General features: G+C 44.8%; 1 protein-coding gene and 2 non-coding genes across 3 annotated transcripts; 2 read left to right on the forward strand and 1 right to left on the reverse strand.

Moving 5' to 3' along the window:
- Positions 1-21,768: 21,768 nt before the first annotated feature.
- LOC144134862 (uncharacterized) lies at positions 21,769-43,255 on the reverse strand. Its single transcript, XM_077667672.1, has 5 exons — positions 43,022-43,255; positions 35,438-35,598; positions 24,805-24,914; positions 23,344-23,427; positions 21,769-21,963 (listed from the first exon to the last, which is right to left on the reverse strand). Exons 1-5 carry the CDS (start codon positions 43,169-43,171, stop codon positions 21,797-21,799), a joined length of 672 nt encoding a protein of 223 aa, XP_077523798.1. The 5' UTR covers positions 43,172-43,255; the 3' UTR covers positions 21,769-21,796.
- Positions 25,534-25,607, forward strand: TRNAS-CGA (transfer RNA serine (anticodon CGA)). Its single transcript has one exon. It is a non-coding gene; the product is annotated as a tRNA-Ser (tRNA).
- TRNAP-CGG (transfer RNA proline (anticodon CGG)) lies at positions 27,524-27,597 on the forward strand. The gene has a single exon. It is a non-coding gene; the product is annotated as a tRNA-Pro (tRNA).
- Positions 43,256-72,089: the final 28,834 nt, after the last annotated feature.

Below are 72,089 nucleotides of genomic sequence, written 5' to 3' on the forward strand. Positions count from 1 at the left end.
GGTCCATCTGGGGTTGTGTTTAAGTATCGATCTCGTAGTTCCATTAAGAACTCATCTGTGGTGCCTTGATACTGATGCACTAATCTCATAAGTTCGTTTAGTTGATTTAGCCTCTGTGGGGTCAAGAAGGTGCCTTAGCAGATGCCAAGTTTTCCGGCACTCGAGCTTGCCATTCATGCGGTCGCAAATTTGCTCCCATTGTTTGTGTTGAAGCTCTACAGTATATTTTTCAATTAGTCTCTGCCACTGTGCAATTTTCTTTTTAAGATTTTTGTTGTGTTTGTTCCTCTTCCAGCGATCTTGCAAGCTGAAATGAGCTTCCCACATATACAATAACCTAGAGTCAGTGACTTGTTCTTCTTCCATGCCGATTTCGGCTGTGGTAGCCTTAATGTCTATTTTTATTGATTCCACCCAGTCACCGAGATGTTCAATTACTGGGTCTGTGCTTGCATCTTTTTGTCTTTGTTCTCTTATTACCCTGAACTTGTCCCAGTCCGTAATTTTTACTTTGTTGAAGACTGATTTATGCTTTGCTGTCTCAAAGGTGGTAGATATAATGTAATGGTCACTGCCTAGCGTGTGTCCTGTGTTAGTCCATGTTCGGTTTTGTATGTTCTTTGCCAGGGTTAGGTCTGGCGACGTGTCTTTACATATACTGTTGCCTAGTCTCGTGATTTCTTGGGGGTTGTTCAGGACAGTTAGGCCTAGATTTTGGACCACTTGCCATACCCTGTTGCCTTTGGGACCGGCTCTAGTGTATCCCCATTCCGGGTGTGGTGCGTTAAAGTCCCCTACAATTAATAGCTGGGCTTTAGTCGCTAGTTTCAGAGTCTTGATAAGTTAATTCCGCTATACCGGTACCCTTATCTTTGGGTGGGCTATATACATTAAGCAGAAACAAATTTGTATCTCCTCGTTTCTTGGGTAATATCTCAAGGAGGACGTAGTCTTCCTTTGAACTTTCTATGGAGTGCTGTAGAGCAGTAATATTGCGTTGCAATAATACGGCGGTGGACACGCCCGTAATTGAGCCGGCATGATATCCTGGCGGAAGAAACGCCTTATAGCCCGGTAATTTGACCGCGCCACTAGCTTCTTGTAGAGCAATAATGTCTGGTGGACGTTGTTGTGCTTGAATGTGAAATTGCAGATTCCCCCGTTTGCGCCGGAAGCCTCTGCAATTCCACTGCCATACCTCAATTTGTTGCGACGGGGCCATATTGGTGATCCACTCTTTGCTGTAATGATGTTAAGCTGTTCTCCAATGCGGTCAGCTTCTCGATCACTTGTTGGAACATAGACATTACTTGAGTTTGGAACGGTCTGAATTCCACTGCTAAGGCATCTACCTTAGCCTCTAAGTTTCCTACTCTAACCTCTAGGCTGTCTACCTTGTTCTGAATGCTATCCACTCTTGTAGTGATTGCATTAGGGTCAGCTCTTAATGGAGCGGGCGTAGCCGGCTGCGGTACATCGCCTGGAGAGGCTTCGGCAGCTCGTTTGTTTTGGATATTTTCCGCGGGGGGAGGGTGTCTTTTAACTGCGGTGCGTTTGTCTGTTTCCATAGCCTCGCATGCGGGAATGGGTGTTTAAGAGGGGCTTGCACAGGTGTTTGCTGTGACTGTGCTCTTTGCTCTCTCGAGGCCATGACAAGTCGACGAAGCTCCGCCTTTTCTTTCTTTAGTCTGGCGTTTTCCTCGGCACGCGCCTTAAGCTCTTTGTGGGATTGTTCTATTAGTTCCTTCTCCCGAGCGCTCATCTGTTGGGAGGCCGGATTTGGCCAGCTCACCTTTTTGTTGGTTCGGCTGCTGCTTCTGCCTCGGTCTGAACTTGTGCTCTTCTCTCCATCAGCCGCCCCACTCAGCGGCGGGAAGGAACTGGATCTATCTCTGCCCTGGTTCCATGTTTGGTTCCTCGCCCGGCTCGAAGATCGGTGCCTGGATCTCGGGTGATGCTCCACGTGATGTTGGGCCGCACCTTCCACGTGATGCTGGGCCGCACCCTCGTTAAGCCTATGTGGTTGTTGTCTCCGGACCACGAGGCGGTGCTTGCAATTCCGGCTCCCGGTGTGGTGTGCCCCATGGCACACGATGCAGTCGGGTTTACATGTGAGTGGTTCCCCATCAGGAGGTGCAGGATGGTTCTCGCCACATCGGTGGCACAGGTTGGCTTTGGGTCTGTAGCAGACGTCGGCTGTATGTCCGACTCTCCTGCAGTTGTAGCAGGTTTCGACTTGCTCTCGGTAAGGGTGCACATGAAATACGGATCCCCAATAGTAGATCTGGCTCGGAACCTTGTTCCCTTGGAATGTTATCTGGATCGTTTTTGAACGACCCAGCTGACGAGCGTCGAGGATCACGACACCCGGGTTGCGATTAATGAAGCCTTGTCGGACTTCCTCCGGCGAGCTTCCGTCGTAGGCTTGATAAATGAAACCTCTGACTGAGTCGTCTGGCGCTGCTACATACGTCGCCACTTCATAGGTGTGATCTCCAAGCTGGAACGCTTTGACTTCGGAGTACATTGCAGCTCACTGGCGTGCCGGGGTGCTTAGAGTGAGCGTGTTGTTATTAGAATTAACACGCATGGTGTCTTCAGTTAGTGCGGCCTGAAGAGGAACCTTGGCTGCCGCGCACATGGCGAGTTCGAGTTGGCGTGGCGCAAAGTCGTTTAAGCTCCAGCCTCGCGGACGGCAGACTATTTTGTAGTCGCTCTTTGGGAGTTGCGGTAGCGGCACTCGCCTTTTGATAGCGGGCGGCTTCCGTTTCTTCTTGGCAGGAACGCCGGAGTCATCGTTGGCGGCGTCTTGCTGCAGGCGCCGGGCGCGGTCTTGTAGGCGAAGAACGGTTTACCATTCTCCGGACGCCAGCTCCGCGTGCGAAATGTCATCCCCCACGACGGTGTAGTTCATAGTTGAGGTCGTGTGAGCGGCCGGCTGGCTCGAACAAGCGAGCGCAGGGCCCAGGGCTCTGAGGGCACGGCAGCCTGTAGAGAAGTCCGTGAGGCACACAGAAAAGGGCGTTGACTTGCCAGAACTGCTGTTCGCGGATACGGGGCAATGCTCCGAAGAATTCCCAAAAACGGCAGCTCAGAGAATGCAGTATTTCCGCCAAAAGTTGGCTGTGAAGCGAGAGCCCATGTAGAATACGTCCACACAGCTCGGTGTCTTCGTCTTCTTCCTGGCTGTAGACAGTCCGCGATGCAACTAAACGTGGGCCAAAAAAATTTCTGGAACGTTATAAGCTGGCTGGGCAAAGCGGATCACAAAATCCAGGAACACATTCACGAGGCCGTGGGAAAATGTTTAGAGGGAGCTGACGCTGTGAACTACATTGTATCAGTTATGGCTGAGTCATTTAGGGAAGACGACAGTGCAATCGCCCCAAACGAGGGAGTGACACAGGACAACAGAATAGAAAACAGCTTAGATGTGACCAACCTTAACTGGAAAAGGCAGGAAAATATTCCAAAACGTACGTCCGCAGGGATAGACAAAATTCCAATCAAGCTATATAAAGAAATTGGCACAAGAAGCAAGGAAACACTAAAAAACGCATTTGAAGCAGTCATAACAAATAAACAAAGTCCGCACAGCTGAAGACAGAGTAAAATAAATTTGATTTATATAGGGAAAGGCGATAAGATGAAAATGAAATACTTCCGACTGATTACGACTAAATTAGTAAAATACTGGCTGGCGATGCAGGCGGTGAAATTAAAAACGCAGTCATGGGTAGAAAGATATAGAATACTAGTAGAACAGCAGAACGGGTTCAGAAGTGGTAAACGCTGAGATGGTAGCCTGTTGGTGCTTTACCAGAGCATAGAAAAAGGTAAGGCGGTGAACAGACCTCTGTATTCCTGGACATTAGCGGTGCATACGAGAACGTGGACAGGGAACTCCTGTGGAACATATTAAGAGATGAAAGTATCAGTCATTATATAATTGATTTTCTACAGGAAATATATCAAGAAAATAAAGCTGAAATAACATGGGAAGCAATTAAGAGCCCGACCACTGTCGAGGTACACAAAGGTTTAGGACAAGGTTGTCTTCTGTCACCGCTGCTGTTCATGCTTTATATAATAAGTATAAAAAACAACAAGGAAGCAATCTAGGTTATAATCTGTCGTACAGATTAGGCGGAAGGGTTGTTGAGCAACGACTACTGGGTTTAATGTATGCGGACGATATTGTACTATTAGCAGATTTGTAAACTTTGTTAAATTGCTGTGGAGATGAAGGAGACAGCCTAGGTTTCAATTTTAGCGCAACTAAATCAGGTTTGGCGATTTTCAAAGATACAACTGATCAGAAGCTTACAATAGAAGGCCATGAAATACCCCGAGTGGCCGAATACAAATATCACGGGGTATGGGAAAACGAAGGACACTAACGGTCTCTCATAGCAAATGAGCTAAAAGATACCGGGATAATGAAACACAGGGCATTATGAGGGCACAGCAGATATAAATAAAGTAGTCAGAGATATTATAAAGGAATAATGTTGGCGGGGCTCACTCTCGGAAATGCGGTTCTTTGCTTAAGGGCGAAGTTTAGTCGAGGTTAGAAGTAAATCATAGAGCTGTTGGAAGAATAGCACTAGGCGCCCACGGGAAAACAACAAACAATGCAACCCACGGGGATATGGGATGGACATCGTTTGAACCAAGGAAAGCTCATAGTAAAATAATATACGAATAACGCCCGAGAAAATAGGACGATGACAGGCTGGCAGCTAAGGTATTTAAATACATATACAGAAAGAGCGTTGACTCACAATGGCCGAAAAAAACTAGGAAGCTAACCAGTAAGTGTGCCAGACACGAGGACGGAGAAAGAAAGAGCATTAAACAACACTGTAAAAACGCGGAAGGTAAACATTGGATAGCTTCAATGAAGAATAAGCATTGCGTAGAACTATATCGATATTGGGAAAGGCAGATCAGGAAGGAAGCGTTTTAAGATAACTCAAGATGCGGTGCCCTACTCTTTGAATCTAGGTCAGGATGTCTTAGAACGCGCAGATACAAAAAATTTAAAGCAGGTGACACATGTGCTGTGTGTGGTAAAAGTGTAGAAACAAGAGAACGCCTCATACTAAATTGTTATGGTATCCATCCCGATGTCGATGCAGGCACAGTCACTTTTCCTCAGGCCATAGGGTTTAGAGGTAACAATGGTCATGTAAATAAATCTATTTTGGAAATTAGCAAAAAGCGATCGGAGGATTGGTGGCTGAAAAGCAGAGAGGTTACAAAGTTAAAAGTGTAGGAAGACGTATTTAAAGAAAATGGCAAATTTAATACCTTACAACACAGTAAAACAAAACAAATAAAAAAGCTGAGCATGTTGGCAACTGCCATCACCCGTTTAAAAAGGGATGTTCCGTCCGTCCGTCCGTCCGTCCATCCATCCATCCATCCATCCATCCATTTTCTCCGGTTCCCGCTGTGTGCAGTATACCACTTTAGTCCCCGATAGCACACCATGCCCGCAGTGCTCAGCCACTGCTGCAAGGTGCCTGCCCGACATCGGTTGTGGGCGGAACTTGGGTAGAGCGGCGCACCGATGCTTGCCGCTCTGTGTGTTGCTGCCCGCAGTGGGGGTGGCAGTTCGCAAGCGGCGATCGGTGCGGCGCGCCGGCCAAGTTTTCGCACATGTGTTTCCTGCTTAACGCACAAGGTGGCGCTAGCTCAGCGCAAACGAGATAAAGGTAGAACGTACCAGGAAAGGCGAGTGACGCTACGCCATGGTCGTGCAGCTTACGTGCCATAGTTTGCTGGCGACCTCTGAGAATTGCGGCTGGATTGCTCTTTGCACCGTACTCGCGTTAATAGATTGATTCAGGCAATAAAGCGGCGAACGCCGCATTCAACGCGGAAAATTGCTGCCGCTGAGTTACATGTTATACAGGTGTAATAAACAACAGTCGGTTCGCTTCGCTAGATGACAGTCGGAACGAACAGTTCATAAATGTTCAGCTTTAGTAATGGTACTAGCTCGATCGTCAGTAGCGCTTGCGGTTTGGCCGCGTATTTCACGCAATGTTTCCCTCAGTTTCCGAGAACTCCTGCTAAAAGCAGCTCGTCATTCGATCGCTCGAATGATGGCGCTGCTTTCAGCGTCACCATCTTTCGCTACAAGTAATTTTCCTTGGCTTGAATTTTAAATTCTAGCGACACCAAGCACAGAAAGAATATGAAGCCACGTTCATGCTATAGGGCGGATGTCTTTTTTGCTGGCTTTGACTTCAGCGATTTGTGACTGTCCCGAGCTGCTCCGTGGAAAATGTACCTGTTGCTCATTATTGTTCCGAAAATTACAATATTTTTGGCGCTTGTCTCAAACTCAAACTGCAGCATTATCTCCACGATCCGCGGCGGCGAATAAGAAGGGACGATAACAATTATTTCTTATCTCATGCGTGCTCAGAAGGTTGTTAATTTTCTGATCTTTCTGTCCTGAAAGTTTTTCTAACTGGAGTCATATGTAAAATTTCATTGTACTTTATTTTCACTGGTAAGAAAAAGAGAACAGATAAATCATCCTGAAGAAAAAAGATCACTTAATATCTTGCGAAAGCATACCAAGCTATGCTTATAGTTGTTCCTCTGGGAACGAAGACAAAAAAATTGACAAAATGATATTCAAATGCCTCTTTGTTGCTAGGCTGTCTTCAGTGCTTCCTTGGACACGTACCAGGCTAAGCACTTTTTAATCAGAACTTTCCTTATTCAGGCACCTTGGAGAGCATAGTAGCTTGTTCACTGAAATATATACGGTAGCCATACTTACCATAGGTTGAGGTCGAAAGAGTTGAGTTAAGTTGAGTTGAGGTGTTGAATGTTACAGGTCGGATTAGTCTTGCTTATTCTGCCGGCAAGTGCTACACCTTAGCGTCACTTCTATAATAATAATATAATAAAACTTGTCGGAACTTCCCCACTATGCGCAGTCACACTTACAATAACACATATCTCCTCCCGCAGTCACCATCTATGCATAAATTCACGCAACACAGTCCACATCACAGTCCGCTCCAGAAGTGACCATCTATGCACATCTTCAGACAGAATAGAAACACAGCCCATTGCAGTGCGGCAATCCATACAGACATTCACTCACAGCATAACATAGTCCACTCCAGAAGACACCGTCTGCGCACACATTCAATAACAGTAGACCACAGTCCTTTCCTGCTGTTACCACTTAGAATAAAGATCAGTGTCCTGCAGAAATGTAAAGGAAACCGTGCAGCCTCCCTTCTGCATGTCTGGTTTCCACTCGGGTATACAATGTCCTGAACAGAACTGTGAAGTGTTCCTCTCTTCATGAAGGAAGCGAATATCACGTACCTTTCCGCGTCGTACTCTTGGCAGTACATAATATAATGTTAAATATTTTCGCACACACTACATAAATAACATAATGGAGATGATGCCATGCCCGTCTTATGCATCCAAGCAGGAGTGAGAGCTCAGGCCGGTCGAATTCGATGTAATAGAGTCGCCTGGGCTCTTCTCTGTCCCTTGGTAACACAGGGCTTGCGGGGTGCACTCTACATGGTACTGAAAAGATCGAGAACCGTTTTCCTGTAGAGCTTTTCCATCTTGAGGTACTTTTTTTTAGATGGATTCTTTTACAGAGCATTATGGACGAGACTGCCTGCCACCTCACTGCCTCTGACTTCTATGTGAGAGAGTACCCATTGGTAATATAGAGTAAAGCTTCTGCTGCGCAGGTTCTGCACCAAGCGTAGAGAGCTTACAGACAAGGCAGCAGTAGGGAATCCGCGGTCTAACCTCTGGAGGGCAGATTTTGAATCCATTAGGATGACAACAGGTGGAGCCGGACAAGGACCTAACTTCCATAAAGCTGCCTCAATAGCAGCACTTTCGGCCGTTGTGGAGGATACGACAGCTGTAAAGCGTACAGACTGCTTACAGTCCAAAGAAGGAATGTAAATAGCTGCTGCGCTAGCTTGTTTGACCTTGTTCCAGAGAACCATCCGTGAAAATTTTAACATGGCGGGCATACTCTGTTTTCGAATGTTCAAGTACGGGCGAATGTGTTGCTGCCAAAGGAGAGCTGCGCTTTGCGATCACATGGGGAATAGTGACCTTAGAGTCGAAGGTCGGAAAAGACCAGGGGGGTTTCAACCGTTTACATTGCCTTCGCACATTAAGGACTAAAGAACTAAGAGTATTAAGTGCCAAGAAGGCCTTTGACTCATATCTCTTGCAGAGCCGCTGGAGTAGTTATCGCCCAGCTACTGTCTCTCCTAAGCGGCCAAGATGCATTAGTAGTTTCTCTGAAGCGACAAGGCTAAGAGGCTTCGATAGAGACTCATGAGGTACTGTCTTGTTCGCAGCCGCCTTAGGAACTGCAATGGCTTTTCTTACGCTCTCTCTGTGGACACATTACGTCGAGACATTCAAGCTGTGATGCCGAGGGGCAAATTAAAGGTAATTGATAAATTATGCGGCTGACCACCAGCGCCCCATGAAGTATGACCATTGAAGAAGGATGGTTTCCCCATTGCTCACTTGCAATTCTACAGATCACATTAAGACGTGAAGATATAGATCAAATATTCGCGTCGACAGCTTTTCTCCACCGTAGATGGGAGTCAATTATGACGTCCAGGAAACGCGTGTGGTTCAACTGGCGCATACAAGAGTGACTGGGGTCTAACGTCAACCGTGCTTGACGCCTTGCTACACCTGGAAATAAAACAAAGCTGGATTTTTCCACTGATAGAGACAATCCCACAGCTTGAAGGTAAGCTTGTACTAAAAGTAGAGCCTGTCTAGCTAACAGGGCTAATTGCTTGGGCTGGTAGCCTGTAATCCAAATACTGATGTCATCAGCATATACTAACCTACGCACTTGCCTGCATTTTTTTTGGTTTGTAATGAATCGGGAAGGCCAGCCAGTACGACTTTAAAAAGCGTGGGGGAAGAAACACTTCCTTGAGGCACACCTCTTGATAGAAACCTCTTTGTTCTTAAGGTACTCCCTAACCATACACGAACCCCACGATCACTTATAAACTTGAAAGTGAATCTAAACAAATGACCCTGTGTGCCCATGCTTTGCAAACTGTTTAGAATTGCGCTCTGAAGCATGTTATTGTAAGCTTTTTCAACGTCAAGAAAAAATGGCTAAGGTGGAAAGGCCCGAAAGGTCTCTGGTGTTCAATGTGACTCACCAAGTCTAAGACGTATCTTGGACACTAAGACCTCGGCGGAATCCTGTCATACATGTTGGCAGTGCCTTGCTGTCCTCAAGCCACCACAATAAACGTTCATTAACGAGCTTCTCCATCAACTTAACTACACAGGAGGTCACTGACAAAGGGCGATACAAGGCAAGGTCCGTCATGTCTTTGCCAGGTTTCAGTACTGGAACTACATGTGCCACCTTCCATGACGGAGGAACATCGCTAGTCTCGCAAACTCGGTTAATGAAGTTTAGAAGCTCCTCCTTGACTTCTAGGGGCAGATTATGCAGCATTTGTTTTGTGATGCCTTCGGGACCTGGTGCACACCGGCGCCGCATGCCACTGAGCGCAGTTTGAAGCTCACGAAGCGTGAACGGGACATCCTGATAGACCTGGAGGAAGCAGGTGGAGTATACATATCCATTACAAAATTAACACGTACGAGTGCGTCTACAAATTTCTCTGCCAAGCACGCAATAGGTTTTTTTCCTTGCGTATTGCAAGAGTTTCAAAAGGCTTTGAAGGGCGAGATTCTCCAGCAAGGCTGCCAATAACTCGCCATATTATCGTCATCGGTGCGAACACAAACTAGCGCAGAATGAGGCCCATTGCGACCTGTACACCTTGTTCGTGTGCCGTCGAATGGCTGAATTCAGCCTATTGAAGGTCGCCTTGAAGTACCTGCCGTCCTTCCTCCGCATGAGTTGATGCTCCGCTCTTCTCGCTGCGCGAGGGTTCCTGAGTTTTAAATCCGAGGTCGGAAAATGATCACGTAACTTGACCGCCGTAGTGGCTGCCGGCTTACTAGAAATCATTTTTTCAACAACATCACCAGAAACAAGTTCTAGGCATCCTCTGTGCTTGTCCCAGTGGACCACATTGCTGATTTTAGGACCACGGTTACGAAAGTCGGCACCAAACATAAAAATCAGGTAGCGACCACTTCCCATGCGGTCAGGCGCTGCTGACCACCTCACGCGGACGTCATGTGAATGCAGAGTCAGGTCAATAGCTGTCGCTGAGGATGGAGGCCGAAATAATGTGGGGCTTCCGTTGTTGGCAACACACCGGTCCAAACTGTGAATAGCGTCTACGAGTTTGCGTCCACGGGAATCCATGTTCCTGTCACCCCAGACGGCATACGGGGCGTTGAAGTCACCGCTGATGATTCAATGAGCTGGGCAGTGGTCGCAGAGCTGCTGTAAAATTAAATCCAATGCTACCTTCTTCCGCGGGGACACGTGCACAGCTACATTAGAAAAGGTTCGAAAGCCGAGCTGTATTCTTACAGCCCATAACTTAAAGTCATCCGTGCAAAGATCGGTAACGCTTGTAAAAACATGTGGAATTTCCCTTCTTGAGTAAACCGTGGCACTTCCTGCAGGAAATGATTTTATGCTGCAGTTTTTATGGGCGACATATCCTGTCGAACATCTCCCGCATGGCAGGCCAGCTTCCGACAGGGCCTATGCTGGAATACAAGTCTCTTTCAAGAATATCTCGAATTAAGCTAACCGACTTAAAATCCCAGTGCAGTTCCATTGCAATATAAACGGCACTTTTCTGTGGATATTAGGACACCATCCTTATTAGATCGAAAGGATGTTCGCTGCGACGGTGGTGAATAGGGACTCGAAAGAAAGCGCCAGCTATAGTAAGTTCTTCAGGTTACTAGGCGGCATCGCTGGAACATGTGAACGCAGGGCCCCAAATAAACATGAAGGTCAGAAACCTTTGATTTCTGAGCTCCTTATTTTGCGCAGCTCACTTACAACATCGACAAACGATGCCGACGGGGACACACTCGTGGCCGCTGTAGCTGTGTTTTTTTTTGTCACTTGTGCATATGAGAGTCCCCCTTGCCGTCGAGTCTGGCTGTGATTCGTTCGCTGAGGAACATGGACGCTTTTTGCTGGAGGTCGAACAATCGACTCGCACGCAATGGACCTTGGCGTCTTGCTGGACTCAGGGCTCCGAGGGACATTATTGGGTAACGCAACAGCATGAGACTCCAACACTGGGAACTCGTCTAATCCTGGCACAGGCGTCTCAGTGGGGTAGGCTTTGGGACCAGCAGTAAAGGATATTCGACGGTGCAGAGCGCTCACATGGAAGGGGCAGCCTCTGCAACTCGCTGGATGATCACCATGGCCATTAGATAATCAGAATGGGCTTGAAGGTTTTGAAGTCGCGCTCGCCACCGCACCGCCTATAGGTCGATCCTTTGTGCGAACTGTGGCCACATGCCCAAATCGTTGGCATCTGAAACACCGAGGAGGAACTTCAGTGGAATCGGCAACTGCGTAGTTTGTGAATCCCAGATCAATTTTTCGGGACGCTCGGAGTTGGGAGCGAATGTCAACACGATAGAGTTGGTAGGTTTTGCAGCCCATTCTTTTCCTGCAGACTCCACACGAAGCACGCGTCGTTTCACGAGCAGAACACCTTGTGGTTTCAAAGAACCAAGTAGGTCGCGCTCTGAATACCACTTTGGTGCCCCCTTAATTACACAGGTTTTCTTCAAGTAGGAATGGGGCAACCGTACGGCAACTTTTATTTCACCAATCTGATAGCACTGTAGGAGCTTGTCTACCAGCTCTTCCGTCGAGACATCCAGGTGAAGAGCCCCTTGCATGGAGAACCAACTGCGAATCGAAGCCGATCCCAGAAGTGATTGAATGGCCACGAGAAGCAAAATGGAATTCCTCGCTCTTAAATCAACCCCTTTCTCTGTGGGCTAAACGGCTTCCGCGATCCCGACCCTTTGTTGCTTGCGATGACCCACCAACTTGAAGGCCTCGTTGTCCACGTCAGCCACATCGGCCACTGACTCGTCACCGTCCACGATCGTTGCCTCATCGCCACTAAGCGATGAGGTTTCACTGGACGGGTGATCCTCTCCATGTTCTGAGCGCTCCACGGCCTGGGAAGCCATGGCCGCTTCTTCCGAGCCAGCCTCCTTAGATGGACGTGGTCCCTTTATACATACCGGCGTCGGAGCAGCCGTCCTCATCCCATAAAGACAGTACCGCCTTGAAGATGCAGCCGTCCTCGAGTGTTCAAAGAAAACTACGCAAATTAGGCAAAATTAGGTAAAGAAACAGAGCTGAGGCGACAGTTGGTCGAACAACGTCTTCGTCTTCCTCTTCCCCTATAGGTTGAGGTCGAAAGAAGGTGACCTTTCCGTACCAATATTGTATCGCGGGTTTGGTACGCAGACTTCAACAACATACTGCTTTGTCCATTCAATAAGAGCAGTACTAATACCGGTAGGTATTTAGAAAATCTTATACATCCAGGATGACCTCGTAGGCCGACTGGTGTGGGTTGGGTATACTGGCAAGCGGTTCTCGAAGACGGAGGACCTTAACAGAGAGGTTCGTCGTGGCGCGGATCTACGAGACACTTGCTGTGCATGTTGAGCAGCGGATTGTAGCGGCGCAGGAAAAAAGCTCCGATGATTGGGCAGCGTACGTCCACAACGAGAAAAATTCATCGGAACACACGTCGGAGGCCCGAATTGAGTGTGAGAGCATGTTCGCCGTACGCAGCAATGAGCAATGGGCCACTGCTGCGGGTAGGTGATGATGTAAAGCTGCAGTGGAGGACGCTCATCGCTTTTCCGGTGTCGGCATGAATACAGTGGACGAAGACGTGGTCGCGAATACTGAATAAGCGGCTGATCTCCGGGTGCCACCACTTGCCGCTTCTAGTGTTGTCGCGGGAAGTTCCCCTGGAAGCGACATGGAGGGGCACACTGATCCGCTACTTCGCCAAAGGTGCGGTGATTCCAGCACTTGCTGGCTTGAAGAGGGGGTGTAGCATTACGGCGCCGAGGTGAGGATTGGCGATGCGAAGGCGAGAGAGCGCGGGAAGTCGACAGTGTGGCGATTTGATCGGAGAGACGTGTAATCTGGGCGTGGAAGTTGTCGCGGAGACTCTGAAGGTCCACGCGCGAGGGAAAAGTTGATAGCGGGGCGGGAGGCTGCGAGACTGCCCCGAGAGAATTTGTGCAGTAGGAAACGTCCACGATTGAATGTGCCAGCTCAGCGAGCTTCTCCAAAGACAACCCCTTGGCGGGCGCGAGCACTATGTGGACCGGCAAAGGCAAACGCTGAAGGAATATCACGTGCATAAAGGCTTGGCAGCTTTGTCGCCCACGAGCTGATGGAGCAGCCGCAGCAACAGTGTAGGTTCGCGGTACACCAGTTCTTCAGAGGAGATGAGATGCGGCCGTCGATGACGTTCCCAGACGGCTGTTTGCTTGATGAGCTCAGCAGTCAACGGGTCAAGCGGGGCCGAGGCAGGCGGAGTTATGAGGACATCTCAGGTGGTAATGACGCAGCGACGCAATGGAACTTCTGCGTCTGGTAGGTGATGCGGCCAATAATGAACTGGCTGTTAACCTGGGCGAGCCAGAGCTCTGAGTCGGCTGCGAAAACTGGGGAAGGTGAAGGGATAGCGCGGAGACGGCGCTGGAGGTTCGGTCATCGGGCATGGCGGAGGCCTTGTCGTCGGTCTTGGCCATGCCGGAAGCGGCTGCTCCAGCAGACGTCCGCAGTCACCAGTTTGTAGCAGCAATCAGTATGAGGCCGGTACGATGATGGAAATGATTGATTTACTGACTGAAGTGCTAGAATGTGTGATGGCGTGCAGCCGCACAGCGCGTGACGCCAAGAGGAGGAGTTGTTGTTGTTGTTAGCCTGTACAAAGATGACACATACCTCCACTGGGGGATCAGCCACAACAGGAGGAGAGAGGTAAATTCGGCTGCACTTCGGCATCATCATCTTCGGCGACGGGTGCTGTTTCTGCTGCGTAAGGCCGCTGCTGCTGCTACAAACTGCTCAGTATTAGTTGACAAGCCTGCTAGTTAGCACGTCTTAACTGTATATTGACGTACTACACATCTGTCAATGGTATGCCAAAAAATTGCTCTTCTAACTGAAAATGCCTTTTTTTTTAATTTGTGTAAATTGTTAGGTGAAACACTCTGTGTGTTGACTACCAGTGTTATGCGTCGGTACTTGAGCTCTTAATGCTGCAGATGACAAGTAGAACATTCCAAGGTCTTTGTTATCAATACTAAGATAATTTTCTCACTTTTCGTAGGTGCGAAAAATAAATGCAGTGAGCGTGAAAACACTTTACCGACAGAAGAAAAGTTCACTTCAGACAGCGAACTTTATCTTTTAGTTTGGTACGAAGCAACGATCTGCGGAATTCCCCAGCACCTTAGCAAGGGTAGTCGAAGACTGCGCAATGTTTGAATGTTGCGTTTGTCGGTTTATATCCAGGGAAAAAAAATATAATGTCGCCACCTAGCTGTTACTGCCTTGGGCTCTGCTTCTCTTAATCACAGCATTTTGCGGTAAGGTAGTGGACACTTCGAGAGTCGCTACGAGGTCCTCAGGGCAACACTTGCCACGCGGAGTACATTCCGCTTTTAAAACAACTTACAAAATTTTTGTTGAATATTCCCTGATGTATTGTTGTTAAATGTTGAAAAACTGTGCTGAAATTTCGTTCTAACGCACTTGTAGAAATAATGCGCCCGCTTTGAAATTTCCTGAAAATTGGTCCATGCTTTATCTTGGGAACTCGGTTGATTATTCTTGAGTTGATAATTTATATTATCATGAATAATTCTTCAAAATTCATAACCTATTACGGCGAAACATCATTGAAATGTCACTGAAATGCTTTTGCGCGGAACCCAGTTTGATTACTCGCATTGCAGTGATGTCCACCATCTGAATTTTAGATCTGCCAATCCAAGGACTCAAATGTCCATTCATGATAATTCAACACCGCAAATAGGACAGGCTTAAAGAAGCTTTCGCAGAACACTGAACGTTTTGTGTGTACCTTCTTTTCATCTGTCCTGTTTATTTGCGCTTTTGAGTAATCATGAATTGCTACCAACGTGCCAAATCTGCTGTTCTTATTTATGAAAGCACAAATCTTCCCTATAAGCTTTGCGGAAAATACCTTGATGCAAACCATGTTTGTGCTGGAAAGCTTGATCCCATGACGAAAAATGGAGACTGCCAATTGTATCTCTTCATAATCTTTCCTAATTAAATGACAATGTTCCTTTTTCTTTGTGGTGTTAGTATGAAATTAATAGTTAATTAAATTATTCTTCAAGGTACACATAAAAAGGGACTGCTAACTTTTTGATGGGAAGAAAATGTTTTCTTCAAATGAACATACCTGAGTTAAATTAAATATTACTTGAATGTCTCTGTCATGCAGATTTGCTGGTTCTAGTAAAGCAAAACCTTTATTGTCCGCCATAAAGAGGGTAGCCAGAGGGCATCCTGCCTATAGGACGGCCGAAAGGTCTTGAGTCTCGGAGGCGGCATCGGCCATTCAGACGAATTGTATCTGAGTCGCAGGGTCGGAGCTTAGTAGTAAGGCCTCCCATTGGTCTTTCGTCTTTATGCCTAGTTCCTCCTAGTGGGGGGAGGGGGGTCATGAGGACATTCTCATAGTATGTAGTCCGAGATAGCCCTAAGTTCGCAGTTTGGCCATTTTTCCGAAAATTGCCCTGGGTACATGAGACTCCAGAGAGCCGGGTTTGGAAATGTGTAAGTTTGTAACCGGCGCCAGCTGATGGCTTGGTGTTTGATAAAGGAGCTACCCTTTTGAGGAAGTCTAGGACTTTGCAAAAGATAGTGCTGTGCAATATATCTGTATCCCACCATACGATCCCTGTCTCTGTAAACCGCCTCGCTCGGGTGCGCCCGGAAGGAAAAGCCTGGGGTGAACTCATGAGCGGTCTCATTCCCAGGCAGGGCTGCATGTGCGGGAGTACAGACTAGCGTAGTTTTTCTGTCTCTTACATGATGGTTAAGAATTGTATTCGTTAGGGGGTAGACCCGGCTCCTTATGATATTCAGTGTGATATATCTCGCTTGTGTGCCTACACAAGCCAGTGCTATGACAGCTTCCTCTGCAGTTCCTGGATTGCCCGACAGTATGGAGGTACTCATTTTGAGGAGTTGTTTATTACTGACGACCGCGAAGGTCATCGTGTTCTTATCATACTGAGCGGCATCCACGTAAACGATGTCCTCGTCTTTTTAGGAGCGGAAGCATTTCTCCAGCACTTCTGCGCGTTTTGCCCGATGGCAGTGATGAATACGATGCATATTCCTGACGTAGTGGTGGTACGATTTTATTGTTCTGAATTTCTCTCAGCATGTCGACTTAAGCAGTTGTTCTGCTGTCACGACTCGGGCGCAGTATGTCTAGAATCGTACTGCCGGCTGTGGTCCCGGCTAAGTGTTGGATATGGGACGTTCTTACTGGTTCCGTAATTTCTTCCAGGGAATTGTGCATGCCTAGCTCTAGGATGCGGTGAGTGGGTGTACCGAAGGGCAACCCTAGAGCTTGTTTCGTGCACCGGCTGATAACTGCATCTATCCTTTCCTCTTCTGTCACTTTAAGATTAAAGGAAAGGGGCAGCATACGACATACGGATAACTTTGAAAGCCTTGTACCAGCCGCCGGAAATTACGCTCTTTCATGTCGTGTCTCCTTGTAGCAATGCGCTATATGAGCCGCATCGTTTGTTGTGTGCATTCTCCGTTGTAGTTACTGAATCACCGTTATATCCAATGCTTTGTATAATCATACCTAGAATTTTGATTTTTTTCTACCTGAAGAATCTCGGCTGCTTACGCTTAAAATATGATGTTAGTTATGGTTTTTGTTCGTCTGAGATGCAGATATCGATAAAAAAGAAGTTCAGACTTCTGCGGCGAGCATTGAAAGCCCCTACGGTTGACATAATTTTCGACCTCACTTATGGCCATCTGTAGCGTACGTTCGATGTGCGCGTCGTTACCACGGGTCATCCACATGGTCTTCTTATCCGCATAGATGCAGAAGTTCAAGCCACCTATCCCCTCCGGTCTCATTGGTAGCCGTATCATGGCCACGTTGAAGAAAATGGGGCATTACCGAACCCTGCGGGGTGCCTATGCTGCCAAAGTGCATGTCCTGAGACGGACTTTCACCGAATTGAATGCGCGCTCCCCTGCCCGAGAAGATATTGGGAATCCAGCTTTATATGCGTTCATTCACGTTTGAAAGAGCCAGGTTTTCTAGTATCGCCTCGTGTTTTACGTTATCGAAAGCTTTGGTGAGGTCGAACCCCGATCGTAATTTCGCATCGAGCGACGTAGTGTCTAATATGTCATGTTTGAATTGTATCGCGACATCTTACGTGGGTAAATACGATCTAAAAACTATACTCGAATTCGGGTATCAGTATCTAGCATCCATGATATTGTTTAGTTGTGTTTGTATCACATGTTTCTTCAGTTTACCGACGTTCCACCAGTTTGGAGGGTAAAAGTGGTTTGTATCGCGTCTGTTACAGGAAAATTAGGTCGCATTCGCACTTTGATGTGCAGGTCTTTATACTGCTACAAAAAAAAAACACTGATGCTAGATATCAGTGCAGTGAGAGTAATACGACTGGTTCAATTCTACTGAAGCTCAACATTTCAATATTTCAGCCGCACAATTGAAGAATGGTTGAATCGTTTTGATTGTATTGCCGCATCTAACATTTGGAATGACCACACGAAGGCGGGAGACATTTTCTTCGTTCTGTAACGTTCAGCCAGGCTTCGCTACAGAAAGCACGAAGCTTCCCTGGCCTCGTAGGAATCATTCAAATGGGAGTTCATAAAGACATTCGCGAGCATATTCCGAAAACAAAGAACGCAGCTGATGCTATCAAAAAGCCACATAAGCCAGTAACTGCTGACATAGAAGCCAGTAACTGCCTTTTCTGTCGTACCGATCCTGACAGGAGCAAGAAAACAAAGGTCCTTTTGACATGAGCTGTTGAAGAGGCATTTTGATCTGGGACAATTCACGATCCACCCATAACCGCTGCTGAAATCACCAAGAAGCAAGTACACACAAGTCGCTTCGGTACGACTAATGGACAGCACAGAAACACCAGAAAATATGCGCGATCTGATCACAAACATTGTCCAGTAAGATTTGACTGGGCTGTTAGCGTCTTTCAAGCAGCCTCAAGTAGCGACACTGGCGGAAATTGTCCGTGAAGAAGTCCGCCAAGTCCAAGACGTCCACGCCTTCAGTGGAAGCTTAGCCATGACCAATGCCGCAGAGGTACGCAGTGCTTGGCCTCGACGGAACCCCCAACGTGAACTACTGGATCTTTGGCGTGAACTACTGGATCCAGAATTCTAATCTATAGTCTCCGCCCTTCTAGGCTAAGAGCAACTCTCAAGCCCCGAGAAATGCGATGCCTGGAGGACTTCCGAAAAACACCCACTCTGCTTCAATAGCGGCGAGGCAGGCCACATTCTTCGTCACTGCCCGTGCCGACGTTTCTGTTTCCATGGTTTTGCCCTCGGCGCACCACGACCATGCTCCGGCCAATGCCGGCGAGAAATCGTTGACTGCCTGCATTTAAAGGAATATGTGCCAAAACAGATCTCCCGCTCCCTATCCCCGTCAGCCTCGCGCTTCTCGTCGCCAAGCCATAGCTAGGAAGCGGCAGTGCGAAGAAGGTCTCAGCCGCCCGGGGAAAAACTAAAGACGTCATCTTCTGGACGCGAGGTTTGGGGGCGGGATAGTCCACCGAACACAGCACATGGGCTTGCCGCACCCACTACGATGACGCCACGTACCAGGACCAGCTCAACGAAAACACGGCCCAGCTTCAAAATGACTCAGTCGCCCAGAAGATTCATAGCAGTCAGTGTCATCCGCGATCAAAGCACCCGACAAGGCCGAGACCGAACTGAAAAGGCAACCTGAAATATAAGAACACGAATCGTCGTCCTTGAAGTATCAATCGGCGGCCAAAACGCTACTGCTCCAGTTGACACGGGAGAGGTGTACCCCATGATGAGTGGAACATTCGCCACGCAGCTCAAGAAAGTAATGACCACATGAAACGCCCAAAAAATCTGCATATGTGAAGCCACCTAGGACTGCCGTAACCACAATGTACCACACGAGTGAAGGTCAGCGGACATGCCTACCCTGCGACCACCATAGTGAGAAAGCAATGTTCTCGAGGCGTGATTTAAGTGGGAACCTATTGACTGAGCACCGAGCACTCATCAGCCTTCAATCCAAGGCCATAACGGTTTCCATGAAAAAAGCTCTACATTCGAACACTACACCAAAGTATCACGTGGCCTTGAGCGTGTTTTACGAGTAAGTGAGCCTTCCACCCCGTTCAAGCATCACCATCTCTGTGGGTGCCAGAATTAGCAAGAATGTCGAGGGTGTCATAGAGTTATACGCGCAGTTTCTCTTAGATCGAAAACTGGGCATCGCTATAAGTGTAGCTCGTTCTCGAAACGGACGAGATGAGGCGCTGGTAACAAACTTAGGAGAAGAATACTGACGCCTGAGCAGAGGCTCGGGAATTGCTTTCTTAGACGAACTATCCGATGTACGCGACAGCTTCACCCTGCTGAACGATCCGCAAAAGATTCGCCTTACCGAGAAAACTCGCCACTTTCGACATCAACCCAGCCCTGTCCCGGAACAGACAGGATCGAATACGCAACCTTTACAAAGTAATAGCGAGTGTTTCTCGTCGTGATCAAAGTTCCGACAAACGCTGATTCCCAAACATCGCAATTTAACCGACCACCATGTTCGACCGTTTAGCTAAATTTCCTAACTTGTGTCGCCTTGAGAACGCCAACCCATCCAAGACAAAAACAAAGAAATGCTTTGATACGATGTCATCCAGCAGTCAAACAGCCTTCTGTTGCGCCGCTCGAACAACGCAATAAACAATGATGTCTAACCCCACCCCTCTACGCATCGATGTTATACTCGACCGGCACTGCAACGCCAAATGCTTCTCTACGACGGAACTCATGAGCGGCTAGTGGCAAATAGGTGTGAATAAAATAGACCGAGAGCACACCGCGATAATCACACTGGTGGCCTCTTCGAGTTCAAGGTGGTGTCATTTGGGCTCTGTTTCAGGCCAGCAAATTTCCTACCGATAATGAATACAGTTTCGGGCAGTGTGAAGTGGTAGATTTGATTCCTCCATTGAGATGACGCCTTTGCCTTGGCCTCGAGCTTTAATGGGCGCCCGAAATATGTCTTAACAGTGGTGCTAATCTTGAAACCAGAAAACTGCCGTTTTATATATGAAATGCTATTGTTTCTAGGCCACATCGTAGCCCGCTCAACATAGCCGCTATCGCACAGTTTCCGCCACAATCAGAAAATAAAGCTGTGCGCTGGTTCCTTGGACTGGTCACGTATTACCGAAGATCTGTGAATGGCATTTCGCGCATAGCAGAGCCTCTGACCTGTGATCGCTGCTTCAATAGTTACGAGTGATCGTTGCCTCGCAACTGCTTCCACATTTCCCCAGATTGTTGCATTTGCTTTTGGTTCCTTACCTCGAAGGTTCCTTGCCAGCTTTAAATTGAGCGCGGCCAAGAACTGCAGACGTTCTGTTCGAAGACCGTCCAGCACGCTCATTTCTTTCCCTGCCACCAAGTCATTCTGTTCATTGCGGGGGCAGGTCAGCCAAAGTAAGTTTTAGTTTGGAAGCGCTTTTCACTCTCTTCCTCACAGCCGGACTGCCGTCACCACTACGTCAGAATATCGATCATGATATAGACTTTTTCACTGTTTATAGCTTCATTCTTCGCGCGTGCGTCTTAGATTATGCTGCGCATGCGCAGTAGATGCAAGTATGAAATCTGCCAATCAGAACACAGCTGCAAAGCCCAGTCGAAATACGGCTCTGCTCAAAAAGGGAAATGTGAAATGATCTATACACACTTCTGAAACGTCGCTAAGATGGCATTCCCGTCTTGCTTACATATAAAATGATGTCAATGCGCGTGGTCTTCCAGCAGATATCACAATAACAATTTGTACTTCAATAAGCACAGAATCAGCGGTTGTTTAAAGAGCTAACCACGCAAACTTGTCAGTGCCCAACTAAGAAAAGCGTACTGATCGAGCATTCAAACGCGTATTTTTGCACTCGATGTTTGTAAGAGGAAAAACGATTATAAAATTTATTATCTTCGGCTCGCCTTATATACTGGCACCGTTCAATTACCCGATATAATCTTGCACCCAAAAATTTAGAATAAAGTTTCATTTGCGAATTTCAGCTATATAAGATTTCTTGTTGTATTTGATCTCAACAACGTAGATAATGACCGCTTCTTTATAGGAATCCTGCTTAGATAGACCACACCGATGTGCCTCTCAAAGTTTTTAAAGCAAGTTCTTAAATATGTTCCTCGTAAATAAGAGGTGGTAACGGATTGTGCGTTGCTGTATTTGTGCCCCCCCCCCCCCTAACAAAAAAGAATGCAAAGAGCCCGCCAAAATTCCTACTGGATTAACATTAATTCCAATGAACTGCGCCCTAACGTATTGCTTTCTTGCCCTATATTCGTCAAAAAGTGCATATAACGGTCGTAAACTGAATGTCGTTCATTCAAACGGAAACATATTACTGCAATATTCATAGACAAGTACGTCGAACGAAATAAATCAGGCTTTATTTATCAAGGATTGACGACCATGAATTTAGGTTTCGTGCAATTATTATCGAATATTTTCTCAAATCTGTCTTTGGACTTGTCACAGGCATTATGGTACATACTTTGGCACTTTTCGGGTAAAGCGTTTTTGCGGGCTGCGGAATCGCCAGCGAGCACCATGCATCCATGTCCTGCAAGAGAAAAGTTGTGCCAAAATCATTAAGTGGAAATGGCGTTAGTTAGACAAACAGTGCTGTCGTTCGATTGCATTTAGAAGTTCGATCTAATGGCATTTTCGTCGACCCGAAAAAACACAGCCTAGGTAGATATAGAAGAAAAAATTCTATCACTAATAAAAATAAATGCCCAAAGCCACTTTCCGACCGCCATAAATTAGAATCTTTTGGATTACTTAACTAGACATTGTTCTTTTCGTGCTTCTTCCACCAGTTGGCAATAAGTGCTTTAGTATTAAGGTGAGGGCTAGCAAGGTTTTTTTTATTTAATTCGAAACGACCCATTTTAGGAAACGTAAAATATAGAGCCCCATATCTCTTCACTTGAGAAATTAAGCTCTTTAAATTTTTGAGTCCTACTTCTTGTTTATGCCGCGATCATATCTACTTATTTAATGTATTTCAGCGGTTCATTGGAAACTGATTACAAATAATCAACTTAGCAAGAGAATTTAGGACGGTATTTTAGCTCTCAATTATTTAAACATAGCTGCGCAACTTGCTCTATATTGTGGTGCGCAATTGTGCTGCAGCATTTCTAACATACAAAGTTATACTGTGACCAAAGTGATTATGTTAGTGTACTTGCAATTACTTCTGGTGGGGTAGCAAGTGGTAACAAGCTTCTGACGCGAACCGAAAACTGCAAGATGGTATATAAGTATAAGAACAATGCAGAATGATGTTTTAGGTATAATACTTCTATAGGGTTTGCAGCAAGAAAACTCTATGCTCCGGATTTCAAACTAAAAGCGTTATTCACGTTACCAATCTTATCTTCATCTCTATGTGCAACGCTCGCTGACATTGCGTCCGCAGTGCCTACAATGACTGAAAAACAAAGGGGAAGTCACACTTCGGTGCCTCAGCTAGAGATAGTGCGAGATCTGTTCATGATGCTCAGGAAAACTTAAGTTGCCATTTTTAAAGTTCTGCGAGGCTCATACGATAGATTTATAGGGTTGCCTTAATAAATTTGTGTAGAATTCCTGGCGACACCAAGGTATTATTACCCGCATTCACTGCGCCAATAAAGAATTCTCTCTTCATGGGAATCACATTTTGCCACATCACTAGAGAATAGATGGATACGCCTACGTTTTAAGTGCAGCTACAAAAAGCACGTGCTCTCTGAAGTCTGCTTGACGTCTACTCATATCATTTCCGAGCTTGCGAGCTATCGACTCTTTGAAAGTGAAGTTAATGTTAATGACAAAATAAAGTAAGAAAAAGCAAATTTTTGAAAGCCTAAACACTTCAGAGAAACCTGGGTAAAAAAAGAAAAAAGTGACAAAGATTTCTGAGTGGATTTCTAAGACTTCATTGCATACTTACCATTATTTATTGCGAGTACACGAAAAACTGAGCATTCTTTATAATCGGAAAATACGAGCGTGTAATTCATTGGCCATCGGTCTTCTGCAAAAGAGCCGTGTAAGTTCAAGACATCAAAAAAGTCAGTAATTTTCTCTAGACAAACAGATCATACGTATGTGACTCATTGCGGCATAGCTGAATCTTCTACACTGAGAGGTTCTTGTGAATGAATGAATGAACAAAACCTTTATTACAATGAGGGAATGGCTCTCGGCCGCTGTTGGCATATTAGGAAGGATGGGGTTTAAGGTGTAGAAGAAACATTTAGTATGTCAATTTCGCAACCATCACAGCTGCGCGTCTTAAGTCAATCGACCTTTTTTACATTAATCTTAAGACGGTACGCAGCGATGCCATGATGTGCTGCGGTGCTTGATCGTATATGGAATGCTGGGGTGGTCATGTCTTGATACTATATATGCTGAATTTCGTGGCTTTCTCACTAGAAATAGAGGCAATTCCATATAGAATGTTTTCGATATGCCCAACAGTGTTCTTGGCAGTGGGTGCATCTGTTGTACAGAATGGTATTGTTGTGTGGCGAGAGACCACTCGTGATATACGTACGGGGTCTACGCTGCGTTTCCAATGACTTTGTTTAGGATCTCTTCTGGCCAGGTGACTCTCTTAGTGTCAAGCACCGGCGCTGGTGTTACTTCCAATAAAAGGAGACAGGAGGCTTGCGTATAGATCGTGGTCTTCAAGACTTCTTATCAGTGATGTGAAGTTACCTGTACGTGGAACTGCGCCAAGATAGTGCATTCTGGTACGCGAAAGAAAACCTGAAAGGTGTTGGGTGACTTTATATGCGTCAAAACATGTCTCCAGAGCCTTTTCCTGTACATGGCTTGAAACCTAACAGCCCCATGAAAGTATCAAATTTACCGTACTACACTGTATTGCAATACAGTAAAGTGCCGTGAAGGAAAAGTGCCACTAAAAAAAGTGCCAATGAAAGCGCCTTTCCTTCAGGTCACCTTACAATTTTCTTTGTTGCCCACAATGTACGTTGTATTTGCAGTTGTTACTCGTTAGTGCATTAAGATTGCAAATGTTATGCGCAATACACAGTGGTGCCGAAGTAAATGCCTTGTTTTGCGAACCCTACCCTAATTGCACTTAGAGGACACTCGGTACGATGTATTTCTGTTTTCCCTCGTATAGAGATAACTAATTCTTTCTCTGCGTTACTAAGAACCTGGAAAGGATTAAGGAACATCAGTATCAAATGAACACCGCCTAATGGCAGAACAGGAAAACAGCTCTCATTAAAACGGCTCTCGACACGGCTTTATGCGCTAATCAGCGTAGCCTAGTGCGCTTTTTTTTTTCTAGAGCCGTGATTATCTTACGCACGGAACGAAAGTCAGGAATGCAGTTAAAAAGAGCCAAGAGAGACGTCCTCAACAATTGTCATACCTGAATTTCTTATTTCAGAATGTAGGGTGTTGAACTTTTCTCGTTTTTCTTTTCCCCTATAATTTTCAGCCTCCGACCATAAGAAGGTTCCGGTGTATGGTATTGTTCCACTGAAAAAAAAAACTTCTTTTTAAAGCAAAAATTCATCATATATAATAGATATTCTCACACAAACCATTTTTAATTTCGCCAGTAGAACGAGAAAAATTAGAAAGAATCATAGAGTTCGTGTGCACTGAATCGGTACGAAGAACATAGATAACAGGGCGATGGAAAAATTGCGTTACAAACCGAGTATAAAAAGAAACCCTGCAAAAGGTGTTATATGCCATGTCAAGATTTGGTCCTTTTGTCTTATGCGCCTTGAATAACATGTTTCGTCAATGTTTCCTGCTAGCTCGAAGTCGCGTTCTCAAGGAGTTCCTTAGACTAACACCAAATAAGAGCCAGGGGTGAAATTTGTCAAACGGGCCCCCCATTTCCTTTAACTTGTCTGCTAATAGCTTAACGAGGGTCTCGGTTCTGGCAGTCTTGATGCCATAGGTAGCATAAGAGGGCTCTCGCACAGTTTCCGCCCTCACCGTTAGATGACGTTCTACGTCACGCTCGCGGTATTACAGGACGTGCTACGTCCGCCGCTACGGTCGAGGGTGGCGCTGGTGAACACTCTCAAGGCTCGCTTACACCCAGTAAACATAAATACCCACGAGAGCAGCATATTGGACAGCCGTCGCTGTAGCTCAGTTGGTAAGAGCACCGGACGCGATATTCGGAGGTCGTGGGTTCGAATCCCGCCGGCGGCATGGTTGTTTTTTCTGCTGATTTATAAGTAATTTTCTTTAGGCGTTTATTAATCTAAGTATTATTATCCCACTGATAAGCATAACACAATAATAAAAAAAATTAACGTTCCCTATGCACCTTGGCTTTGGTGACTGTTGGCTCCCTTCATAAATTTGTCAAACGGGCCCCTCATTTCCTTTAACTTGTCTGCTAATAGCTTAACGAGAGTCTCGGTTCTGGCAGTCTTGATGCCATAGGTAGCATAAGAGGGCTCTCGCACAGTTTCCGCCCTCACCGTTAGACGACGTTCTACGTCACGCTCGCGGTATTACAGGACGTGCTACGTCCGCCGCTACGGTCGAGGGTGGCGCTGGTGAACACTCTCAAGGCTCGCTTACATCCAGTAAACATAAATACCCACGAGAGCAGCCGATTGAACAGCCGTCGCTGTAGCTCAGTTGGTAAGAGCACCGGACGCGATATTCAGAGGTCGTGGGTTCGGATCCCACCAGCGGCATGGTTGTTTTTTCTGCTGTTTATAAGTAATTTTCTTTAAGCGTTTATTAATCTAAGTATTATTATCCCACTGATAAGCATAACACAATAATAAAAAAAAAATTAACGTTCCCTATGCACCTTGGTTTCGGTGACTGTTAGCTCCCTTCATAAATTTGTCAAACGGGCCCCCCATTTCCTTTAACTTGTCTGCTAATAGCTTAACGAGGGTCTCGGTTCTGGCAGTCTTGATGCCATAGGTAGCATAAGAGGGCTCTCGCACAGTTTCCGCCCTCACCGTTAGATGACGTTCTACGTCACGCTCGCGGTATTACAGGACGTGCTACGTCCGCCGCTACGGTCGAGGGTGGCGCTGGTGAACACTCTCAAGGCTCGCTTACACCCAGTAAACATAAATACCCACGAGAGCAGCATATTGGACAGCCGTCGCTGTAGCTCAGTTGGTAAGAGCACCGGACGCGATATTCGGAGGTCGTGGGTTCGGATCCCGCCGGCGGCATGGTTGTTTTTTCTGCTGATTTATAAGTAATTTTCTTTAGGCGTTTATTAATCTAAGTATTATTATCCCACTGATAAGCATAACACAATAATAAAAAAAATTAACGTTCCCTATGCACCTTGGCTTTGGTGACTGTTGGCTCCCTTCATAAATTTGTCAAACGGGCCCCTCATTTCCTTTAACTTGTCTGCTAATAGCTTAACGAGAGTCTCGGTTCTGGCAGTCTTGATGCCATAGGTAGCATAAGAGGGCTCTCGCACAGTTTCCGCCCTCACCGTTAGACGACGTTCTACGTCACGCTCGCGGTATTACAGGACGTGCTACGTCCGCCGCTACGGTCGAGGGTGGCGCTGGTGAACACTCTCAAGGCTCGCTTACATCCAGTAAACATAAATACCCACGAGAGCAGCCGATTGAACAGCCGTCGCTGTAGCTCAGTTGGTAAGAGCACCGGACGCGATATTCAGAGGTCGTGGGTTCGGATCCCACCAGCGGCATGGTTGTTTTTTCTGCTGTTTATAAGTAATTTTCTTTAAGCGTTTATTAATCTAAGTATTATTATCCCACTGATAAGCATAACACAATAATAAAAAAAAAATTAACGTTCCCTATGCACCTTGGTTTCGGTGACTGTTAGCTCCCTTCATAAATTTGTCAAACGGGCCCCTCATTTCCTTTAACTTGTCTGCTAATAGCTTAACGAGAGTCTCGGTTCTGGCAGTCTTGATGCCATAGGTAGCATAAGAGTGCTCTCGCACAGTTTCCGCCCTCACCGTTAGACGACGTTCTACGTCACGCTCGCGGTATTACAGGACGTGCTACGTCCGCCGCTACGGTCGAGGGTGGCGCTGGTGAACACTCTCAAGGCTCGCTTACATCCAGTAAACATAAATACCCACGAGAGCAGCCGATTGAACAGCCGTCGCTGTAGCTCAGTTGGTAAGAGCACCGGACGCGGTATTCAGAGGTCGTGGGTTCGGATCCCACCAGCGGCATGGTTGTTTTTTCTGCTGTTTATAAGTAATTTTCTTTAAGCGTTTATTAATCTGAGTATTATTATCCAACTGATAAGCATAACACAATAATAAAAAAAAATTAACGTTCCCCTATGCACCTTGGTTTCGGTGACTCTTGGCTCCCATCATAAATTTGTCAAACGGGCCCCTCATTTCCTTTAACTTGTCTGCTAATAGCTTAACGAGGGTCTCGGTTCTGGCAGTCTTGATGCCATATGTAGCATAAGAGGGCTCTCGCAGTTTCCGCCCTCACCGTTAGACGACGTTCTACGTCACGCTCGCGGTATTACAGGACGTGCTACGTCCGCAGCTACGGTCGAGGGTGGCGCTGGTGAACACTCTCAAGGCTCGCTTACACCCAGTAAACATAAATACCCACGAGAGCAGCAGATTGGACAGCCGTCGCTGTAGCTCAGTTGGTGAGAGCACCGGACGCGATATTCGGAGGTCGTGGGTTCGGATCCCACCGGCGGTATGGTTGTTTTTTTTAAGCGTTTATTAATCTAAGTATTATTATCCCACTGTTAAGCATAACTCAATAATAAAAAAATTAACGTTCCCCTATGCACCTTGGTTTCGGTGTCTGTTGGCTCCCTTCATAAATTTGTCAAACGGGCCCCTCATTTCCTTTAACTTGTCTGCTAATATATATATATATATATATATATATATATATATATATATATATATATATATATATATATATATATATATATATATATATATCGAACAAATGAAATGAGGGGCTCGTTTTGAGAAACATATTAACGAAACCAACAGTCACCGAAAACCTAGGTGCATTGGGAAATTTTTTCTATATTTTTTAATGTCTAGTGCCAATCAATTGCCTTTAAAGCAAATTATTTATAAAGCAGCAGAAAAAACAACCATATATATATATATATATATATATATATATATATATATATATATATATATATATATATATATATATATATATATATATATATATATATATATATATATATATATATATATATCTAAATAAACATGACCGTAAAAAAATTCAGAAGTTTGCCATACTATTTATAAATTAGATCGTGTAATCATTTAGTAGTGCAGCATGATATTTATTTCCGGCCTGTGAACGTGCCGCTTTTCATAAAGCCTGTCTCACGTTGCTACGAACTAGAACTCAAATGGATTTGGATGTGTAACTTAAATCTCAAATTGTTTGCAATGTTCATATCATTCGGAATGCTCTAAACACCTTGAAGAGAGATTTTGCGTCGAACACGAGCACTCGATGTGCTTAGCATTTGTTTCCTATGGAAAATTCCTAAATCACAGTTGAAATGCATCCTTGGCACGTATTGTCTTCTGCGGAACGAGTACGTACGTACACGTGTTTGGAAAGCCAGGTGGCGTCTATAGTCTTCGAGCCAGTTTAATCTTTACCTTGTCGCTTCTAGTGCTGTAAGCGTAGAATGATCATTCAGGGAGTGTGCATTTAAAACTTCTGTAGCGAAATAGCATTTTAATTGGTGTATTGCCAGCACAGCAGCTTATGTAATGTAATAATTTGTGTAAGCAGCCTTTTATTCGTAATGGACTGTGCCGACTTTTCAAAAAAAAAAAACACAGACTTGTCAAATATGTAAAAGAAAAACAGAATAGGGTGGCGAAGGACCATACTGCCCGAGCTATCTGTCCAGGCGTTGTCTACAAGCTCGCCTGCCTTTATCGTGCCGCTTCATACATCGATAAAACCGGAAAATTCAAGATGAGCCTTAAGCAAAACCAAAATGACGTCGCAAAAGGCAGAACTCGCTCAAACGCTTTGGCGGAACATCATCAGGACACCGGCCATGCCATCGACCAGGAGGTGGCACGTGGGATTAGAAAGGAAAAAAATAATTGCCAAAACGCTTGATCTTGGAACCACTGTACATTAAATAACACCACATAGGATTAACCGGACACGTGGCAATCTCCGCTCTTTTACAAAAATCCCCCATATATAGCTACGTTTCCGTCCCATGCTTTAATGTGATCAAGACACCCGCACGGGAGTCAAATGTCGATCACCTTTTGTGTGCTTTTGTGACAAGTCGGTTTGAATTTTCCTCGCCAGACCGGATTCCGTCGAACACTCTACTTTAAATGGACGGTGGTATTCTTTTCCCTAATAAGGTGCCTATTTTTAACATAGGCTCAGCACCCCCCGTTGAAATGAAAAGGCTGTGCTAAAAATGCAATTCCCACTCATTCTTAAAATTTCATACTAACTTTGAATTTTTTGTGCCTGCGCTTAAATTGCAATAATAATAATAATAATTGGTTTTGGGGGGAAAGGAAATGGCGCAGTATCTGTCTCATATATCGTTGGACACCTGAACCGCGCCGTAAGGGAAGGGATAAAGGAGGGAGTGAAAGAAGAAAGGAAGAAGAGGTGCCGTAGTGGAGGGCTCCGGAATAATTTCGACCACCTGGGGATCTTTAACGTGCACTGACATCGCACAGCACACGGGCGCCTTAGCGTTTTTCCTCCATAAAAACGCAGCCGTCGCGGTCGGGTTCGAACCCGGGAACTCCGGATCAGTAGTCGAGCGCCCTAACCACTGAGCCACCGCGGCGGGGTTAAATTGCAATATGGATGCTTTATAAGTATGCTAGGAGTAATACTATGAAAATTTTTACAAATGAATCAAGAACATTTATTATGGGTAAAAAACATAATAAAATATACAATAAATATATTACATTACATTAGAATACATTAAAATATACAATATATACATTACAATATATTCACTTCGGCTTAAAAAGGTGTAGTAGACGGATTCACCCCATGGTACAGATCAAAGTTGTCAACAGGAGAAGCAATGACTGAACATGCGATAAGCATCAGGAGACCTACAATCCCAGGGAAAACACGTTGCCATCAAGAAGTCTACGACAGTGCAAGGTCACCTGATGGGACCCGGACGGGAAATGTGTCACCACACAGGACATGCCGGCGGAAAGTGACGTCGACGTCAGCAACCAGGAAGTGCTCCGACAAGCGTGATACTTGGCTTGGCTTATATATACAACCCCCCGAGGAGGGAGACTAAATCATTCCCGGTGAGGCACTTTTTGGGCAGACTGTGAGCCCCCAAATTATGGCACAAGTGTCGGAGTGGTCCCTTTCGGATAAGCATAAGCAGTCTATCTAGAACCGAAATTGCTAGTCGTAACTTGCGTCAGTTATCGGTCAGGAGATGAACTGTCAACCAACAAATACATGGACGTCTACGGGAGCCGTTCGGCCTTGCCAGTCGGGGTCCTTTTAGCTGGCATGTTCACATTTGGAGGTGCGCATGGCGCCCTTGCCGCTATAATGCTATCGATGTCCACACGTAATTTGAAATAAGTGGTGATAACCTTCCTGCCAGAAGTTACCATAAACGAATGGACGACAGAAAAGGAGAGTTTTCACTGTTCCCGGAAACGTGATTTCTAGCCATAGATTGTTCCACGGCAGCTTGAAGTGTGCTGCAAACATGCTGATGCGGGCTACCCATTTGTTAGAATTGCAGTATACTTTAGACAAATTAATTTCGTATTTACGAAAGCACGCTTTATTAACATTGCTAACTAGGCAATGCTACTTCTCGAAACGCAATTTCCTTCAACAGGTTGTTCAACGGGAGCTTGAAATGTGCTGCAAATATGTTTACGCGGACTGCTCATTCGTTAGAATTGAAGTATGCCTTAGATGAATTAATTTCGCATCTGCGAAAGTGCTCTTTAAATACATTTCCAACGTATCATTTCCCGAAACGCGATTTAGAGCACTAACTCTTAAACGGCAGCTAGAAATTTGCAGCAGAGTACAGTTTAGACGAACTAATTTCCTATTTACGAAATAACTTTAAAAAATTGGAGGACGCTTCAGCTTCGCCTTAAAGCGTGAACGCGACAGCGTGTTGCAGCACTGCCAGAGAGTCCACGAAATGTCATCGCCCGTTCGGCGCGACGCCTTGCCCGTTAGATAAACCGCTCTGCAATGTACGGTGAAGCGGACGCGCGGAGCGGAAAGCCACGTAAAAGTGTTGCCAGGCGCCGTGCCGAAACGCGCGCGACTCAAGTTGCAGTCGCAGTTCGTCGGCACATCGTTCTCAACAAACTCGATGCTACGAACGCCTGCATAGCTTCCGCGCCGATCGAAAGGGCAGCAAGCCGCAAGCATCGAGGTGAACGCGCTTTGGATGTGGGCTGCCTTGTTCGCCTCTCACCGAGTGATTCCTGCGTGCCCGCACGGCCCCACTGCGCCCGAACGAGACAAGAGGGAGGCGCTCCAGTCGCGCGGCATCTGTTGGGGCAGTGGCGTACATTGCGAGAAGGAGAAGGAGCGATTTTTCACTCATGGCCGACGCCTATGGCACCGGCTTTTCAGCGACACGAGTTCTTTAACGCTGTCTCGTTAACACATTGCCAACATATTTCCCGAAGCCAGGTTTCGAGCACTAACGGTAGGTTGCAGTGTGCTGCAGATATGTTTACATGGAGAGCTCACTAGTTAGAGTTGAAGTATACCTTGGGCGAATTACTGTCGTATTTGGGAAGCGCAAGGGCATCTATGGCCAAACAGCGCGATGACACAGGGTATTTTCTATTCCTCAAAGCGGCACCAAAGACCCATTTCCTAAGCATTTCGCCCTAAATAAGCCGAGCACCAAACCAGGGGAAAGCTGGTTACCTATTTTATCACCGGTGAGTTATTTCGGAAAGTACACTTTCAATAGATTGCCAACATGCAAAGGCCATTTCCCGAAACACGATTTCAAATGGTAGATTGTTCTCCGGAAGCTAAAGTGTGCTTAAAATATGTCTAAAAGGACTCTCCGTTTGTCAAATTTGAAGTATACATCAGAGGAATTATTCCCACATTTATGAAATTACTCATTTAATACATTGACAGGATTCTAAAGCCGCATACATATTTTTCGCCTTTTTGAAAATAGCTCAAAGCACGCTTTAATTGATGTATTTTTGGCAGATGTTAAGAATATATTTCGAATACCAAGTATTTAATTTCAAGAACCTAATTACGGCATATTTTTAGTGCATTCATGAATACAAAATATGTTTATAACACATTACAAAGATCCCGTCGTATATTCCAAGAGTATTAGTTTCCCTAAGGGCCGACTCTCTCTAGTTGAAACAGCTGCTCAATACCTGTGTCATCCTGCAAAAAAGAGCATAATGCTTGTGGGTGGAGACAGAGCTCGTCTGTTAGGCCTTCATAAAAGAAAATCGCTTGTGTCCTCCGCTTTAGAGGGAGGCACGGAGTACGCCAGATGCCTACAGCATAGCCCCGCCTCATCCCTTATTTAATTCACTTGCTTCCCAGCTAACTGAAGGCAGCCTTACCATGCGCTTGTTTGTGTGAATTTGTCATCTCGAAACAGTGCGTCAATCACGTTGAGGTATCCGAAAACGCGATCATCAGTCTTCGAGAGCCCGTGCTCCTAAACACGCGAGCAGCTATCTCACGAGACGGTCTTCAAGAGTGCACGATAGAATAAACAGCTATAGAGGACAAACGGTAGGCGAAATTAACTCAAAGATCGTATTTTGGATCTTGCTCCTATTCGAGAGGAACGTATCTTCTCAACGCCTGCTCCAATGAGCGCTTCCAGCAGTTTCAAAATGATGCAGTGTTCCTATTCGCTTTTTAAATGGGGCTCCAGTTTGACACACTTTGCTTTGCTAATGGCCTTATAATTTTGAAACACACAAACTGCCCCGAAAAATTGTTTTCTTTCAAAAGAGCTGAGAGAAAATATCAGAGGAAAAAGTGTTTCCTTTTAAGTAGACAAGTTAAGGATACACTGGTGCAGTTTGCTTGTGTTTACGATCCGTCGTTTGGTTGGCTTTTCAGCACAATAGTGTGTGTAGCTTATATAAGCTGGCAGCTGCCTTCTAATCATATAGAGTTAGAAGAAATTGATGCCTGTTTTATTTTGTCTCTATTATCCTTTGGTTTTCAGAACAAATAGTACGTTACGCGCGGCGCAAGTGATGCAAAAGCAGATATACTGTACCAAGACAAGGAGACCAGGTTTTCACACCTCTCCAGCAAGCAACAAGCTATGAAAATAGGGCACTAAGCCACAAACAGCTTCACAATGCCGTTCGAAGAAATGAACTACAAATTATGACTAATGCGCTTTTCAGTATATTCATTGCGGCACTTAGTGTTTAACAAAATTTCCCCAAATTACTGCTGTGGTGTGCCTCAGCAAAAGCTTCTGCGCCCGCAACGAAAATGTCCCCTCACTTTTTGTCAGATTCTAATTATAGCGGGATATAAGTGGGAAACAGCACTGAGCGGGATCAATAAAACAATTTTTGTGAAAAGCTTTTTTTGTAGGCTGCAGAAAGAATTTCTCAGAAGTATACAAAAATTTATTTGTAAACAATGAAAAAACATCATTTACATTTTAGGGCAGGAAAACGAAGAAACTATGGTCAACTTCTATGGATGTAAGCTTAAAATTTTCTTCGAGAAGTTACTAATCAAAGTAAACATGTCATAATCGTTTGAGAGATGACAGCGTTATGCTTCGGTGCTCTTTCCTGAATATTTGTAAGAAGCATAATCAAGCTGATTTTAAGCTATATTCGTAATTTAAGCTTCCGTGCCAACTCGGTATCAAGAGTGTTGTAAAAACCGTTTGAGTCGTATCGTAGCCTACCTACTACACATCTTTTATGGGCATTGAGAACCCCTCTGTTCAAATATTCTTCACAGTAGAAATTAGTTATCTGCCTCTTTCTTTCAATCTTATGGCTTGTCTGACAGCAAAAAATGCATTCAGGCATACAAAATTGACTTAAGAAACCTCGTGTCGATTTCGCCAAGAAGGCCTGGATTCCGCCATTTTGAAAGGCATGACCATGTAGCATTGTATCTAAGATCCGCTCGCAAGCACGGTGTCGACTCATATTGTTTTCTTGCGAAACCGGGCAGTGACGGCGACATGTTTAGCTGTAATTTTGTCTTTTATAGCTTGCAAAAGGTCCATTTTCCTTAAGAGAGGCAGCTTTGCCGCCAGTATGCTATTATCTATCGATACAGTCCAATTTCACTTCGTCCTCTGTGCTAAATAATTGAGGTGGACGATAAACGACGGCAGGATGTCCATACAACGCAGAGAAAAATAAACAAGGCGATTGATCGAATATTTAAGGTGAACTTTGTGCCGGGAAGAAACAGCCAACAAAAAGTGGAAAAAAAATATTGTATGCAGCAACATTATCGAACATTCGCCCTTGAATCAGAATGATATAAAGCGAAATGCAATGTTGGTGTGCCGTCACATCAAGGCGATCACGTTGTTGCCATAGTTGCGAGCAGCGTGGATAAATAGATTTGCTTTCTCGAAAGAGGGCATGGAATACTCGGAATTAAATTTTCGCCGACTTTCAGGAAGCGCATGATAGAAATAGTTTTGACTTACTGTCACAATGGCTCTCTTTTAAGCCCTGGGCCTCTTTGGAATGAAAAAACGATATCGGCGGCTTCTAACATAATACTTGAATAAAGATGTAGCGCAAAAGAGACGAGCATGGAAGGGAGACACGACAAAGACGAACGCTGCAACAAAAGCGCGCTAAGTATATTAAAGAGGTGACTTCAGCTGCGGCCTGATTTCCCGAAAAATATTTTACACAAAATCACGCACGCTTTAACCAGAAACATTGGAACCAAAAGATCGTTGTTAGCAGACACTTTGTTGCATGGGTCAGGAAAAAAAGATTAACAGGAACACTTTTGTTATTAATGCATACTCTCTTCACGTACTTTTTACCTTCCTTGATGAAGTTACTAGAGTAATTCATGCCATGTTCAGAAAGTCCTTCGATTTTAAAATAAACACATGTCTTTCCCAGAGTATGGTTGCTGTTGTAGTTGAAGCCGTAAAGCCAATAAAAGTCCTTTAGGTCGGTTATGTTCTTGAATGCCTGCAAATTCAATAAAAAATTCATGATCAGAGTTATGGAAAACAATATATTGTGGTAAAACCCATTGTTCAGACACTTACGTGGCGATAAAAATCTGAAGCCCTGAAATTTAGTTTATTTGCCGTTATGAAATGCATTGAAAGCAACTTATTACATTAAACAACATGTGAACATGCGATTAGAGATCGCAGCTATAAGTAATTGGTTTTAGACATATTAGAGATTATAGTGAGATGTCGAAGCAGTTATAAATTCAATTTTGAGAAAATATTTACTGCACAGGCAGAAGAAAGATCTGTAAAAGCCTCCTCGCTTCTGCGGAGAGTAAATAGAGAGTTTTATAATCTCGCTTTCCCTTTGCACTCTTGGTTAACTTGACTGTGTTAGAAGTGCGGGTTTGGAACATTCGTTCCTGACGAAGATATTCCTTTTCACACGTCATCCTCTCCGACATTTTTTCGGGCAGAGAATATAGCAGTACAGACTAATGATACGAAGGGTAAGCACTACGATTTTACTTTCATTGCTCCCGCTCATCTTTTCATTTATCGTCTATACCAATCCGTGTGCTTGAAAAAAGACATCTTATACATTGAGACTACATAATATCATGCTTCTTGGGTCTAATATATTTTCGTCCACCTGATGAGAGCGTGTTATAACATGAAACGCTGCAAGCAAAGAAATTGTGTTACGCAGTAAAAATTTTTTGTACACGTTCAATTTATTTTGCTTAGAACGCGCCAAACTCCTCAATCATCGGCGATTACATTTTTTTATGTGTTCAAATAGGTGTCATAGATTTTGAGATAAAGAAACAGGAACAAGGGAGACAAACACCTCGTTCAGCTTCTGGCCCTCTATCAATCACACAGAAAAGGGGCACCGTGGATTGGATACAAAGCTGTTGGTTTCAAAGAACTTTGGAGCTGGTCTCTTCTTGCTGTAAGATGGACATTATTTTTAGGAATAAAATCCTGAATTGTAGAACTATTAGCTTATGCGAGTAATGTCTCTATCACGTAGGTAGAGCCTACTGCGGCGCATGAGCAGTGTGTAGCGCTCTAAACAATGCAGGAAAAACGGATGCTCTCCGCGAACTTCTATAATTTGTTGATGAAATAACTTCGATAAATTCTTGTCATCTGAGAGCAGCTGAAAGATTGGAAGTTATGGTTGCTCGAAGTTTCCCTATTGCATGCATTGATGTCTAATTTATTTTATATATCGATTAGTACTACAGTGATAGCAAAGCACGACTCTCAAGTCTAGCTTTCTTGCACATCACTTTTAATTGCCAGGAAACTACAATGTTGCTTGATGCTGATGTGAAAATAAATATAAGAATTGTCTACCCACTTAATGCCTAGCAAAATCTCGCTTTTAAAGATTGCCCGGGGCTATCGCCCTGTAGTTCAGACACTCGACAATAAGCACGAGTGCTCCTCACGCTCCCTAGGCCGCTTCATCTTTGCGGCTGAAAGCAGAGGCTGCGCAGGGCTAGCCTGCTTATGGTTTCCTTCCTGGCTGAGCTACGGGGCTGGCGAAGATGCGAGACTGAGGCCACACGACTAGGCTGTACGTAGCTTGGGGCTATGCCCACTTCGCCTTTATTGCGCCTCAGAGCAGAGTTCACGTGGGGCATGCACCTCCATTACAACGGCAGACACAGGACTGCCGGAGCAGGCGCAGTCAGCTACCGAGATTCAGCGCATGTGCTGGTGGCGGACTCGGAACCACGGCCGCGATTGCATCGACTGGGCATTAATCGCTGTTTTTTGCATAGCTACGCTCCCTGGTTTATGCTTACTGTGGCATGAATTGGAGCTCGTCCTGAGAAGCATCAGTTCTTAGTGCTCACCCGAAGGATGATGTAGACTAGGAGCCGCTTTTCTACCAGATAGCCTCGCTTTCTACGCTGGACATGCCTTCCGACTAGCTGTTTCTTCCGCTACAGAAATTCCCGGTTCCCCCTACGCAGCGCTTTTTAGTTACTACGCAAGTGTGGCGTGTCACTCCGATGTTGCCTTCTTAAAAAAACCGATAACCCAGTCTGGCTTGAGAGCACGGGAGCGATGACAGCTGCACAACGCAAGATGATTTTTTTTTTGAGCAAGTAAAGAACTGTTCTTTTTATTTACTTAGCACTCTCGTTACAGCGGTCAACTGGTGCTGCTGATCCCATCTGCTTCATTCATCGTTTCTCTGAGTGCCCTTGCGTCGTAAAAGTATTTTGCTAATGTCCGATTACGTTGAGCTAAATATAGGACCCAAAATTGCACACCTCGCCGCGACAACTACTATGACCTATTAAAACCCTTGGACAAACTAAAGAAAGGTGAATGTCATTATTGAACGACAGAAAATGTATTCGAGAAAAGAAAACTGAAACTGATAAAGAGTAGCAGCGTATAACGGATACGCTGGATAAATTCGAATCCAAAGAGGCCCGCCAATTTGTGGCTGATCTCAAGGTTGACATTAGGATGCTGAGATGCTCGGAAAGCCACACCATTGCAGGATTTCACGTTTAGCGGCTCCCATTGGGGGTTCGAAGACAGGGCGCTACGCATCAACCTGCTGTTCGTCGAGTAGGAAGATAAAAGCGCGCAATATAAGGCAATTCCTGAGACAAAGCAATCAACCTCAGTAAAAGAATATTTGCAGCTGTACATGGAAGCCACGGACATTGAGCTTGTTCATAGGCTTCGTTCCTTCGTGTTTGACAAAAATAGGCTGATATTCGTACAATTCGCTAATTTCAAAAATAAGAACCGCCATACGTAGCAAGTAGAAAAACTTAAGACTCCCGGATTCACGTTGCCAGAGCCTTTCAGGAGTTCTCCCGAAAGAAAACATTTACTGCAACTCAGCCGCAACAAGCATGTAGCAGGTAATGATGCATACATTTGAGGCCCGTTCAGACATAAAGTATAGGCATTTGTACCTTATAGCTATCGTGGCGTGCTGCCTATAACGATATAGATAATCCTTTTCCGCGATTTCGCTAAAAGAAAATGGGTCCAGAGGAATGCGACATCCTGCGCACTCTGATAAATCTGATTTTGTTATGAGAGTATCCACGGTTTGTCAAAATTTATCGATTGATAACATAACGCTGTAATTCTGCGCTCTTCCACTGACTTGCCACTTATTCGTCCTGAGCGCGCAGTAAGACAGGAATGCCGACACCGCATAGGTGAGGGGTTCAATTCTGTTGCAATAAAGAAAGCTTAGTAGAGCATCTGTTCGGTGGCACCTTGATTCGTGAATGCCACTGTCATATAATTGGTTATAGTAATAGCCATAAAAGACGTGCGAGCATTTTTAGCTCACTTCGCACCAGGGAGCATAAGTCGCAATCACCTAAATTTTTTTCTAGCTTGTTCTTACGCGCACGGCGCAATTCACGCTTCAGATTTATAATATTTCGCGTTACCCAGCGGCTGGTCTTTTCTAAACGCTTTCTATTTTGCTTAGCAAAACTCGGTAAGTAATCGTGCAGGGCAGATGTGAAGTGATTTCAAAGCTGTTGGATATCTTTGTTGTAGGCATTCGCTGAAGAGCTATCTCTGAAAATTCTAAAATAGACGGGTCGTCTGCGCCATTAAAATTGTGCACTTCTGTTGTTGGGTACTTTACCAAACACTTTTTATTGAATTTCAGGATGGTTAAGACACGTTTGTGATCTCAAACCTTTTGTTTGATGCTGTTTTGATGCTGAAAGAATCCCTGGCATTCTTTCCCTTTGATTTGACGGAGATTAACTTTTATCCTACTTTAAATAACGGTTTGGATACTAACACCTTTTAAAGCGATTAATTCAAACGAGATGAGTCATTTCGTAGATCGCTGGTGATTTTAATCACTGACAACTCCATGCTCGTTTCCTTCAACAGTCGGCAAAAGTTTTGGTATAAAAATTAGCCTTGCACGATCATTATAGAGGATATGGCGCGGCGAATAGAATGAAGGCCTAGGATATGTCCTGCGCACCGGATCTTGAGCAAACTGTCCACCGTGAGAGGTGGCCCGTAAATTGATGACTGGTCGTGATATGTTACTTGGTAAACAGAATGAAGTCCTACATAAAGCCCTACGTGAAGCCTTGTCTACCGGATCGCGAGCAAACTTCTCACTGTGGTAGGTGCAGTGAAATAATGAGGCGATGGCAACAGCTGCGATTGCAGGTGTTGTGGCGCATCGTCTAACCGCTGCTGAGTGGGATGAGGACGCCCACCTAAGTGAGATGAGGACTCCCAGGTACCTATGGATTTTGTTTATGGTGTTTAACGTCCCAAAGCGACACCCGATGATTAAAATAATTTTGAGCGCCTTGGATTCCTTAACGTGCGTGCACATCGCACAATAAACTGGCTTCTAGCATCTCGCGTGCACCGAAACGCTAGAGGCCCATTTACTGTGCGATGACCGAAATGCGGCTGCTGCGGCTTGGATCGAACTCGCGTCTTTTGTGTCAGCAGCAGAGCACCATAACCACTTAGCCACCGCGATGGCTGTCTACATTTGCGCCAATGGATCTGAAGAAGAGAATGACCGTTTTGGTGGCGTTATAAGATGTGAACGAAGACGCAAGAACGACAAATAAAAGAAATTAAAAATAGCTGAGTATGGGTCAGTGACCGTCGTCTTAACTGACCGCTGGCGCATTACAATCGTGCGGCTAAAGCGAGCGCAATTGAGATTTTTTTTCTTTATGGTAATATTCTCTTAACACACATCTGCATTCAGTGCTGAGCTAGTGGTTTCTGCGCAGAACTTAAATTGGTGTACTCATATTATGGCATGGTTAACAACACTAACCGATTTCCCTGTTGTCTTCTTCGCAACTAAAAGCTTTCTCCCCGTTCTAGAAAAAGACAATCTTAAAACCAGACATCCGACCAAAGTTAGAATACGCCTCTGAAAGATGGATCCGCGATCAACTTAACCGAATATTTTCTTTGGAACTTCTTCAACACCGCATCATTCAATTCATGTACGCTAGTTCCTCGTGCTGCAGCTGCCGTAAATAAATTGATAATAAAGCACGCTAATAAAAGCAGAGGCGCCATAAGATTGGAAGACTAATTTGTAGCATAAAACGTATGTTTTTTTATACTTTCCCTGTTCAACGTGCTTAACGTTTTGCAGTCTGCACAAATCACCACAAGCCCGTTTCCCCCGTTCAAACTATCACCACGACTTACACCTTTACTCCTTCTTCGCAGAAGCAGCCAAAGACTCAAAACAATTTCAACTCATGTGCAAAATCATACAAAACCAGGTTCATTTCAAAAGAGCCAACATATCGTCGTTTATAATAAACGCATTTTTATAGTCCAACCTTCACGTAAATCTCTGAGTGGAACGGTCCTCTTATTACTTGAAAAAAAAGTTATAAAACTGTTAGCAATGAAAAACTTCAGGCGTTCGTGAATGTGAAGCCGCTTGACTTCAGAGTCAAATGGAATATGGTCGCCGTATGAACGAAGGATATCTTCGGGAGATGAAAGCGTCCGGAGTTGTGATAGCTTTGTCCTTGCACGGAGCGTGGCGTGAGCCGCCGCCTAGTAGTGAGCGTGTTCTAACGGATGAACCGGACCGATTTTTTTTTTTGTGAGGTCAAAGGATTGGGCTGGTTCCTATACCAGCACTGTGCCGGGAGTGAAGGGAGCATCCGATCGGAAGATAAAAAAAATGGTTTAGTACCAGAAATTGATTGCAAGAAAAGAAACCGAGTTATGTAACAGGCAAGGTGCAAAGAGATTAAAGGAAAAAAAAGACAAGATTATGACTTCCAACCCAAGCGGACGCAACCGGAAGAACTGGCCTTGATGAGAGGCTTTGTTTGAAACATTTTCTGTCATTCCTTCCGTTCCTTTTGTTCTCCTTTCTTCGTCTTCGACTGGCGTCGCTGCTGATATTTTTTTTTTTATATCTCGTTTGACTGAACTGTTGCAGGCTACAGGGGACAAAATTCGTGTAAAATTGCTTTAAAAAGGAACTTCTTTAGCCCATTGTGGAAGTTTTCTGATGTCTTGCTGTAAAATTTAACTGTGAAACCTCGCTGAACAAAGTACCAATTAACCCAGTATAGATGAGAGTTTATTGGCTTGTTACAAAGAAGTACAAATTATAAATACAGTCTTGGCCAAATTGAAATCACGATTGTCGTTTATCAGAGTAGGTCTTAGTAGGTTTGCTCAACCTTCCTTCTTATTACTTAAATAAATTTGTAACAGCTTTTCCTCTGACTTCAGAACAGCAATCTGGCAATCTGGTGAGTTATTCGCGGCCAGAATTTGCTTAGCAGTTGTAGGTTTTTTTTTAAGTTTTCTTTCTTCGAGTATTCTTTCATCTATTCTTCATATGTTACAGTAAAATTGTCTCTTTTGTCGGTAATAAATCAAATTTGCTTTAATTAAGTCCTCACTTGCTTGCATCAATGTGTTTCACGTTTTTCACTCATGTGTGCTTGCACACTAGAGTTTTCTAGCAGTACATGACAGCAAAATAGAAAATCGCGATTTAGTTCTAGTACCTCTCGGAATATGTGGCGCCACATGAGCAACAAAAGGTACAAAATTTAGCCAAGCATCAAAGATTGGGTGGAAAAGAAACCTTTTGCTTATCTGAACACCCCCCCCCCCACCCAAAAAAAAAAAGCTTTATCAATACGAAGGCGTGGAAACAGATTTATCTTGGTGGTTTTAAATGCGGCAACCTGCAGGCAATGCTTTGCAGGAGTGAAACACGAGCTGAGAATAGTGTCAGCGGTGGACATTGTGCCCCCTCGTGAATTACGACAGGCGAGAGCTGTGGTGCTCTCAAATTTGGGACAACGCGTCGGGGTTGTCGAATGAGTAAAATAGAGAAGGTGCGTAGTTTCTCTTTATGAAAGGAGAAAACATTGTGTGCCGGGAATTCGTAAGAATTATAACGCTTCCGGAGCAGCGTATTAGCATGAAATTTAGCACCATATACTGGATGGTTACGGCGCGCGCACTGCAGAAGTGCACATTGCAATAGCCGCTTCACCCCCTAAAAGTTTCCTAGTCGTGACCATTCGAAATACGGCCAGATTATGCTGCTGCTTGAACGCACAGAGACGTAGCTGATTTCATCTCAACAGAAAATAAAAGCTTCATAAACAGCCAGAAGTTCGCGGAATATAACCAGTAAATTATTGCAAGGCAACCATCGGCCAAAACTTTCACTCGTATATCGAAATAAAGAAATGAAAACTATGATGTACGGCGGTATCAGTTTGTAGCTCTACAACGCAGGAAACAAGCAATATATGATTAATTCTTTCATAACCATAGTGATGAATGTAATTGGAGAAATGGAATAATTGATGGAATGGTTGATATTTAGGTGCAAAATAGCGACATCAATGAAAGTTTTACGGAAAAGTTACCTGGTAGACGTCCTGGTAGGGGAAGTATTTAGATTCTTCATCGATACGTATTTCCGTATGAGCCCCGCATTCGGTGCACAAAGAAGTTAAATTTATGAGAACGGCTGCTCTGAGAATAAAATAAAGCATTGGAAAGAAAGTTTTCTGCATTTCCTCTCCTTTTTTACTTCGAATCTGCTGCGTTCACTGCACTCGGAAAATGTAGAAGAAATAGATTGTAGAAGAACACCTTCTGTTGGCATTTATATGCACGGAAAGCTGTTTACGCATGAGCGATTTGGGCGCCAAGTGCGAACGCGTGTGACTTTCATCGTCTGAGATGGATAAGGCATTGTCTCTTTCGGTTTCTACCTCGCTTGCTTAGCTCGAGCGCCGCCAGGGGTCACAGTATGAAATCCTCCGGGGCAATGTGTTTGGAGCAACTAATATAATGCCAAGTATACTTAGAAATGAATGATCAGACCTAACAATGGAGTAAAAACTCAAAGCATTTGCGTCATGTGGCTCCGGCGTCTGCCATTGCAACGAGGATACACAATGCAGCACATATCAGGGGAAAATGACACAAGAACGGTCCCTACCACAATCCCGTTCCAAGTTTTCCCGTGCCCTGATTCCGCATCTAGTGCTCAGATCAACAAAGAAATTTCATTAGTGGTTGATTTGTAAACGGTTAACTTAGACACATTGATAAGTTGTAATACGAAGGATGAATGCACAGCGATGGTTATAGTTTACAGAGCACTGGAGAGCTGGCGCTTATAAAGGACCGGATTTTATAAAACATCATTTTACCGCAATCCCTATCTGTCCTTGCACTGGTGGCACTTGCATCTTAAAGCGACTGCTTTCGAAGTATGCCACAATGCACATGCAGGCGGCACGTATTGACCAATCGACAGCGCCGAAGGGGAGGTGAAGGTGATGTACACTATAGGGGCAGAAGAAAGGAGGGAGAGAAAACGAGATTGAGATATTGAATTCTGCGCACCAGAGTACACATTGGACAGGATGCCTGGAGAGGACGAAGAACGATGCGAGGTCTGACCTGGATGGGCGAAATCGAGATTTGAGAAGCCGCGAGTGCCATAAATTTTCCGAAGTGGATCCTCGTGTGAGAGGTGGTGTCTACCGTCTGGCTGCGGCTACGTGAAGATCAAAGTTACTGGACGACACTGAGAAAACGCAAAAGCGCTTGAACGCAACGTCTACCTAGACGGTTGTGTATCTTTTAATAACACACACAGCATAGCTGGAAGAGGTAGTTACTTGATGGTTCAGTAAAGGTACTGCGCAAAATAATACAAACACTTACGAGAAGGGCACAAGGACGTGCGCAGACTCGCGACGGGGTTTATTCAGAAGAACAACGCATACTTATACCTTCCACACCGCCATGTCAATCACGAAGTGCAAGCCGGAATTCTGCTTTCTGTCTGGTAAAGTCTTATCGTAGTATCACTCACGAACTCATATCTTTTATTCCTTGCGAAAAAGGCCTCGGCAAGTTCACGCGCTGTCTGGTCACGGTTACGCCTCAAAATCCTCGTTTTCGTCAGCAAATGCAAGCATGCGTTATCAGGCATAGCCGAAGGGCATGCGCAGCAGTGTAAGGGCAGATTAGACCCTTTTCCCGTCTTAATTGAAAGCTGGTGTTCCCTCAGCCGGTCGTTTACACGTCGGCCTGTTTGACCAATGCAAGTTTTTCCACAGGTTAGGGGGATTTCGTAAACAACCCCTCTCCGAGCACCTGACGAACTCAGTGGCGTTGCGCTTCTTGCATTCTCGCATGCTCCTTTCTCAGTCTAAATGCAGAGTGAGGCAAATTTGCGCGGGGCGGAAAACACTACCGGCACACCGTAGCAATTGACTACGTTCGTCAAGTTGTGTGACACCCTATGAATATAGAAAACTACCGTCGGCCTGAATTTTCCTCGGACGCGATCTTCCTGGGGTCCTCTTGCTTTCAATCTCTGTAATAGCTCTTCCGCCACAGCGACCACAACTGGAAAAGGTAACCCAGCCTTGACCAACCTAAAAACCAGATTTTTCAGGCTGCCATGTACCTGGATAACACACGACCTCTCACTGAGGCAGAATGTACCAATGGCCTGTTTTACCGTCTTGGAAAGTGCGGATTCGTTTGGCAACAGGTCTTTTAAGGCTCGTGGCGAGTACTTCCTGAAAGTGTGATCTGGCTTTAAAGTCAAGTTAATATCTAAAAACTGAAATCTATTATCGTCAGGGAATTCGTAGGTGAAGTTTATACCTCTCTCGTGTCGTTTAAAAACCGATAAAATCTCTTGCAGGCCTTCGTGCGTGTCAAATCAGGTTACTCTTTAAGAAGGACCAAATAGTCGTCCATGTATCTAAACACCTTAAAAACAAACTTCTCCAAATAACACACCAGCTCACAATCAATACTGGCCAAGAAAATATCAGCCAACACAGGTGCCACACAGGTGCCACAAAGGAGCCAATACAAATACCCTCGCTTTGAACAAGGACCTGGTTGTCAAAGGTTGCAAAAGTTGACTCAAGATAGAATTCAAGTAGCGACATAAAGTTGTGCTGGGAAAAGCCACTGGCGTTTTGAAAACCCATGACCCAGTTGTCTTCAATGCATGAGCTAACACCACAAAACAAAGAATCATTGTGGTATACAAAACAACAGGTTTTACAAGTCAAACGAAAGAGCGTACCCCACCAATGCTGAAGCCTGTAAGAAGGCTACCACAGCACCCGAGTTCTTTACCATGAAAGGGTCGTTTCTTTAAAAACTTTGAACACTTCAGGATAAAGGAGCTAATCTCCCGTTGCCAAGTATCTCTTTCGCTTACAGAGCTCCCAAAAGGCTTGTCAATCTTGAGGGTTTTCGCAGTGAGAAACAGTTCTAGGCTAATGCGTTTGCACTTATCAACAGCCGTTGACAGTCTCTCTTATGCCAAATCTTTGCACAGTTCTATCGCTCGGGTCTTTACCTTGTCGGTCTCTCTTTCTTGGTAACAATGTTCTTAGCGACGGCTTTAGCGGCCTTGTGTGGCACCTGGATTGGCTGATATTTTCTTGGCCAGTATTGATTGGGATCTGGTGTGTTATTTGAACAAATTTCTTGTTAAGGTTTTTATATACATGGACAACTATCTGGTCCTTCTTAAATAGCAACCTGGTTTGACGCACACGGACGCCCTGCAAGAGATTTTATTGCTTTTCAAACGGCGCGGGAGAGGTCTAACCTTCACCTACGAGTTACCTGACAAAAATAGATTTGAATATTTAGATATCAACCTGACTTTAAAGCCAGATCACACTTGCTGGATGTATTCGCCACGATTCCGAAAACACCTGTTGCCATACGAACACGCACTTTCCAAGACGGTAAAACGGGTAATTGGAACATTCTGCCTCAGTGGAGCCTTGGAGACGTTGTGTATTATTCAGGTGCATGGCAGCCTCAAAAATCAGGTTGTTGGTTGCTGAAGGCTGGGTTCCCTTTTACAGTTGTGGTCGCTGTGGTGGAAATTCTATTACAGAGATTGAAAGCAAGAGGACCACCGGATGATCGCGCCGAGGAAAGATCAGGCCGACGGTTCTTCCTTATCTTCATAGGGTGTCACACGACTTGAAGAACGTAGCCAATCGCTGCGGTGTGCCGGTAGTGTTTTTTGCCCTGCGCCAATTGGCCTCAGTCTGCCCTAGGATTGCTTCCAGAGAAAGGAGCTTGCGAGAATGCAAAAAGCGCCACGTTACTGAGGCCGTCAGGTGCTCGGAGGGGGTTGTTTAGGAAATCGTCCTAACCTGTGGAAAATCTTGCGTTGTCAACAGGCCAACGTGTAAACGCCAGGTTGAGGGAACACCAGCTTTCAATTAAGACCGGAAAAGGGTCTAATCTGCCCTTACACTGCAGCGCATGCCCTTCGGCTACGCGTGATAACCAATGCCTGCCTTTGATGCCGAAAACGATGATTTTGAGGCGTAGCCGCGATCAGATGGCGCGTGAACTTGATGATGTTTTTTTCATAAGGAACAAAAGAGATGATTGCGTGAGTGATACCACGATAAGACTTTATCAGAGAGAAAGGAGATTGCTGGCTCGCGCTTAGTGATCGACATGGTGATGTGGAAGCTGTAAGTGTGCGTTTGTTCTTGTGAATAAACCCAGTCTTTAGTCTGCGCCCGTCCTTGTGCCCTTCTCGTCCGTTCTTGTATTATTTTGCGCAGTACCTTTATTCTACAATGTACGACCAACTCGCCCAACAACATGCAATCTTGTAGTTGCTTGAGTCAGTTTGAACAAGTACTGCTGTGAGGATTATGGAATTTGGCTACAGTCAAGAACTGTCAATCGCTTTGCTGCGTTACCTGCCGGTACTGTTTTTATTGGTCTGTTCTCTGTCTGAAATATTGTGCCCGTGCTTTCGCCAGTCTCGATCGGAACCCAGTCATCAGCTTCAGAATGGTAATATCCTAGAACGTTTATGTGTGATGCCCGCCGTTTCTTACACATATTTCCTTCCTTTGTTGCACAGAACACTATTCGAGCTGTGCTACTGGTGCCGGAAGCCCCCTTAAAGATGTGCTGTTGCGCGTTGCTGAAGCAATGAATAAATATTAGATTCGGTGCTCGATTTATTGTGCGCATATCAGAGTGAGTGTTTGGATACTGGAAGTACGCATTCTGGAATTGTTTTCACCACCAAAATAAAATTCACCTGAAGTGTTCAGTGCAGAAATGCACTAAAAGCAACTTGTAAAATTTTGCCGCACCACATGACCACTGTAGTATCAGATTCATCACCAATCTGTTTAGAAACACGTTCGCAGTTCATTAGAGAAAGAAGCTTCCACTATATGAAAAAATGAGAATTTTCACGGGCGTACTCTTTCAGAGAGAAACCAGTTTATAGAGGACATTCTGCGATGAAGCAACACGCATCGTCAAGGCGCTGATTCGCACTCCTAAACGTTGGGCACTCCTTGTAGCTACCTGATTATGGGTGAGCGCCCGTCATACGAAGATGACGAAGGTAGTGCGGGGTGCTGTCGGAGTTGAAGTAAAGATGAAATGCTTCATGCTTTAGACGATAAAATGACTGTGGTAAGTGTTTTTGCTTGCTTGGGGGCCGGGAGCGTTTGGTCACCGGTGGCCTTCTTGGACCACTCCAATGTCAGAAGTTGTGTCCTCTAGTCTGAAGTGAGCAGCACGGCCTCCCACGAATCGTGATCGTGGAGTTTCAGTAAGTCCGAAGGTGACCGGACCACAGGGCAAGCACGCATAATATGATTTAGGGCCCCTCTTCAACCACATCTGGCACATGGAGATTATTGGCCTTGGAAGATATCGGTTTAAAGTCCTGGGCTAGGGCACGAGAGAGTTTGTAGCTGGCGCAAGCTGACCTCCCGGACTTAATTTAGGCTTTTGTCGAGGGGGATATTTGGATACATCACACGGGCAGTGGAGCGTGATGACGTCATGCGATACAACTTTGACTCTAGCAGACCGCATGTGCGAGGCTCCCGATGCCAGGCTGAAGAATCATCGAGAATAGTTGCAGCACCTGCTTCCCCGGATCGGAGGGCTGTATCAGCACCTAGTTTGATTAGAATTTGCCCGGAGGATTCTCCAAGAGTCATAGTAGACGCACAGTTGAAACAATAGAAAAAGGAGAAAAAGGGCCAAAATTGCAGCATCTGCTTTCTGATGTTGCGGGATTTAAATGTAACGCAGCATGCATCGGGGCATAGAAGACTCCGCAATGAGCGCTGCCTTAAGTGCTTCTCATCCCTGTTTAAGAAAAGGCAGACCGTCACATTAGGTTGGAAGCTTCTGCTGATCATCAATGCCGAAAGATATAGCGGTATATTTAGTTGGAGATCAAGGCATCACCGGACTCTCTATGGCCAATGAGGAGAGCAAGTAAGCGGAGGAGCTCGTTCGATCCTGGGGCGACTCCATTAAATGAGGCATTAGGGAGAGTCTAAAACACGAGCGCAAAGCAGCGTCAACAAAGGCTAATCAGAAAGCGATGTGGTTCCAAGAAACAACTCATAATGTGTAAGTTTTGATAGCTCGCACTGTTTATTAATGTTAGGCGCGTGTGAATCCCGTCGCACATTTGGGCTTGGCGTGTAGCAAACTGTGGTTCCAAAGATATTTGGTGCCAACTAAAAAGGAGTATTTTCGAAGCGCGGGTTAGTCTTTACCAACAGCGCGAATAAAAGGCTCAAAATTGAGGCACGGGCAACAACTATATTGTCGCGAATATTCGCAGTGTTTGTTCCTTCTTCAAATCTGCCGCCACATCAATTTATGGCTTTTTTTGCGAAGCAAGACGCGATTAGATTTATCTCGATGGATGGCAACCAGGCACAGCTGATTCTACGTTGTTCCGGGACGTTCTAGTAACTTGGCACGCATTATCTCGAAAGTTCGCTATCAGCTTTGAATTGAGCACGGCCTACAGCGGCGGCCATTCTCTTCGACGACCGGCGAGCACGCTTGTCGCTTCGCCGCCGCCGAGTGATTCAGTCCATTGTGGGCGCAAGTCAGTCCCAATAAACTGTTTTCTTTTAGGAGACCTTTTGTCCGTTTTCATCGCTCCTTCGACTGCCGCCACCACTACGTGACAATATGCGTCGCCAGAAGGTGCCGCACATGACCCCACTCAGATGTTAGGCATATCAGGCGATGCTTTCACATCTGTTGTCGCTCAAAAGCGTCATCATCTGGACAGCATATTGTCTGTTCTCACTCACTTTCGCTGGCTACGGAACAGATCGTGAGCGATGTGAGCGATGGGGTATTTTTCTGCAATAAGAAGAAGCATACGCGGTTCTTCTGCCTGCTCTTTGTCCTTGCCCTGTCGCTGTCCTCTATATGTTTTCTTCACTCATACAACGAATATGGGGATAGAAACGAAAATTTTGTCATCTCATCTCCACAGCAAAGAAGCCAGAAGCGCGAGAATTGTGAAGTGGAACCTATTTTTAATTGGTCTAAGGCAACAAAGCACCAGGCATTGTCCTTCATGCGCTGTGCTGGACCTTCGTCGTGTTAGCGGACATCAATATGGCAGAAGCTTCTCAAGAGCTACATATAGCTCGCTGAGGATTTTAGCACCGTACCTTGCTACCTGAAAGCCCGCTTTGTTCTCAGCTTACCAAAGAACGCAGTCCGTATCTGAACTTCTTTTACGAGCGCAGTTACCAACATTGGCTACTCGCAGAAAAATTGCTAGGCTAAAGTTTTTTTTATCAGCTTTACCAGATGACTACGTATCTGTACATTCCACTGTAAATTATTAACCGATGGAAGCGTTTTCTTTGCAGTCTCCAAATCACAGCTGCCGTCATAATGGTGTGATTTCTGGTGTATGCGTGTCTTACATAATTTTAAACGGTTATAGCTAAAAAGGTTGAACAAAATATTGTGCTATTTTATTCTTTCAGGTGCCTCTTCTCTTATGACATTATTAGAAGCACGACGGTTCCACATAAATAATCCATTCTGCGTCACAAGCTGCCACGGGCACTCAGAAAGCCAGACCACAAAGAGACATCCGAATGGCGGAAATAGTTACTGCTATCCCTTTTCTTCATAGAATCCTGCCTCCTGACCAGAGGAAGCTTGGCTTGGCTTATTTGGATTATTAGGGTTTAAAGTGACAAAGCGCCTCAGGCTCTGAGGGACGCCGCAGTGAGGGGCTCTGGAAATTTCGACCATCTGGGGTTCTTTAACATGAACTGACAACACTGTACATGTGCTTCTAGAATTTCGGCTGCCTCGAAATTCGGCCTCCGCGGCCGGAATCATACCCGCGCCTTTCGAATAAGCAGCTTTGCGCCGAAACAACTGAGCACCGCGGCGGCACCACTGAAAGTATCAGTAAAAACCGTCAGAAGGTGTTCGAATACTTTTGCCGAAAAGCTCACTCGGTCGGTTCAAACTTAAGCAGGTAACGCAGTACTGCAGGCATTGCGGTGTAATTCATGCCTGCTAAATCTATTAACAATAAAGTGATGTGCAGGTTTCGACCCTTTTGTACAGGTGGAAATTTATGGAAAGCATATATGAATGCAAAATTCAACCCGCCGCGGTGGCTCAGTAGTTAGGGCGCTCGACTACTGCTTCGCGAGTTCCCGGGTTCGAACCCGACCGCGGCGGCTGCGTTTTTATGGAGGAAAAACGCTAAGGCGCCCGTGTGCTGTGCGATGCCAGTGCACGTTAGAGATCCCCAGGTGGTCGAAATTATTTCGGAGCCCTCCACTACGGCGCCTATTACTTCCTTTCTTCTTTCACTCCCTCCTTTATCCCTTTCCTTACGGCGCGGTTCAGGTGTCCAACGATATATGAGACAGATACTGCGCCATTTCCTTTCCCCCAAAAAACCAATTATTATTATTATTATTATTATTATTATTATTATTATGTAAAATTCAGGGCAGTAAACGAAAGGCCTTTGTTAATGTTATTTTCACGAAGTGACCTAATACTAAAAACTCGTGAAAAGTATGAAATGCCGACTACTCAGATATTGTGAAATGAAATCATACGTTTTTTAATCTTCTTTCACTAATTTTCTGGGGCCTGCCTATACTTTATTGTACCAGTTTAGTACAAAACATAGTTTGTCTGTTATTTTGCTCCTCCACACTTACTAGGCCACTTCCTAATCACGTTTTCAAGCTTAAACTGACTTCTGTTGAGTCGGTAGGCAATTTGTGTTGTTTATGGAACTTTTGGGGTCGAACAAATTCTGCATGTTTATAAACAAAGTTATTGAGAGGAGAACGCAACTTTTCGTAGCAAGCCGAAGTTGGTTCTTCCGGACGGAGCAAAGCCAGCTTTGCTCAACAGGACCTGCCTCTGCTTCGCACCTATCGTCTCGTTGGAGAAGGAAACTGAGGGTGTTAGATCAATGATGAGCAATCGATCTCTTCCAGCACATCTTCGATTTGGACTTTGGCTATTCTTCTAGTTGTCGTCCGGGAACGCTTGCCCCACCACTACTGTCTTGTATGAGTATCCATTGCCGAAACAGGTATATTTAGATGTGTTTGCAGGCAGTTCCAATACTACGGTGAGCTGCCGTTCGAGCAATGGCGTACAGCACGAGAAGACAGAGAAAGAGAAACATTCATTTTCTACCTTGGTCTAGGTCGTCGTCTCAAGTCGGACCATCTGAGCCCGTATGCGCCAACATGCGGGCGATGTATGCAACGATCAGTGGCTACTGTATCGGCTGGAGCCAACAGGAAGCGGCACATCTGCTTTCTCGTCGGTTCTCTGGGTGGTCACAGACGCTGGCTGCCTGGCCATAGCCATAGCCATAGTGATGGCCCCTATACCTGTTGTTCTTATATTCGTGACGAGAAGTTTTTATCGTGGCTCCAGCAGTATCAGTTTAGCGTTTGTCTCTGCTGTGTATGTCATTTTGCGCGGCACTTTTTTGCAATGAAAGAGGAGTTGCTTCGTCCTGACCTTTGTGGCCAGTACGAAGACTTGCTCCAGGAAGCAATTTTTGGCACTTCAGACGTCTTCATTTCTTTGATCCAAATTTACCGACAAAGAAAACTTTATTTATTGTAGTTCATACGAAAACCTATCTTTTATTTATTTGGTAGAACAACATTGTAACGCTTTGAAGTAGTGCTGAAAGTTGACAAATCACCTTACACTCTTCAGGAGAAACCATATCGCAATGCTGACAAACTTTTAGTGGTTTACACCGCTAGCATGCAACTTCATTAATCTAAGAAATTACTGCTTATCCAGTCACTGAAGTAGTAAACCGAAAAATTTAAGCAAACTATCTCGCCTGCTGATTTTCAGAAACGTTCATCGCAATTTTGGTCGCTCTCCACCAATCGATGATGTTCGCGGGGTTTTTTTCGAAAGAGCCGTTTTATATCTCCATGAAGCTCAAACTAAAGTTTGCCTGCATGACCGTTGTGGTCGTAACCTCTAACATATATAAGCAGTAGTGATATAAAAATGTTAATATATGGCTTACAACAATTTAGACCACCAAGTACTTTTCTATGACGGTCATATAAAAAAACTTGCTGGAGACTTAACGCTCTTTAAGAGTGGAATGCGATAGCATTGGTGACCGTGATTGTTGCTACAATGGTGTCTTAGTGTCATAAGTTATGCATTTCAGGGTTGCTCATCTGACATTAGTAAGCTGTCAAACCGCCCACTTCCATCACACAGGTAAATTAACAGGAACACTCAAAAGGTCACCCAGCCTCTACATTTCGTGGAACAGTTGTAACCTCTTATCGTGTCGACATTGTGATGACGTCACAACGTCACTTGACCTCTCTACTAATCAGAGAATTTCGGCTTTGTCGTCGGCGGTGTTTCAGTGTGACGCCAACTCAAATCCTCTCGCAATAAAATTTTGTGCTAGGACAAAGAGGTCCATGCCGCCTTTATACATAAAGATTGAGCTAATCGATCACACCCCGAAAGGTGCTACGGCTGCCTGGCGACTGTGGTATCAACCGAAATAAGCCACATCTACATTTCTTACTGTCATTTAAAAGCTCTCCGCTATAGCGCATTAAAAGGTGTGAGCTCATTGGCATGAGCCGCCGAGAGGTCTCGAGTGGCACTAGTCTGCGCTACGACTACCTCATAATAGTCCGCAGCTAAGCCCAAACGTAGACAGCGGCATTGCTCTCAGTTATGCATGACGTCTAAGGTGAACAAGTGACAACACAGAGAACATTCCGCATATAGGTGCCTTTCCAAAGCACCCGCAGTGGGATTGGACTGCCTATGCTGCTTGGTTTACGGACTCGGTCGAAGAATTTGAAGCCGCTGGTGTTGCTGGCCGCTGCCCTTGATCCAACCAGAAGGCAGGTGATTTCACTCGCCATTTTGAATGTCGTGCAGGATTTGCGCGACATATAAATATATTGAATACGCAGCCCCGCTAACTGCCTCCTTGCTGCTGTAGGATCAACGCAAATTGGCTGCAGTAGGTAGGGGAGAAGAAAATGCAGGAGAAGGAGGGTAGGGTTGGAGAAGAGGCCAGGAACTGGCAAAAGAGCCGAAGATGGAGCTGCAGTTGAGGTCCAAGCGGAAAAAGACGAGCACGGCTGAGCGCGCGTAAGTGGTGAATGCGAGCACGATTAGGTACACGCTGAGATTGTATTAATAGGGGGAGCCAAGTTTACGTGCCAGGACCACCGCGCATTGTTTACTGCATGAGATGAAAGCAGGCAAAGAAATTGCTCGCGATGGAATTAAGTCGAAAGAAAGGCGAGCTAAGAGGAAAGTGCCGCGGTGCGGCTGCGGGCGCAAGACGCGGGCAAGGGGAATTGTGGACTGCCCTGAGCGAGAAGGGCGCGTGAAGACTAGAGCGGCACGGCGAAAGGAACTGGAAGGCAGGGGAAGCTGAGCACACGATAGACTGATGCGGCGGCCCACCCGTGATCACAACCACGCAGGCTAGGGCCCGCAGGTAGCGTGGTGTGCATCCATCTAGCCTCAAGTACGCCTACAGACGCGGCCAAATCCAAGGTACACCAAAACGACGAGAGCACCCGCAGAAAGAGCCGAAGAGCGCACCGACCGTGCGCAGTAGCCACGCCAAGGAGTGCGGGAAAATTATTACGCTAGAAAAAAGAGCGGTCATAAGGAATTGCGAGCATAAGAAGCGCGCAGTGGTATTAGCGTGTACGAGTGGTGTGAGAGAAGCCGTTAAGGCGTGAGAGATGAGCGGGTTTTTGTGGACGCGCAAGTAAAGCTGGCCGTTGCGGCGCGCAGCAGAGGTGAGCGGAAAAAAACAAGCCAACGAGAAGTGCCGAGAAGGCAGGAGAAGGGAAGCGGGCAGAAGTGGCGCGCGAAGAAGGGAGAGGAATGTAACCCGGTGTGAGAGAAGTGCCGTTAAGGCTGGAAAAGTTTTCTCCAAATTTCGAATCACACTTATGTGACATTTGGTGATTAAGGAAGTGTTTGTTTACATTGGACGTTGTATTGCGTAATTTTGCTGCCTTTGCTATGTAAGTATTTTCTTTTCAACAACGCCTTCATGCCACAATACTAATCTTGTTGCCACTTGTGGGCAGTTATTCTCATGCTCAATCAGACGCAACGAGATACCTCTGGCACAATTGAGATCCAATGCCATAGCCCCTAGACAGGAAACATTCGCTGAAAGCTTCACACGCCCTACATTAAAAGCTGTCAGTGATTCTAAATACAGCCTGAGGAAAACAATGTATGCATTCGTTTCGCTGTTCGAGGTAGAACAATCTTTATCGCAGTGAACACCAAAAGCCGATGGGTTTCATAAGGTCATGACGGGAGTGAGCTTTCGATAAAGCGCACCACTTTATGGTGGAGAAAGAAACTACCAGAAATGAAATTTGAATTTACATGTAAGTCCTGTAATTTTGTTGCGTACGTCATAAAGCTGACACTGGCAGTGTTTCACGCTTCTTAAAAGACCATTAGCGTTATTATAAGTCTTAAAAATGCCCTGTACCAGGTGACGCGTGCGGCTGGCGGCCTACTCTGCAGTTGGGCAACTAACCGGACGTGACGCATATACAGACCACCGGTAACCTTCCTCAAGACAGACCATTGAGAAAGAGCAAGTTATGAGACCGCGTGTACTGAAAGGCTGGAGGCTGAAATACAGCTGGGCAGTGCTACTGCGGTATCCTGCAAAAGTTTTTCGAAACTGCAGGCACAATTACTTTGCGTAAGCACTGTTTACACATTATTAGGATGCATGAAGGCGCACGCCACACACCATTGCTCACGCGGACAGTGGTGCCCTAGTATGAAAAACAGCGAACGCCGGACGTCGTGCGGTGATCTCACGATCTCCTTTCTTTCACATGACTTTCTGGTGGACTTTTTTCCTGAATTGGTGGAAATGAAGCAGACCACCGCATCGTCTGGATGGCAAAATCTTTACTAGCAGGACTCTGCCTCCTTTGCTGCAAAATAACAAAAGCACACGCCCTGAAACAAAAATGATCTCTGCTCGCGTGCCGTGGAGTAAATTTTTATAGGGCAACTGCACCACATTTTTGTGAGTTCTCTGATAATAAAAGGTTAAAATATGTATACGCTCTAGCATGCACAGTGTTTTTGAGCTTGCTTATAAAATCGGCGAATAAACTTTAGCCTTCTCCACAAAGCAGCGGAGGAGCTCAGTTTGACATCGTGGAAGCTAAGACTTCACATTTTCGCAGCGGCTGCTGCCTGCCTGCCGTGCCTCGTTGGATTCTGGCAAACAACACTCTGTGGGCTTTGCCTTTCGTGGCGTTGGTCTAATCGCCTTGAGAGCAAGCGTTTATGCATTAGAAATATACCGGTGCCGTCGATAAAGTCATCCAGCGCCCCCCCCCCCCCCCCACCCCACACCTGGCGGTGTGCGCTGCGAATCTTGAACGCCGTCGCTAGATTTATCGTCTATTATGTCATCATTTCAATGCTACCCGGAAAGGACTTCATATGCTCGAACTGGAACTTTCACACATGGGCCAGTTGCCCATTAAGTTCTGTATTCGCCTCGGTAGCAGTATCCACCCCATTCTTATCCTTCTTTTATTTCCCTCTCATGATCCGGATCAGCTGTCACTAACTGCCATAAGACGTATTCCTTTATCACTTCCAGCACCTCGCTTCCAATTGGGACAGCTGTTCTCTTGCTAGGCTGCTGAACGTTACTTTGGTTTCCTGCATGTTTATTTTTAGAACCACCGTTCCGCTCTGCCTGTCTAAATAATTGATGATGCTTTGCAATTCGTCTCCTGATTGACTCAGCAAGGCAATGCCATCAGCGAATCGCAGATTATTGAGGTATTCTTCATTAACTCTTATCTCCAACTGTTCCCAAATCAGGCCTCGGAATACCTCAGGTAATAGGCGGTGAATAGCATTGGTGAGATCGTTAATGCTATTCACCAAGACACCAGCTAATTCAAAGAGAAGGCAAATGCCGCAAGGGGCGGCAGAAGGTTAGGTGGAGGGATGTGATTAAGAAGTTCGTAGGCATAGGGTGGGTACAGCTGTCAAATGAGATGGTTAATTGGAGAGACATGGGAGAGGCATTTGCCCATCAGTGGGTGTAGTAAGGCTGATCATGATGATGGTGATGAACAGTACCCGCATGGAGGAAGTGCTGGCTTGCTATAGTTGCTACTGCAGGCACTGAGCTTTCAAGACACCGATGATACAGAGCATAGCAGCATTTTCTTTGCTCGTGTGGTCAGTTTTTCAACCATTTCCAACACTTGACAATAACGGCCTTTTTTGAGTTTCGGTTTAAAAGAGGACGATACTTGCGACAGATTACAGACACCCTCACTTCTAGCACGAATGCCATCTCTTGTTCATACAGCTCTCTTCTGACATAGTTCTCTAAAGACATATATTACGGCGCGGAAATATTCTGTGAAATACTACTTTATTATGAGATTGGCTTCTCATCCAGCTGTGCCACGCCTTGCTGTAGTGGGAAGGGGGACACGAGCATTTAAGTGAGCACGAAGGAATGACCATTGATTGATGCAAGAAAGTGCGCTCATTGCGCCTGACAATTATGAATCCCCTTCTTCTAGAACAAAACAGCCCTGTTTCGGCATGGACTGCATTGCAGAAAAAGCAAGCGAAGGCCCTGCCAATGCGCCTGCGAAATATGCAACAAAAAAAGGGCTCTCAGCCCCGAACAAAAGCAGAGATTATTGCAGATCATTGTATATTACACATCGTTAGTTCGATCATCTTTCCATACATTTCGAGATGCAAACAGCATCTTTCCATCTCATCAACAGAAAGAAAGCAAATTATAAGCAATATATATTCTAGCAACTATATGCAACAAATCCTCATAAATCTTCGAACTTCATGGGCGATGTGCATATTTATCGACTCATTATGACCCCAAAATGATTGGAGTATTTGGCGCAGTTCCTCCAAGATAAGTTTAAGGATTACATCCCCCACATTACAGCAAATTGCATGTAGTGTTTCTGGCCAGCAGCAGTTTACAGGGCCAACTCTTGTCCAGAAATATTAATTTAAAAGCTCGGTGGCAATAGCTGCAATTGAGCGTGCAGGAGGCGGAAATCCTCATGGTCTTTTTTACCAGCTTCATTCACAGGTTGCGGTGAACTTTGAAGGTAAGACCATATCCTGAACTCCAGTATCACAGATATGTTGCGTTATTATTATTTAAAACAAATTTGCTCGGCTATCATGTAACTAAGCGGAAAAGTCTTGTGCCGACCACTTCAGGGCAGGAACCTGAAAGGAAAAGATAGCAAATGTATATGGAACATGAGAATTGACCAGCTATTTTTCATTCGTTTGCTTTGCGTGTTGTATCTCTTTTCACTCTCTGTCAAGGAATAACTTTTTTCTGTGCGAAATCTGTGAAATCAATGACCAGGTGTTGTGTAAAGGCCAGATAATAATGGATCAGCGTTAACACCGTTCGCACTAGTTAACTTATACAAGCCTTTTGAAATATACCATGCCAAGTGCATTACCATCTGCGTTACCAAGTGCGTTGCGTATTCAGTGGGATATAATTATGTTTACAGATTATAATTGTTGAAAAGCTCTCAACTTAATTTATTCAACAAGCTGACCTGTTGAGATGGCATGCGCGTAATACAATGTCGTGCAGATCAGGCGAGCAAACTTAGAACTAAAATGAAGATAAAGTTGTCGCCTGCCAGGATCATACATCTAAAGAAAGGTGGGTATATTGCGTCCTAAGATTTTTTAAGGAAATAAATATTACGGCAGCGAAAGCTTAAAGATGCGCTTCGTAAAACATTTTCAACGCTTCCAGCATCCTACTAGTTACATAGGGGAATGAACATCAATAAAATAACGCCGCGGTCACTTCTGGCATATGTCACTTCTTGATCACAAGCAGCGCTGGCTGCCTTCCGGCGTTTGGCATAATTTCTGCGACAATAGCTTAACTATGCCATAGACGGCATCGCTACACCCCGGGAGGTCATGCCGAATGTTCTCACACCATCGCAGACCAAGACGACATGATCGATAACAGCGAAAAACACAATATTCATGCTCGACCTGTCAATAAGCAAACATGACTTAACGGCGAATGTTTCACAAGCTCCTGCAGTTGGCCCCTCTGTGAGTCACATAAAGCGTTTTAATTCTTCTGATGACCTTTCGTAAAGGACACTTACAACGCCGCAACATTCTCATAGAATCGGACTGCAGCGGTCGTTCAGCTCAGGAAACATTCTAGTTATGTTTAAGGAGCAAAGTAAAATCAGTCATTTTACGCAACCACACACAAACAATAACTGAGCGTTCTTGTAATGAGCGTCGCGGCAAAATGAAGATATCAAATAATAAAGAAAATCTCGATGGCAAACTTAAGATCTGCCTCATGAGATGACGCGATATGACTAATGGGTAAAAGTACTGAAATTTGGGCCATCTGTTTATACGCAATACAAGAATTTCTCGCAGTGATAACAGAACGGGGACAATTAGAGATAACGATCACGATGGGACGAGCACTGCACTTCCAACTGAGAGTTTCTTGAGAAAAAAAAACGAGGCTTAAGTTCAGTCCTTCAGTGCATCTTGTGGAAATCAGTCGATTTTCCAAGAATGCTTTTACATTATCGTGCAGAACTAAAGACGATGCGCTGATGCATTGACTGCCTGCTAATGTGATATGACATGCCTCCGTGATTTCTCTTTCGACTTGGTCTTTCCCACGCCCAAAAAATTTTGTTTTTTTCGAAATATGGGTTTGCATTTGCAGCCCACTCTTCCCTTCCTTGACCAAATTGTGGTGCTCACTAGCTCTTTTGTTAAAACAACATCCTGTTTAACTGAGGTACACTCTATTAGAGGTAAGAGGAATCCTCTAAATTACATTAGCTGTACATTGCTTGAAACAGAGTCTGTTCTTGATACCGCATACCGGCTTCTTTTTTTACCTTCATCGGAAAAATTTCTGCAAGCTTGCTAGGAGCGCTGAAAAGCACATCTACATCCTACCTTCTTGTTATCTTCTTTGGAATGTGGGATACTTAGTGAACATGCGGTATCACTTCAGTGGTCTTCCTCTAATCTCGCTGTAGTAGTTTTTTACTGGCCTTATTTTTTGCAGATATTTTTCTGGAACTGCTGATATAGTATCTGCCGGGAATTCCGACATATGTGGTCTCTCTATTTGCAGTTTAAAATTTTCTTCCATATGATGTTCCAAAGTTTTTTAATGTTACTTTGACCCCACCTAGAATAAACAAAACTACATTGTGTCATGGCGCTCTGTAGCCGCAAACGCCCTTGCGCCATAAAAATATATTGTCATAATCATCAGCTTTTTTAAACCTGCATTGAGATGATTCATTGCAAACACTCTCTTCACTGCATTATTGTGCGTATTGCTATATGAGAGAAGGGCCGTTTAGGATCTCGGTTTAAACATTTATCAGACATTGCCTTCCAAAACAGAAATTTTTAGGTCGGTAAACCGCATTCCGTTATTGCATGGGATTTAAAAAGTAATATTCAAGCCATCTGAAGCATCTTTGAGGCATGCTGTAGCAATTTTCCATAAGATAAAAATTTAGGCTTGTGCCTTAAAATAAAAAAATCATCTACATACCTAAAAATGCGTAGGTGAGCGAGTGAACTTAGAAAACGTTTGTCAAAACTAGAAAGAAAAAGGTCACTAATAATGGGCGCAAAGGAAGAACCGATGCAAATTCCAGCCCTTTTTAAAAGAGCTAAAAAAGTGTCGCTGCTCACACCCTACCAGGCACTTCTCCTGTTTCTTCAATTGAAGTTCTAACAACTCTAACATTTGTTTGTGCTCATTAAAGTAATTAAGTCTTCAATGTCAATGCAGAACCCGAAGGACGCTATAGAAATCAACCCGAGACCTTTCTTGAGTTCGCCAAAAACCTGAAGCGAGCTCCGTACAAGGAAAGGGTCATAGGTGTTCAGAGTCTTCAGATGTATTTGGAGATAGTTTCCTATCGCAGGTTGTTGACGAAATCAAGAAACGACATTTTTATTTCTAGTACTGACCAAGGTTTTCTGAACCCAATCCCGCACCTGCGCATTTTTAGATAACTAAATGAATATTTGGTTATAATGGACAAGCGGAAAGTTTTATTCATTGACGAAGCAGTTGCTGTTATTCTTGCATATTTCAAATACGAATAAGCTGTTGATTAGTCCAATAGCTGTGCGCTGAATACCATGCGCGAACGGGTGGTAATTTTTTGTGCTCTTAACTCTCCTATGCTCGTAACTTTTTTAGGCTTGTAGTTTTCTGGTTTTATGCAGATTCCTCATTGCCTGGTGCAACGGCTTCGAGCTGTCAAGAAGCACGCTCGTTGATGTGGACCCCTGACGCTAGCTCGCTAACAGCGCCGCTTTTCCTCTCCCCGCACTCGGCGCTTGATTGACGGCATTCCTGCACGTCGGTTCTGGCGTTGGCCAGCCCACAAGGCGCCCATGGTCTCTAAAAAGTCAGGGCACAATAAATATCCCTTTGTGATAGAAATTATTATCGAGAAAGCAAGTAAAGAAGCAAAGCGAAGCCATGTAATCATCGCAGGAGATTTTAACGCATCTCAAGAATCATGAGGATGCAAATAGGTCTCAAAAACAAGAGAAGACGCCTTACGACCTCATGCAAAAAGAGATACTAACGATAATAATGAACTGTGAAGAACGATTGCGAATATGAAATTATGACAGGAGACACAAACCAAAACATTCACATATTCAGGATCATCGGCGTGATTTAAGGAGGAATCTGGGGGACACCCTAGATAGCGATAATTACCTAACACAAGCAAATATACAGAAATATAAATTTCGTGGGAAAGTCAAAGGAACTATAGAGACAGATTAGGAATCACGTAGTTGAAACTGACACGAAAATATCATCATAGAATTCATGGAAAAGTAGTGAGAGGAACAAAAACACGGCGATATTCACCTAATAAAAGAACTAATTACAGAACACCCCCTATAGACAGACACTTCACTTATGAGAAGCATACACTCATGCTCTTTAGAAAACCCCTTTCGGAAATATTTTACTGTAGATCAGAGAATTCTTACAGAAAGAGAACAAGCGTGTCGGTAGGATGTAATGACCCTAATCTGGCGAAGCTAGCCTGCAAAATAAAAGCGGTGACGAAACCGACTAAGCCACTGGCTATCTTTTTCCAATCATATATTCACTATAGTGAAACAAAAAGCGGCTACGAAATATTTCTTTCTCAGCAGCCCCAGCGACATAACTGGCTCTCTTGGCAGTCTTTAACCACCTGCGTATCGGATACCCAAGGCTATAGCGCTACGGACGTTTTGTATTGTTCAACACATAATCCATAAAGATATGATGAAGAAATGACGTTTTGAAACACTTAGTGCCACAGCTATCCACTTGAAACGCAGTGACAGCACGTGCGAAGAAATTAAAGTGCAATGAAGGAGGGAGTAAGGTACCAGAAGGTGTAGTTGAGCTGCTTGCGCCGGCTATATTTCGAATTTCGCGGTCGCCTTATTGTGCAATAATGCTTTCTCTATACGTATCAGATGTAAACTTTGAAAGATACACTAAGTTGCGCTTTCACGTCCGGCTTCAAGGCGCTCTTTTTTTTCATCTTTCCCCGGGGGTTTTCGGAATCTCGTTACCTCAGATTTCCTAGGATTAAAGCTAAATGCAGTTCTTGCTTAGAACGCCCTATGATATCTAGCAGCCCCCAAACACTACGAGGTAGTCGTGTGTTACGAACTCATTGCGATGGATAAAAAACTTTTCTATATTTGACTCCTATGTCAATGATTGTTGCTCTCTTGCAAGCTGAAGTGCACTGCAGGACAGCCCACGTGTATATAGCGTTCGAAAGGTGCAAGGAAGAGTAATGGAAAGAAATTTTCAAAGGAATCAATTCTGACACGTATATACCACAAATCTTCACGGAGCTTCGAAGTTCAAGCAGCAGACGCCTGTGAGACTTTTTGAAGTGTGATCAAAGCACGCGAAATCACCGATTGATGCTTTCGAAATCTTCAGAGATGATGTAAAAGTATAACACCTGTCACCATGTCTCCAGTTCAGCATCAATTATTTTGTTTGGTATTGGACTCAGTGACGGTTAAATATCCTAACCATCGGTGAATAGCACCAGGGTATTGCAACATTCTAGCTTCAATACGTATGAGGGAAAGTACTCAATATAGGCGAAACAACATCCAGCGCCACAATGTTAGATACAATGTTCAAGTAATTTATGTCCTCCATGGTAATTCTTCTAGATTTGTTCTTCACTGCTGTGCCTCGCTTCCTGATATAGCCTTTCAATGATTGTTCCGGAGTAAAAGCCCCAGATTCGCGACTTATCGTTCTCGCCGTGTTTAACTGATCGGGTCTGAAGTGAAGTTGTTTGGTGAATGTTAATATATTGTTCATAAACATTCGTGAATACCCGCCGCCGATATTGCTTGATATTGCTTGAAAATTTAATTACCTTTTGAGCAATTTTTTTAAGCATCTGCAAAAAATAAAAGAGACAACAATGGCCTGTGTGATTCTGCTGCCGGCAAAGAAGTATATTTGACAGCGTCGCTGTCGCTACCAACGAGCTGTATTTTAACTGCCAAAACTCGCTGTAGCCGAGCTTGCATACAAATGCACTGTGGCCTTGCTTGCGCCCAGCATGTTGTCGCTACATGGCCTGATGTTGAGAAGTTAATGTGCTGTCAGCGCCTTTTTCATTAATTGCCTTTTCCGAGAAACGCCAATAGCCTAGTGCGGCATAGGTTCAAGAAATGATTGTCGTGTCTTTGAGCCGTTAGAAGAGAATGAACGTCTCGCGTGATCGAGACTTTGCGATTCCCACGAACAGGCATGAAGTTAGTTATTGATTTCCCTCCGGCTTATCATATAGTCGACTACTGAGGACTTCGGACAGAGTGGGGGGGGGGGGGGGGGGACGAAATTCATATGAAGTTTAGCCTTGGAAGGTCAAGCAGCACTATGTGGAAATAATTTTGATGAATCACTTTTGTTTGAGCATAACGTATTGAACAAGACACTCAAATCGATAAGCAAATTGGTAAACACTGTGAAGGCAATGTGTGCATCTGCTCACAAGAGCGAGGTTTTTAAAATTTTTGTCTTGAACTTGAACAGCTGTCAAATATATATTATGGGCCTAGCAACAGCGAAACGTCGAAACAAGAGTACAGCTACTGGTAATACAGGTAAAGCAATCGTTGACCGTGTGGGTTATTATAACTCAATTTTCTCTGATACTGAATATACCTCGAGATGGATCTACACATATTGGGAAGTGCCACAATAGAGCTTTTCGGAGAAGATTAAACAGTGTGTTAGGCAAGTGCAGATACAGCCAGGAAAAATACAAATACGTATATAGATGTTTTAAATCTACGTTCTACGTTGGTTTGAATCCGCATATAATGAGCTAATAAAAATTTTGAACAGACATAACAGGGCTACATCGAAAAATGTTGTGAAAGATGAAGCAAACTTTAAAATCAAGTTACAATGCTGAAAACGAAAGTAATCATATTTAACTATAGCAGTACACTATTAAATAGAGGCAGTAGGATTTATTTTCACCGAAACCAGTGAACGGTCGCTCTGACTTGCCCATCTAACATCCGACTAAGTACGCAATTTTCGGGAATAACAAACAGAACTGATGTCACCATACAGAGAAAACAAACAAGACCTGGGCCGAATGTGATAAAAAATGCCACTCAATTTCCGCGAGGATAGTAGTTTGTAGACTGAATTGGTGCCAGCATAAATATCGGTCAAATTGGAACTAGAAACCAACCAGTTTATCATACTAACCACTCTTTTATGTTTTTTCAGTCCGCGATTAGACCTGTTGGCTTACAGAAACAAATATTAGATCCTGATTTCTATGTTCTAAAGACTCAATCAATTCTGCCTCATGTTGGCACCATTCCTGCCCTTAGCAAGAAATAAAGAAGGGGGTATGGGCACTTAGGAGTGGTTGAATAAGAAAGTGTGTGAGAAATAGCTACAAAATGAAAGATAGTAATCATTCTGCGCTGACAGAGGGGCTAGATGTTTATGGCCAGTGTCTGTGCAAATGGCAAGACAACTCGGCTTTGCACGAAACACAGAATTATGCACTTTCATTAGAACATAACCTTGAGACCTCGTTCTCCTTCTCTTGGTGAAATATATGCCCTAGATTTTGAGCAAAGATTTGAGAATTGCTTTTTATTTTGTAAGCTTAAGCCAGAGCAATGATAATGGCGCTATACTGAAGGACAACATTGCAGCTTTGGGAAGCATGTTTTGGCTCTTTATAGCGTTTTGCTGGAAGCTATGTTCTCTCTTGATAATCCGCTGAATTTGCCCTCGTTTTCGAGAAAATGCAGAGCAAGTCGCACTTTGTTTTCGACTATCAGGTCAGCGCCTTTTTCACTACACGAATTAACTTCACACAACAGTCGCAGTGACGCACTTTGCTTTCAGAAGGAAGATATGAAGACAACGCAATAAGCTCTCAGCATGATTTCACAATTCGTTTTATTTAAACACGTTACAGAACCTAATTTCTTTTTTAACAGTTTCTAACATTGTCTGCAGTTATAATTGCCTACAGCTAACTTAAAATAATTTAAATTATTGCATTAACCTGACAATGTGTTCAGTTGTAGTTCCTAATTTCCGCATGCTGCGTTTGCTAGAATTCATTGTGGACAATGTGCATAACTGTGGACACTTTACGATCTCACGTTGATGGGACTATTGGGGATTACATCCTGCACGTTACTCCCAATTGGGTAGGAGCAATTTATAGGGCGAACTGCTCCTCGCAAACAATAAATGAAATCCTGGGTAGCGATAGCAGCAAATGCGCGTGCAGCAGCTGGAAATCTCTGCAATGGTTTGTTTTTACCGCACTTGATTCATAGGCGGAGATGAACTTCGAGGGTAAGGCGCTTAAAGCACAAATGTTAAACTCCAGCATCGAAGATATGTCTTCGCTCTTATCATCTCCAAGAAATTGGGTCGACTCTCATGAAACTATAGGCGAAAAAGTCCTGTGGCGGCGACTTCGAGGAAGGGATATGGAAGGAGAAGATAGCAAAGCTACATTAGAACATGTAACTTCAACACTTACTGTTCATTCCTTTTCATTGCCTGGTATATCTCCTTTCACTGCTGGTTAAGGAGTAGTTTCTTTTCTGTGCGAAATCTCTGATATCATAGACCAGCTCTAAAGAAAAGGCCAGATTATAATGTAACAAGGCTAGCACTTTGCGCACTAGTTGGCATAACCTCTACGATTTTTTTGTAATTTTTACCTAATTATTGCGCATCCTGTGGGTTATATTTATGTTCGTACATTATAATAATTGTGTAAAAGCACTGAACATACTTTTATTCAACATGCTCTCCAATTCAAAGAATATGAGCATACAGAAATGTGCAGAAAAAACAAGGAGGCTTAGAACTAAAATGAAAATCAAGTTATCGCCTCACAGGATCATAATGCTAAAAGAAGCTAGGTATATTTTCTGCCAGTTTTTCTTTTCGAGAATGAATATTACTGCAACGAGAGCTTAGAGCTGCGCTCCATAGTAATTTTTTCCACCGATTTCAGCATCTTAATATATACATAAGAGTAGAATTATCAAACAAATAACGTTGAGCCCGCTCCTAGCATGCTTTTCTTCTTTTTCACGAGCAGCACTGGCTGCTTTCTGGCGCTTAGCAGGCAATAATTTCTGTGGCATCTGCTTCAAGACTCAAAAGACGTCATCTCTATGCCCCAAAATGTCGTGCTGAATGTTCTCGCACAACCACAGATCTTTTCTTGTACTCGCTGACTATGACAAGAACATCGATGGTAGCAAAGAACAGAATATTTCTTGCCCGAGCTGTCAAAAAGCAAGCAGGGCTTAGCGGTGAAAGTTTCGCTTGCATTTGGCTCCTTTCTGAAGCATGAAGGTCGTCGTTGTCGCCTGATTGTTTTCATTCCCTCTGTACCTCTCTTAAAACACACTTACAAAACCACAAACAAAACTCTCGTATTATCAGTATGCAGTTGCCGCTTAGCTCCACGAACAATCTAGTTATGTTTAAGACGCGCTCTAAAATGAGTGATCTTGGGCAGCTGTCAGCAAAGTAGGTGCGTTGTTCTGGCGAAGAGCTGGGCGGAAAAAATCAAAAATGATATTAAAATACTCGACAGCACACTTCCGCTTCGCCTCTAGGGCATGACGCGATAAGGCTAATTGTTGAATACCCATATATGCGAAATTTTTAATTCTGTACTTTTAATTTTATGTTTCTGGGAGTGCTCATACACTCCTCGCGCAGTTATGCAGCAATAAAGCTTTCCGCCAGTGCCCAGCGACGGCTGGTGCTGCCACGTTTTTGGCTTGTTAGGCCCAAGTTCCTCTTCGCGAGCAACCTGTTTTGACAAATCATTGTTTTAAATGCAGCCTCCCATGGTAGGCAGTTTGCACTAAGTCCGGTGGTCAGGTTGTGATTGTGTGACATGGTTACGTGACCTAGGTAGCCCTCATGCTAAGAGGTCGCCTCTCTTGGTATTTCTGTCGTCAACGACAAAGCCGGCTTTCCTGCAACACGAGACGCTTAACACTTTCTTGCTTAAGTTTGCAATAGGACAATAGTATGCGCCTTAAACTAAGCTTGCATATCTGTTAGCTCTCAGGAGGCATATATCTTTATAATAATTGCCACTTCAGGCCGTGCGTGGAGTGGCTAGGAAGCTATTGTTCTATCGTTCCAGACGCCGTAGTGCACTTAAATAACCTGTCGATTCGTCCTATACCTTTGCGAAGAATGCCACGCGGTATTCATCATCAGTGAACGGATGGTATCTGTTTTATGCTGGTAACTGCTTTGTGCTTTTACATCCGTGGCACTATTCGCATTTCACGTAGCCTGGCGCGGCGAGTTGAATCCGTCATGACGCACCCTCGTTGACTTGATCCCTTGTCGCTAGCTCGCTGTCGGCGCCGCTTTCCTTCTGCCGGCACTCGGCGCTTGATTCACGGCGTTGCCGAGCGCGCCTCTCCGCCTCCGCATATGAGGATGTTCTCTCTATCACTTCGTCAGCGGGGGTGCTGGCTCTGGGCAGCGCAATAGGTGTCCATGTGCTCTACGATATAAGGACATGTTAAAGATCCGTATGTGGCTGAGATTGATCCGAAAGGAAGAAAGCAAAAAAGCAGACAGAAACCAAATGATCATTGCAGAAAATTTTGAGGCAGCTCACACGAACTAGAGGATGTTAGTATGTTTGCAAGAAAGAGAGGAGGCTTTAAGAACTTGTACAGCAAGAGGAACTGACGCTAATAATGTTTCCTGAACAACCTACGCGAATAAGAACCCTACTCAGGAGCATACGCAGTACAGAATAGAGTAATGGGGAGGGTGGCCTCGGTAGCGAGTAATTACATAATGGAAGCAATAATTACCAAAGACGGATATCGTATCCAATTCAAAGGAACAACCTAATATACTAGGTTACGCTCAATTGATACTGACAAGCCAAAAATCATAGCCATATAGAATCTATCGAATACTGGTGAGGGGAACTACTTACAAAACAACCGCCTGTAGACATACATTTCACTTATTACAAGCATCCTCTGATCCCTGTGGGAAGGCCTAATTCGCCGAGTGAAGAAAAGCGTCACCTGCATCGATTGACCCTAATCTGGCATAGCTTGCTTGGGGAATATAAGCAGCCACGCAACCGGATAAGCCACTTGCGCTTTTTTTTTCATTGATAGATTTGATATAGTGAAACGAAATGTGTCTTACAATTACTTCTTTTCCAGCGGCCCCAGCGACATAGGTGGCTGTCTTGGTAGTGCTTTCACCTCTTATGTATCGAATACATAAAGATAAATGGCCAAAGACGCTGTGTACTCCTCAACACAGAATGCATAAACAGATCTTAACAAAATAATGTTTTGAAACACGTTGCCCCACAGCTTTCTAATTAAAATTCGGAGAGAAAGCCCGTGCCTAAAGAACAAAAAGAGCAATGAAGGAGTTATTATGGTTCCACAGATTATATTTGCACTGCTTGCGCCGGTTCTATTATGAATCCTGCTTGCGGCTTATTGTGTAGTTATCTTTTCTCCTGAATACGTATCAGATGAAAAATTGGGAAAGTTTTACTCACGTTCGCCTCAACGTCGAAATTTAAGACCTACTGCTTCTTGTTCCCGGGGGTTGCCAATATCTGTTCACCTGAGTTTTCCGTGAATAAAACCTAAATGCAATTCTTGCTTAGAATGCCCGACGACATAGCCGCCTTGCACACTAAGACGTAATGGTGTGTCCAGAACTCATTTCTATAGATGAAAGGTTGTTCTATATTTGGCTGCTATGTCAATAATCGTTTCTCTCTTACAAGCTGCCCCCGCAGGGACATCTGCTACATGCAGATGTTGGTGAGTAGGGACGCCACGGGTTCCTGTGAATCCGCAGTGACATCTGCGCAAGGAATGAAGGTCAGCTGTGCGTCACCACGGACTCGAGCACGCGCGCCTAACTGTGCGTGGCTCAGCCGTGTCTGGGGAAAAAGGGGACCTTGGTGGTTAGCCGATCCAGAGCGCTTGGGCCATTAAGGCCCCTCAGCGGAGGCGGCAAACCACTTTGGCCCCAGCTTCCTGTAGACGGCATCTCCGGCTTGACCCGAGCGGGAGAAATCGGTAGACGCCTTTTCCTGTCCTCCCCTCCATGTTCAATGAACATTCCTACGTCTTGCTTAAAACTCTCCTGTCTACTCCTCCCTTCTAGGGTTTTACTTTTTCCCTGGCTGATCGATTAACTTTGTTTGAGGAGCTGACTTCAGCTTCGTCATATCTGCTTATAGTTGAGGTGTACAATTAGCGTAGGCAGAGCAGGTTCCTGTCCCGTCCCCTGTTGAGCTCCATGGTAGGCGGCTGGCACCACGGCCGAACAACACACTTATTCCATGGCTCCTTCCCATTCACAAAATGATCGCCCTCAAAAAAGAGTGCGGACCGATGTAAGAGCACGCTACCTCCAGAAATTCATAAAAACTTTCAAGAAATTCCACGTTCTTCATAGCGAAACAACAGATAAGTCCGCCCAAAAAATATCCCAACTAATAGTAGCAAGAACCCAAATCTATACCCTGTTCCCAGGGTGCAAGATAAAAAATGCCTAGCGGCAACCTATAAAAATGCCTAGACAACGACCAATATTCTAAATTGTCCAACACAGTGTCCATTGGGAATACACCTCTCTCAATTACTGCACCTAGATCATTAAACAGCGTCCGGGTGGTGATCTCTGAAACCGATTTTCTTCAACTAACAGAAAAAAAAAATGCTTGATGGTCTCAAGGAACAAATTCTGGTCAATGTTCAGCGCATCAAAATTAGGAACAAAATATACTGTCCTCATGTTCAGCTCAAACACACTCCCCGAATCAATAAAACTAGGTTGAGAAAAGATTAATGTCCTACGCTACATCTCAAACCCGCGACGATCTTTAAGCTGCCAACAATACGGTCTTGACTGGCAGAGCTGCCGTGGTCGGAAAACATGTGCGAAATGCGCTTCACAAGAGCAGGTTTCTGAAAACTGTGAAGCAGCAGCACTACAGGTGTGGAAGCTGTGCACGTAATCACACGTCGTATTCAAGGTCACGCCCCTCATAGAAGAATGAGAAATATTAAAAATAAAAAACCTAAATATGCCCTTCAAAGAAGCGGGATAAGTATTCCATGCAACACCGACATTAAACTTAATGGAAACAAAAATCTTCGCAGATATGGTGCTTGCAAGTGCTGCACCATACTGCGTTCCGGTCACTGCCCAGGAAAGCCTCAGCCAGCGCCATTTGCGCCCCTGCCATGGTTAGCGAACGTTGCCCTGCCACTCCCCAAAAATGTCTCACCGTCTCTTGTGTCGGCAGAATATCAGACCCCTCCCCCCCTCCCCTCTCTCGGAGGAGGCCTGAAGTACATACACGCTCGACATCCCCGCGGATCTCCCGCGCCTCCATCGAGGCGATGAATGTATCGTCCGGCGCGCCCGTCCTGCACAGGCGGCACAGCTTACTTGATCGTCAAAACAAAGGAAGGACCCGAATCACGGGTCCCCATATACCAGAAACCTAGGCTCCCGGTTCTTCATTAAAAAATAGATAAAATGGAGTTCCTCTTTGAGAGGAACTGCCTTGGACTTTTCATGAACTATAATGACATAAAAGATCATTGAGACACTCTTTCCCATGTGGGTTCATGCCTACAAGAAACGATCCGAGGTCATAAACAACCAAATTTTTTAAGGAAATAGAGTCTTTCGTTGTGACGGAGAACGAACTAGGAGGCTTTCTGGAGATGTTGATATTGTCATTCAAAGAGGTCTTGCAACCAGGAAAATTAAACCTAAAACAAACTACAAAGCTGTTGCAGTGACTGTCCTACATTTCAAAAGAATTACAATATGTTCTCTCTCGGGCCACACTAAGGACGTGCATGCGCCAAAATCTTTAACTGGCGTGCGTGAACGGCGACTATGCCGTGCGTCAGCGCCGTATGACGGGGCGAGGTTGGAAACAGTCTGATGCTAAGCGCATGCGGACAAAGCGCGCTCAGCTGGGCCCATAGTCTGCTAGGCTGTTCCTTCTTAAGGACGTCACCCCACATTATCGCAATTGAGAGGAATAGGCAGCATGAGTAGGCGAATGGTTTTGTTCACATTTTATGTTTCTAAGATCAGCGTCGTAGCAACCAAGCCAGCAAATAAAATATAAAGATAGACTGAACACGCTCAATCACGCGAAAAACCGAAGAACATGTTCTTCGTTTGTTACTTCCTGACGTAAACGCTTTTTTTTATTCTGTAGAAAAAAGAAGGCATTTATCAACACACTGTGTTATTTATGCTTCAGCACGGATTTGAGGCCATAGAGAAAGAAATTGTGAAGCAATTGTGAAATTTTGAAACTGCAGTGATGCTGCTCTGCACGACGTGTT

Source organism: Amblyomma americanum, chromosome 5, assembly GCF_052857255.1.
Source record: "Amblyomma americanum isolate KBUSLIRL-KWMA chromosome 5, ASM5285725v1, whole genome shotgun sequence".
NCBI classification, from domain to species: Eukaryota; Metazoa; Arthropoda; class Arachnida; order Ixodida; family Ixodidae; genus Amblyomma; species Amblyomma americanum.

Coding starts and splice junctions, on each gene's coding strand:
- LOC144134862 (XM_077667672.1), bottom strand. CDS start 43,171: ATGCAGAAAACTTTCTTTCCAATGCTTTATTTTATTCTCAGAGCAGCC. Junction 35,599..43,021: donor CCTACCAGGACGTCTACCAG/GTAACTTTTCCG, acceptor TTGAATTTGCAG/GCATTCAAGAACATAACCGA. Junction 21,964..23,343: donor TGTACTCGCAATAAATAATG/GTAAGTATGCAA, acceptor TTTCTCTTGCAG/GACATGGATGCATGGTGCTC.